The following is a 72,089-nucleotide window of genomic DNA, read 5'->3' as shown; positions in this document are numbered from 1 at the left end:
CGCATTTAATCGTCATGCCATTCTCCTGATGTTGCTGCCGGGTAATTACCAGCAGTTGCGCTCGGTGCGCCCCCCCCCCCCTTATTTTTCAAAGCGAAAAAGATATAACTACAAACGGCAGTTTTTGGACTGTGAAATGTCAAAATTTTCAAGCTCGCTCGCATTTAATCGTTAGGTCATTCTCCTGATGTTGCTGCCAGTAATTGTCAGCAGTTGCGCCCGGTGCGCCCCCACCCCCCTTAATTTCCTAAGCGAAAAAATATAGCTACAAACTGCCGTTTTGGGACTGTACAATGTCAAAATTTTCAAGCTCGCTTGCTTCGCTCGCTCGCATTATATTAATCGCTATGCTATTCTCCTGATGTTGCTGCCGGGTAATTGCCAGCAGTTGCGCCCGGTGTCCCCCCCCCCCCCCTTAATTTTCAAAGCGAAAAAATGTAGCTACAAACGGCAGTTTTGGGACTGTAAAATGTCAAAATTTTCAAGCTCGCTCGCTTCGCTCGCTCGCATTTAATCGTTATGTCATTCTCCTATTGTTGCTGCCAGTATTAAATTGCCAGCAAATGCGCCCGGTGCGCCCCCCTTAATTTCCAAAGCGAAAAAAAAAAAAAAAAATAGCTACAAACGGCCGCTTTTGAACTGTACAATGTCAAAATTTTCATGATCGCGTTCATGATCTTCAGTGTAAGAATTAAGACAAGAAGTTTCTCTTCCATTCTATAGGCAAAATTGTTCAATAATAATCTACATAAAATGTACTGCTACCTTAAACATGTTGGACTGTTTCAAGTCGATAGAACACGCAAAAAAAAAAATGAATCAAATTGCACCATTTACAACATCAATATGCAAAAGGTTCTCACTGTGGGAGGGGGAAGCCCCCCTCCCACACCCTCCCCCCTCGCTCGCATCGCTCCTTCGCATCTAATCGCTCCCCCTAAGATCAAATCCTGGCTACGCCGGTGATAGGCCCCACTATCTAGGCCTTCACAGTGATGTCGCACAGGCGGAGCAAGAGCTGAAATACCACGATGTAGTCATTCAATTATCTATGAATATTTCTTTTTCTTACTTGTTTTTTATAGGAAAAAAATCCCAAATTTCACCAAAAGTGTGCACCAGATCGCTGGAAAAAAAATGAATCAAATTGCACCATTTACAACATCAATATGCAAAAGTTCTCACTGTGGGAGGGGGAAACCCCCCTCCCACACCCTCCCCCTCGCTCGCATCGCTCCTTCGCATCTAATCGCTCCCCCTAAGATCAAATCCTGGCTACGCCGGTGATAGGCCCCACTATTTAGGCCTTCACAGTGATGTCGCACAGGCGGAGCAAGAGCTGAAATACCACGATGTAGTCATTCAATTATCTATGAATATTTCTTTTTCTTACTTGTTTTTTATAGGAAAAAAATCCCAAATTTCACCAAAAGTGTGCACCAGATCGCTGGAAAAAAAAATGAATCAAATTGCACCATTTACAACATCAATATGCAAAAGTTCTCACTGTGGGAGGGGGAAACCCCCCTCCCACACCCTCCCCTCGCTCGCATCGCTCCTTCGCATCTAATCGCTCCCCCTAAGATCAAATCCTGGCTACGCCGGTGATAGGCCCCACTATTTAGGCCGTCACAGTGATGTCGCACAGGCGGAGCAAGAGCTGAAATACCACGATGTAGTCATTCAATTATCTATGAATATTTCTTTTTCTTACTTGTTTTTTTATAGGAAAAAAATCCCAAATTTCACCAAAAGTGTGCACCAGATCGCTGAATTTGAGGTCTGAAAATGCCCAATTTTCCTCGTGTGGGAGGGGGATACCCCCCTCCCACACCCTCCTCCCCGCTAGGCCGCTCCGCTCCCTCGCACAGATATTCAAACTCAAAGTCCCTCCCCTACCCCCCATCATTAACACGGAACGATGCCCCTGTGATGATTGATTCACTGACTTAAATCAAGAAAATTGAAGAATACAAACAGGAAAATATCTACTACGTTATTCAAGAAATGGATATCCTTATTAGCATTTTATTGAATTTATTTGGGTATTATTCAGGGCTGCGCTACGTTTTTGAAAGTCGGCTGACAAGGAAAAACAAACAAACAAAAACAAGAACAAAAAGTCGTCATATTTTTGCTGCCACTTCCCTCCCACTTTGCATGGAAAAGAGTGGGACATTTGATCCCTGTTAAGTGTGTGGGTGTGTGTGTGTGGGGGGGGGGGGGGGGGCAAGCTTCCCCCCCCCCCCCCCCCCCCCGGGGCTGCGCCGGTCCGGTTATGGGCTTGTAATCGTGGTGATGGTGACTATCGCCAATCATCCCCCCCACTCCTCAGTACGGATTTACGCCGTTGCTACATATAAAGGTATATTTTTGAAGTTATGGTCTAAAGAAGCAAACATTTTCTTATTATTCTCTTTATTTTTCTTGACCTTTAATCGCAAATATCTCCATTTGGCAAATATGGACTTATCGGTTTTGCAAACAAACTCTTCATATATTCCTTGTTATGTTACAAGTGAAGTATCACCGGAAAGGTTTATTTTGCTCTATCTGACGATGGACATACCCTTACTTTGAAATGTTTCAAAATCGCGCTTAGACCATTTTGCAATGAAACTCTTCATATCTTCCTTAAAGAGTGACTCAATTATCGTTATGCAATAAGAAATGAATCGAAAATTATTGTCTTCTATCTGTTGGCCAGGGTGACACGACATTTCCTCTTGCGATAATTGCTCCGGTCTTATTTTCTCCAAGGACTTATGGTTAGGGTTAGGGTTGATGGTTTTTTTGTCGAGCCCACCGGAGGTGCGGGGAGACTAAGGGATCGCCTGCGACGTCTGTCCGTCCGTCGTCCGTCCGTCGTCGTCCGTTCGTCCGTCGTCTGTCCGTAACGCTACAAAACTTCAATAACTCTTTACTCTGGGCTTCAATTGCAATCAAACTTCGAGGAAAGAGGGGTCATACAAAGTTTCACATTTTACCATATAAGAAGGTCACCTCAAGGTCAAAGCTCACAGGCAGGGGTCAATGAACTTTAGGGCCCAATGTTGAGCATTCATGGCACGTTTCTATTATTGGTCATAACTTTTGATCCATAGGTCCGGTTGTGACCAAACTTGGATGGTAGATGTCCCTTGGGGAGTGGATGGTCACCACAAGGTCAAAGGTCAAAGGCAGGGGTCAACGAACTTTAAGGGCCCAATGTTAAGCTTTTATGGCACGTTTCTTTTTTACCATAAATTTTTACCCTTTTATATCTCTTTTTATCTGTTATATCTCTTTTTTTATCTGTTATATCCCATTCGCGTACAATTTCTTGTACGCGAATGGGCGAGACACATTATGGCACTTGCCTTGTTCAGGTTTAGTTTGATGTGAGGGTTAGGATTAGGGTAGGTTGTGTTTGTGGGTAGAATTTACGTCTGGTTTCGAGTGCAATTGATGGGAACAAATGTCGCACGAGCAAGTGTCATGGGGTCTTGGGGCAAATCCAGTATGGGGACATACTTTAAATATTTTGAGTGGCGGCATCTGAAAGTGAGTTCAAAGGGAATACAACTTTCGAGACTCCAACTCTTGAACCTCCTTGTTCCAAAGTATCTCTTTGGAGTGTAGGTATTATAACATTGGTCATTTGCAATGTGTGGCAACCCTCAGTCAGTTTCTCTTACAATCACTTTTATAGCGTGAGCAGGTGAGCGGTCTTTTAAGGCCCATGACTGGTTCTGCACACAATGTTGTCATGTATACACTGTTCTCACAGCGCCTTGCGTAATCATATAGGGTCTACCAGTATACTGCATACTGTGTTCGTCGAAAATGATATAAATTTCTTCGAAGAAAAAAAAAAGAGCAGTGTGTTCTATGGGAACAGGGTTATTGGCCGTGAGTCTGTATTCTAAGGCGCACCATGATATGCCCGCATGTTAAAATGGATTTCGAAAGCCTTCCCCGCCAAAGCGATAGTACATTATTTGTATAGTTCTGATGCGTTCGTTCACTCTCCTGAGTACATTAACTCTTTGAATGTCACGCTTATTTTCTGTCCATGGGTTTATGCGTGGAATTTGTGCACATTTGATTCACCGGTACAGAAAGGGTTAAAGGTCATGTTTACCTTTGGGAGCAGTGATTTAAAAAAAAAAGTTCAAGATAGCCCTTTTGATGTATAATAATAATGCGTAGGTCAGTTGTATCATAAAACCTCCTACGTGTCTTACCATATAAGATTTTTGCAATAAAGCCTAAAATACAAGGAGATATCACTATTTTTCTCGTTAAACCATAACTGTAGACGGTTTAGTCTGGAAACATTTTTACGTGTATAACTATTGTTCACACTTTGTATATTTTTCGATTATACTGGTTCAAATTTTTAAATATTGGTTGTTTCTATCCCTACGTGACATTTTAGAACTATTTTGACGCACTTATGCTGAGTTTTTGTTTTATCTGCAAATGGTAAATTATGCCTTAAGTAACTTTCTAATCCCAGTATTCATTTCTGCATTCAGACTGACATCAGACCTGTATGTACGTAAAATATGAACACCCAAAGAGAGAGGGAGAGATGTGAGAGTGGAAGAGAAGAAGAGAGAGATGAGAGAAAGGAAAGAGGGAGAGAGAAATAAAGACTATGGGGGGGGGAATAGAGGGTACCCCATTGTTGAACTTCTTTTTCTCCTTAATTTGAATCGTGCTTGTTTTGTTCTGTTTTTCTGCCACTGTTACATTTGATGTTTTGTCTTGAATATGACGCTTGAGAAATGAAGTTGGTTCTTGTTGATTCCTCCTATAATCGTTCGATGGTAATGTAGCGTGATTATTGTTCGGGTGTCCCAGAAATTACGGGTGTGCTGTTTATGACCACTATTTCCAGTGAAGCAGTGATTTAAAAAATTTTCAAGATATCACATTTTTGATGCATATGTGTAGGTCTGTTGTATCACACAATATCCTACCATATAAAATTTTTCCAATAAAACCTAAAATATAAGAAGATATCAGTATTTTTCTCACTAAACTATAACTGTATACGGTTTAGTCAAGAAACATTTTTATAACAACTACATGTATTGTTCACATTTTGTGTATTTAACAATACTTAACATCTATGAAATAGATTCAAATTTTTACAGTGGTTGTTTCTATCCCTAACTCACATTTTAGAACTATTTTAAATCTTTAATGCTGGGTTTTTGTTTCTTCTGCAAATGGTGAATTATGCCTTTAAGATTGTATATAAGAAATGTCTACAGATAACTGTATAGATTAATGTTTATCACTGATATTGTCGAATTAATTCATTATCTGATCAGGTAAGGTGCCGGCATGGCTGAAGGGAAACTTGTTCCGCAACGGGCCAGGCATGTTTGAAGTCGGACCGGACAAAATGGATCACCTCTTCGACGGATTGGCTTTCCTTCATCGGTTTATTATCCACGAGGGGGGACGGATCCAGTATCAAGGACGCTTTCTCCGGGTACACCAAACTCCTGACGCGTATAGTGCATCTGATTTTTAAATGAGAGTGCAAGCCAACCCTGTACAAGAGCTGCATATATATTCAATCTTCATTCGGAAGAACGATTTTCCTATTTAAAATGAAGTATAGGAATTAATCGCAGTTTTATAATTGACTATTGAGTAATATACTGAGCCGTACTCGAAGATTCATACCCTTTTCTCAGCTTTGAGAAGAAAATTCAGTATGACTATAAAGAACGAACTAATATTGAGCATACTTTGTGACTTTCTTATATGAAATAGTCTTCTTAAAGACTATTTCAGTCTTTTCGCTTTGGTGTAAAGCGCCTTGAGTGTTGAGCATTCAATAAGAATGGATGCTGTAGAAATTAAATGTATGTATGTATGTATGTATGTATGTATGTATGTATGAGGGCATGTATGAGGGCCGGCGGAGCGGTCCTCAAAAAAAAAAAAAAAAAAAAGGTCCTCAGTGGAAAAACATAACCTTAATTTATTTATTTGATATTATTATGATTATTATGATTATGATTATGATTATTATTATTATTATTATTATTATTATTGTTATTATTATTATTATTATTATTATTATTATTATTATTATTATTATTATCATTATTATTATTATTATCATTATCATTATTATTAAACACTGCCCGTTGATCGTTCAGAATGCACGCACATAGCAGCGATGATTGAAATCGTTCTATTACCGTCTATTGTCCACAGTTAGGAAGGGAGATATAAAGCAGTTTTATTTAAAATGACTTTCGTTTCTGTTATACATCATTATTATTAGAGCGATATGTACGCAGCTGCGCTCAAACATCAGCGACTGACCTTCGGCGGCTTCGGGACAATGGCCCGCCATCCCGACCCGTGCAAGACCCTCTTTCAGCGGCTCCTGTCCCTCTTCAAGCTGGAATTTCCCGACAATTGCAACGTGAACTGGATGAAACTCGGCGACGATTACTTCGTGATGACCGAAACGCCCAAGCTGAAGAAGATCGACGTCGACTCCCTCGACGTCCTCGACACCGTGAGTCCCGTCCTTTCGACTAACGATTTTATCATTTTTTTTTCAATTTTCCCGCATTCTCTTATTTCGAAAACATGAACCATAATATCGCTTTGATATTGTGTACACTTGATATAAAGTATACAAATTGTTGTTGTAAAAATTATAATTTTAGAGCAATAATTATCTGAAATTAGATGTAACATATCTGATGAATCATCAGACGCACCGAGTTAACAGCTCTTTTTCGGTATTTGACAGAGAAGTCACAACATTCTATTTCAGTTCACAGTATTTTCATTGATTACATTTTTCTACTATTTTGTGTCATGTGTATTAAAACATTTTATATAAACAATCATGTTTTATTCGAAATGAAATATACAAAATGAAAAGCTTCCCTGGATAAAGATAAATAGATAAGTAAAGTCCATGTGAATAAAAAAAAAAAAGATAGTCTGATACAAGCATGGATTCGAAAACATCCCTACGTGAATGTTAAAACATAACTGTACGCCTATCGGCTTCAACCTACTCAGGTGCGCATCGACAACCTTCTCGGCGTCCATACCGCCACCGCTCACCCGCACACGACTCGTGACGGCACCACATACAACATGGGTACCGCAATGAGTATGAGGTGCCGCTACTCAATCATCCAGATACCGCCTTGCCCAAAAGGTTTGACAGACTGATCGTAGGTGCAACGCCGTATTTCCCAACAAGTTAACGCATTTCATTCGTACTTTAACCCCTTTCATGTCAAAGACACTCGTATCCCTGCAGATTCGTCTACAATTACCTTTGGTCAGATGGAATGTGCATTATTTCTATCTACGTATAGCTGAGAAAAAAAAATGAATCTCAAATGAATCTTATCTGTAAGTGAAACTATTTTAGTATTTACGCATGTCATGTGGGTGCCTCGGGGGTTTTCGATATTTCTGCTTAAGTAGAGAGAGAGAGTTAAGCCTTGGAGCTATACCTTTTTCTTGCTTTGTTTTTGTTTTTTGTTTCATCTTTTGAATATTATTAATTTTCGCTTTATCATTATGTTGCTCAGCTATCAATTACGTAAACAGTACTTTATTATTTTGTTATATTTGGTTGAGAGGAAACAACATTTGTGGAATTGAATCTCCTTTATAACCTTGTCTTGTCGTTACTTCTTCTAGTGCCCCTTCTCTCCCCCACCAATCATTCAGGTTCAGACCCGTGGGACTCGGCGTCCATCTTGACCAGTATCCCTTCCTCCACGTATTGCCCGTCGTATTTCCACAGCTTTGGCCTTACTGACAACTACATCATCTTCCTCGAGCAACCACTACGTATCAATACGCTGAAAGGTTCGTTTGTAAATTTTCTGATTTTTCTTAGTGTGGGTCGATGGCCCGTTTCTCTTCAACATGTAGATTATGTTGATTGCCAAGCTGGAATCATTTGACTGGAATTGCAAGTAGGCATACAAAATAGTATTTCCATCATCAGATCATTCATGTCCTGTTGTTCATTTTATGCCGAGACTCCAAAATCAAGATAGGTCCATCTAGTTCCAGGCTTGAATTTGCAGAAAACGAAATCCAAAAGTTTTTCGTCTATATACCGTAAACAGGTAAACGCAAGATAACTTGTGTGCATCACATTGTTTTTCTGTCATGTTCCGTTGTCTCTTCTCTCTTCCCTCTTTCTCTCTGCATGCATTTACCTACGAAAAGCATTATTCCCTGCTGGAAAGAACACGGCGTTCGTCAGTGTGAAGGACAATGTGCAACACAGTGTGAACGACAATGTGAAACACAGTGTGAACACATTGTGAACACTGTGTGAAATCTCTTCACATTTGCTGAATTCCAGCGTTCTAACATTGTGAACACATTGTGCATCATCAAATCACATTGTGAAACAGGACATTTAATACTATGTTCACACTCTGTGAATAACCACACCACAGCGTGAAATTATCTTCACACTGCTAAATTCGAGCGTTTTCACAAAGCAGACAATAGGGAGCTTTAGATTTTAGACGCGCGGACGTTCAAAGAGAGAAAAAAAAAACATGATCTGAGCGTGCGCAACAGAAGCGGATCTAGGGGGGGGGGTGGGGGGGGGGGGGGTTCCAACCCCCCCCCCCCCAAAAAAAAAAAAAAAATAAATAAATAAATAAATAAATAAATAAATAAAAAAATAAAAAAAAAAATCCGGGGACCATTTTTTTTTTATCTTATCTTTTTTTTTTTAACTTGTAATTTTATTTTTTCTATTTATGGCAATGACCTCTATACCAAAAATAGTGGTGTTTTAGATGCAAGAAAACGCCATTTTCACACACAGATTTTCAAAAATTCTCCCTACTGTGGGAGGAGGGACACCCCCCTCCCGCACCCTCCCCCCCCCCCCCTTGCTCGCTCCGCTCGCTCGGGCTCGGTCGCTACGCTCCCTCGCATACCGCCCCAACCCCCTCCTTTATAAAAAGCTAGATCTGCCCCTGCGCAGTAGCGCGGATCAAGTTACTGCGCACGCTCAGATCATGTTTTTTTTTTTTCTCTTTGAACGTCCGCGCGTCTAAAATCTAAAGCTCCCTAATAATGTGACCACATTGTGAGTACGCTGTGGGACACTGTGATCTTTCCAGCAGGGAATTTGAAAATGTATTTGACACCTCCAGTCACATTTTGGTGGGCAGAATGATGAAAGAAGAGGAATCGAAAAAAAAAAAAAAACACCCAACAACATTGGAACACAGTTCAGTCTATCATTTTCATGTATGTGACGTAAGAAGTAGCACACACACTTTGATATTATTCAGATGAATTTGTATGTTTTTCAAGAGCGGAGGCATATGCAATTAAGCCTGGTTAAAAAGTAAAATAATACAGTTAGGTTGGGGTGTTTGGGGGATTTATATTGTGACACAGATTGTAATTTTGAGGTATAATGTTGAATTTGATATAATATATTTGTGTGTGTGTGTGTGTGTGTGTGTGTTTGTGTAAAGCACTATGAATTATACTGTTATGTTATTATCTCCCCTTTTTTTCATAGAGTGACGACATAAAATAACCCAGGGTACCTGTATACATGATACCACGAGGTCTTGGTTTTTAATATTCAACTCAATTCAATTCAATTCAGTTCAGTCCAATTCAATTATACCTTATATCCATCATATAAAAAATAATGCATACAAAGTATACGTTTGTAAATTCATATGGTGTAACAATTTGAAAGAAATACAAGTCATAAAAATATGAGATTAAAAGTTTTATGCTGATGACTACATAACGAGAAAACAATGCTCACTTTGCGATGGTAACCAAAAAAAAAAAATAAATAAATAAATAAATAATGAAGTGATTGAAGAGAGCAGTGATCTACTGCAAAGCAGAACTTGTTAAACGTGGATCACTCGAAACACAATATACTATTAATACAATACATATGCAAAATTAATCTAGATTATGTGCCATTGGAAAATTTGATAATACCGAGCTTTAGATCTGCGACGCAGACGCTAAGTTGCCTCCCGAGTTGGACAATGTCCAGCTGTCTCGCGCATGTGCAGAAGACACGATTGTTTTGCCTCATCTTATAGCGTCGGTTTTAGCGTTCGCGTAGCAGATCTAAAGCTCGCTAGTGATATGGATGGGTTGAACAACGGCATAAAACTGAGTGACGTGATACGACAGGCAATTATATATTTTTCGCTTCTCTCTTTCAGCATTAACATCCAAACTGACGGGACAGCCCCTGACGGAATGCATGCAATTCTGCAAGGAGGAAAAGGCGCGCTTTTACCTCATCCGACGCGCGGATGGACACGTATTTCCGACGCATTACACCGCCGACGCGTTCTTCTGCTTCCACCACATCAACGCCTTCGAAGATGGCCGAGGTCACGTGGCCGTAGACATGTGCTGCTACGCGGACGACGGTATTCTGCGACGCGTCACTATGGCGAACATGCTATCCAACGGATTGCACACGCACGACTCCAGGCCGTTGCGATACGTACTGCCACTGGTCCAGGAGGAACAGGCCGGAAGTCTGGCTGAGAAGGTTTGCTTCGCTCACACATTCCTTGATGATTGAATTGTTGTCAGTAGAAAAAAATATCGTTTAGGATTATTGTCCACTAACCTCATTCTCCACCATTGCCCATATTCCGTACATCGAGAATATCGCAGTAGTAGGCTATGCTCAGGGTACTAAGTAAATCACACACAGTTCACACACACACACACACACACACACACACGCCCAACATGAACGCCTACTACTGATGTATTATAGGACCTACACCGATTTTAGATAGTTTTGATTTTTTTTTTCTTCCATGACATTTCTTCGTAATTGCCATTATTTTCTCTTTCTCGAATTTTTATCTTTAGTATTTCGGCTTTTGCGTACTTGACCGAAAACTGAAGATGACGACACCTTTAATTTTTGTTGGCATCTCATTTACCAAAATTGATATTGTTATTTAGCCCGCTAGTACGACATTCACATTATGGTCCACGATGCTAATTGATGTAGTAATCCTTCTACGACATGCACTATGCATCGGATTATAACATTGATATGACTGACAAATTGTGGGAGCTGGCCACTATAATATTTATTGCTTGTATTTTTGTTTTATTACTAGTAAGTGGCACTGCATTATCATTATGTTTATCATTATCATCATCATCATCGTCATTACCACCATCATTACAAGGGTCCGATGCTATAAAAAGTGCGTCTCATAATGCTGAGATTGTTTGTGTACAAAGAGTTTCACGTGGCAGTCGAGAGGAATAAACTGGTTTTCATCATACAATGTATTTGTATACTGTCAATATCAGGCAAGACAAAATGGCGGATCTCTCGTCACCATGGCGGGTTCCCGCGCTACAGCAACTCTAAACGATGATGGCAGCATTTATTGTCATCCCGAACCCCTTGCCGACGTAGGTAAGTACACAGAATATAATTCAATAATAATGACAACCAAACCTGTCATAATTGAAGTGGATGTCAGTGCTAGCAATATAATGAAATCGATCCAAATGGATCCCAATCCGATATTAATCCGATACCAATCAATTAATTCCATGTTACATACTGAGTAAATGATTTACCAAATGTAATTGAAGGGAAACATGACAATTATGCTCAGTCAAGAGAAAGGTGCATCAGAAATACTTTACTATCCAAGTCATTTGAAGAAAAATGTAGAAAATATATTATAAAATATAATGCACTCCCGTTATAAAGAAGACAGTTATAACGACATTTCGGATACAACGAAGTAAAATTCAGTGCCCATAATGATCATCTAGATATCTTTGTTCCCCCTCCATTCGCTATAACGAAATTTCGATGTAACGAATTTGAAATCTGGTGGTCCCGAGGACTCCGTTATACTCATAACGGGAGTCACCTGATTATGTCACTTGTGTCGATATTCTTGTGATCAAACAAGTGCTGATTGTGCAGGTGTTATGCATTAATGCCAGTCAACATGTTTTTGCATTGCATAGTCCCTTTAATGTCCATTTTAATGAGGAAGAATAATGTTTCGTATCCTTAACACAGGCCTGGAGGCACCTGCCATTAATTACAAGGAATACAACGGACGACGGTACCAATATGCGTACGGTGTAGGTGGAAGCACACAGGACGTAAGTTTTGCTCGTTCTTGCATTATTGTTCTCTCCACTGTCCTATACCGTCATGGTTGTTCAAAATGGGTATACTGATAGGTAATCCTGCATCATAAACCAACAAAATTAAAGTCGCCAGTCATGGCTTTTTCAGGCAGATTCTGAAAGAGCAGACTCTAAGCTTCGAAGTGACGTAGGGCCTACAACTCAACACAAATGGACATTCCTAACCCATCTTAAATAATGGAAAAAAAGTACGCACTGTGGAAGAGGGTTTAACGTACATGGGTGCTGAATTTAAAGGGTCTATTCAAATGTTAAATCTCACCAAACTACGCTCTGCGTGTGGATGCGCAATGAATAGGACAGACTCCTTAGAAATCAGCAACCACATACAGTTCAGGGATTATCAGATTAATCTGTAGATTCTAACAGTATAGAGCTCTTCCATCAAATTCTATTCACGATTAATTGTATATTAACTTTCAAAGCAGTGGTTAGCGTCATCCTTTCAAAGGCTAACTGTTAGAGTTGAAAGTATGCGAGTGTGTAAATGTGTGTATCTATAGGAAATGAAGAAGGGCCTCTCAGATATAGACCTACCTAATCACAATGTTTTATCCCCCCCCCAAAAAAAAACCAACAACAACAAACAAACAAACAAACAAAAACAAACAACAACAAAGCGTTCTAGAAAACTGAAAAAATATATAATTCATATTTTAATCCCAAAATTATGTGTATAATATATAAACTATACTTATATACATTATATATACATACAAACATACGTAATGTTTATGTGTTGAACATGATATCTATGAATCTAAAACATCTCCCTCTGTTTTCTACATGAACATCACTTTGTTATTACCAAATCTGTTGTAACGTACGTGTTTATTGTATTACATAATGTAAACTCGTCTCCATACATTTTCTTTGTGTCGTAGTTATAAGTTTAATCCCACATCTGTTTCTTTCGACCGTGTATTTCTGATCCGGTCGTATACTAACATCTTACATTAAAATTGCTTTTCTTCACTGTTGATAGTTACACAAAATCGATCTTGAGACCGGCACGGTTTCCACGTGGTCGAGTCCCGGATGTTTTCCCTCCGAGCCGGTCTTTGTTCCCTCGCCCACCTCGTCCGCAGAAGACGACGGTAGGTCCATGTTATTTCTCTAAATCGTCCTTAAAACTTTGCCATAATACAGTGCACCCCCTTTATAACGAACACGGTTAGTAATCAAATTCTCATTTACACCGAATTAAAGATTCAGGTCTCAAAATGATTATCTACATATTACATGCCCTATGATATCTTTATACTCTTTGTTATAACGAAATTTCGATAAAATGAAATATAATTGCCTGTCCCGAGGACTTCATATAATAAGGGGAGCCGTCTGAACGTGCACGTACAGGTTCTTAATGACATCCTTCTTTTTCATGTGATGCAACTCTTCATTGGCAATTGGTTTAGATCGTCAAAGTCTTGTGAAAACCGGGGATATACGTATTATATACCGGTGGTCGGGATTGACCGGACACAAAATAGAAAGAACAAATGGAAATTTCCCATCCACACATTTCTCTATAGCATCGCTGAGCCCAACACTGGCTGAAGGGACTACTTACTGACCTGCACTGTCTTAGGGCGGACCTATAGCACCGAGAAATCAAAACGGTTTACATGTAGGGCTACAAGCTGTGCTTACATTTTGTTGTCACGCTTCCTCCACTGTAGATAAATTTTCAATGTCATATTTTGGTTTTGAAGGAAATTATGTTACCTTGAATTGAATTGAAAAGAATTGAATTGAATTAAATTGAATTGAATTGAATTGAATTGAATTGAATTGAAATTAATTGAATTGAACTGAATTGAATTCAATCGCATGGAATGTATTAATTTTTGGCATAACACTGCTGTTCTCTAAATTTATTTCGACACTCTAACGGGTATTTTCCCGACTTTAATTCCGGGCGGACAGTCTTCTGTTGCCAACGGTTGCGATGCCCAAGAAATTCCGGTTCTAAGCGAGGTTGCCACCCCTGGCAAACTGTACAATGTGAAACCACTTCCCTATATCATATTCCCCTAGAATAGGACGGTGTAATTGATAACGGTCATTCTAAGCTCTTCCTCTTCCCATATAGGGGTCATCCTCTCTTGCGTTCTGGATCTGGAGCATGAAGGCAAGCGACCATATCTCCTGATACTGGACGCGCGCTCCTTCACGGAGATCGCGCGCGCCGAAGTCACCGAAAAGACGAAAACGTTCGGCTTTCACGGCATGTTCTCCGCGGGAGACTAAAAGGAGCGTCCCTTCGTTTCGAGATATTCGTCGTCATTGTCATCATCGTGCCATGTTGTAATTTTTGCGATTCGTGACTTGTCTGACTTATAAGGCACAAAAATATAGAAAAGTCTATGCTTACACTCAGACATGATTATTAGTTTGACAGACTGCAGACGCACTGCTTTCTAAAGATCTATAAAACTGGTACTCAATGGACTAGTTTGGAGTTGGTTTATTAGTGCTCCTACAGATCTACATAGCCAGAGTGCAGTGAATCTCACAGCAGTCGCTTCATTCCTTTTGAAGGCACCACTGACCTTATTATTGTTAAAAATGGATCTCAGAGACCCAACTGTGTGCAATACAATAAAAAGGCCGCCGCGTCGCCATGTTTATACCACGCTCTCTCTTTATAATTATTACTAAAAAAAAGTAATGCGGACATGCACGCATAATCAAATTCCAGGGAGGAGAAGTTGTAACCAAGAAAACTGATTCCGTGAGCTACGTATATTAATGTATGACGATGTGCGTGGTGAGATGGCGGCCCGGTTGCTTCAAAGCGATTGGTCAGTGAGATATCCGCATATTTCATCCGAAGATCAGTGGCAGGCTCTAAAAGATAAGATCAATCGTGTTTGTGTGGTTTTCGGATGTCTTACCATTGACTCGACATTCTGACGCAAATTTAATCAAGGACAGAAACAAAGGAAAGAACAAAATGATTGTAAGTTTGCTTCAGAATTATTAAATTACACATATTTTGATAGACTCTATCGAAAAAGGTCTAAAGGTGCTTAATAAGGATCGAATGTCTATAATTACTGTTTTGTTGGTTTCGTAGATTATTAAGTGTACATGTACATTGTATTATGACCACGATTGTTGTTCGATAAAAATGTACAAAATTGTATTGACATTCTTTCTTCACCGCATGGAGGCATTTTCCCTCTCGAATTCGTACTTCAAGCGCGTTGAGACTATAAAACAGGTGTGATGTGTCCCATGAAAACGATTTATTATTACTATGATAATGGTGATAATAATCATTATTTTTATCATTAAAACACAGTTGTTGTTTTGACTGTGGGTTTATGACCTTGTTTCATAACAAAAGCATGCCAAGTAAAGATGGATGTTCTCAATCATATTTATTTCATTTTTATTATACAGTATGTCCCGAAAAAAAATTACAACGCGGCCTTCCGCAATGATATCTTTAAAAATGGTGAATGAATCTTACTAAAAATTCAGGGTATGAGACTATAACTCATTGCCAACATCTTACCGAAAACCCCATTCGATTTGCTTCAGTGGTCAAAGAGAAATACGGAATTTTGTAGAGGATATCGGGAATCTCTTCTGTCCAAGTTCTGTCTATTGTTCACACACAAGATCATCGAAATGCTAAACTCGGAAGAATCCGATTCATGACATGCTTTACAACAATCCACATTTCTCTGTGACCGCTTAATCAAATTGAATGGGGTTTTCTGCAAAATAGAGCTAAGATGTTATACCTTAAGAGTCTGAAGTAGCACGTACACAGGTTGATCATAATAGGTGTTATCAATTCGAAAATCTGATTGTAATTTTTGCGGCGACTTACTGCAGTATGTCCCCAAAAAAATTACAATAAGATTTTCGCATTGATAATGCCCAATATGATTAAATTTTTCAAATGCTACTTCAGGGTCTTGAAGTATAACATTTTAGCTCTATTTTGCAGAAATCCCCATTCGATTTGGTTAAGCGGTCACAGAGAAATGTGGATTGTTGTAAAGCATGTCATGAATCAGATTCCTCCGAGTTTAGCATTTCGATGATCTTGTGTGTGAACAATAGACAGAACTTGGACAGAAGAGATTCCCGACATCCTCTACAAAATTCCGTATTTCTCTTTGACCACTGAAGCAAATCGAATGGGGTTTTCTGTAAGATGTGGGCAATGAGTTATAGTTTCATACCCTGAATTTGTATTTAGATTGATTCACTATTTTTAAAGATATCATTGCGGAGGGCCCCGTTGTAATTTTTTTGGGGACATACTGTACTGTATAGTGTAATGTATTAATTGCCGTGGTAGGGCATGGGCGTTTGTAAAACTTTAAGAGTGCATTATACATGTAGATGCACACTTATATTTTGAATATACGGTATTATGGTAGTAGACACGAAGTGCTTCTAATCTTTGTCCGACTGTAGAATTATTCACGCGCGGGTACTAGTATACGGAATTATTCCTTCACAAATAACGCACAGAGCATTGGGGTGACGCAGCGCATGCGCACTGGTTATGAAGCACAAAGTTGTTCATGTAGGCCTACCTCACTGTACGCAGGTCTTCAAACCTCTGCAAACCTAAAATGAAAATACTCAGGCGCTGTTTTATTTTTTTTTATTTATTTTTTTATTTTTTTATTTTTTTTTTAAAGATCATGCGTGCATGTATTAATGTTGAACTAAAAAAAAAGAAGAAAAGATGGAAATTGCACCTTAACATCCCGCAGGCCACAATGCATTTCAGAATTTGAAACATATTCATCGTGCTTACTTACGCAAATTGATAATCCATGTACTAAAATCATACCCATCTCGAAACTAAAATTTCAAACTCAGACTAAATATATATACAGTTAAACTCGCATAAGTCGATCTTCTCGGGACTGAGCAAAACACATCGACTTAGGCGAGTTTCGACTTGTACGTAAGTCGAAAAAATCGACTTAAATTTACACCACACGTACATATGTATAATGTACATTGTATGTTGTCTACTCTGGAGCCGAGAGCTGGAGCGGTGTGCCCGATATTTGCCCTTCAGCAAGACACTTTATCCACATTGATGCAGGCCAGGGCTCCACACTATAACTTTTATTTTGGTGGCCCCAAAATGACTGATTTTTATTTTTTGGTGGCCCGAACAAAAAAACAAAAAACAAAAAAAACAAAAAACAAAACCAAGCAAAACTAAATCGGTCCTACGTTCGGTCCGAAAGTTACCGTTATTTATTTCTGATTGTAAAAGCAATCATCCACCATTTACAAGTATTTTAACACCTTCCAGAGCCGAATGTTGCCGTTAATCATTTTCAAATGTAAAAACAAGCAACCGACATTCATTCTAGGATCTTACGGAGCTGAATATCATCCTTATTCATTTCCGAACGTGAAAGCAAACATCCGCTTTTTATTTCATCATCTAAATGAGCCGATTGATACCCTTAATCATTTCCAAATGTAAAAGAAACAATCTGTTACTTATTTTAGCATCGTACGGAGCAGAATATTACCGTTATTCGATCTCCAAATTCAAAAGCAAACACCCGACATTTATTTTATGATCGTAAGGAGCCGAATGTTACTGCTGTCCACTTCCGAAAGTGAAATGAATCATCTGACATTTATTTTGGCATCTTCAGAAGTCGAATGTTACATGCTATTTACTTTCGAACGTAAAAGCGAACTTTCGGCAATTATTTCATCATCGTACTGAGTTGAATACTATAGTTATTCATTTCCGAACGCCAAAGCAAACATTCAACATTTATTTTAGCATCTTCCGGAGCTGAATGTTATTGCTATTTACTTTCGAACATAAAAGCAAACATAAGACATTCATTTTATCATCGGACGGAGTTGAATACTATTGTTATTCATTTCCGAACGTTAAAGCAAATATCAAACATTAACTTTACCATCAAACGCAGCTAAATGTTACTGTTATTCATTTCGAAATTCAAAAGCAAACATCCGACAGTTATTTAGCATCGTATGGAGAAGAATATTACTGCTATTCACTTCCGAACGTAAAAACAATCATCTGACATTTATTTTAGCATCTTCTGGAGCCGAATGTTATTGCTATTTACTTTCGAAAGTAAAAGCAAACACCCGACATTTATCTCATCGTCGTACGAAGTTGATTATTATTGTTATTCATTTCCGAACGTCAAAGGGATAATTCGACATTTACTTTAGCATCTTCCGGAGCTGAATGTTAATGTTATTTACTTTCGAACGTAAAAGTAAACATCCGACATTTATTTCATCATCGTACGAAGTTGATTATTATTGTTATTTATTTCCGAACGTCAAAGGGATAATTCGACATTTACTTTAGCATCTTCCGGAGCTGAATGTAATTGTTATTTACTTTCGAACGTAAAAGTAAACATCCGGCATTTATTTTATCATCGTATGGAGTTGAATATCATTATTTTTCATATCCGAACGTCAAAGCAAACATTCGACATTTATTTCAGCATCTTCCGGATACTTTTTTTAATCCTTATTCATTTCCGAACGCAAAATCAAATCTCTGACATCCCAAAAGTATAGGCAAACATCCGACATTTATTTTAGTATTATACGGAAATCGAATATTACCGTTATTCATTTCCAAAATTAAAAGAGCAAACATCTGACATTTATTCAGCATCTTATGGAACCGATTGTTACCGCTTCATTTCCAAAACTGAAGGCAAAACATTCGGCTTTTTTGGTGCCCCGGCGTGCGTTTTTGGTGACCCCGGTCGCAAATTAACCATTCGCGAAATCGTGATTCGATTCGCGAAAAGACTCCGCTAAATATAAGGCATAGATCGCTACACTCGGCAGGGGCTACGTCGTCCTTTCACCAGGTCTCGTTACAAAACCAAAATCTCGCGTGAGTTCTTGCGTTACCTATCGTTAATGTTAACGAAACATCGTTAATTTGCGCTAGGGATCGTTACTCATCGTTGCTACAAACGTTAATTTTCCCGATCGTTAGTTTGCGTTACTAACGATTCAGGTGAAACCGCTTGCGTTAATGAAACGTTAATGTTTATTTACGCAGTTTCTTTTGGTATATACTGTATGTAAACAAAAACTGGCGTCTCGTGATTTTGACAGTGATTTATTACACAATAAAATCTTATTCGACTTAGGCACAGTGATTTCAATGGTTTTTCCGTGAAAGTGTTCTTGGAATTTCATCGACTTAAGCGAGTATTCGACTTAAAAAATTCGACTTATGAGTGAATTAATACACGTAAGTCAATGGGGAAAAATCGGGACTTTTTAAAATTATCGACTTGCGCGATTATTCGACATATGCGATGTCGACTTAGGCGAGTTTAACTGTATATATATATATATATATATATATATATATATGAAATATATTTAAACCCATGCCACCAATGTTACTGTGCCATATTCCTTCAATGCGCTTAAAAAATTGATGATTCTAGGAGCTTCTTTTGTTGAACGACCCGCAACTAATCAGTGGGAATCAGTGGGAATGCTAGGGGATGACTGTTCCAATGCTAGTACGATTCATTTAAGAGTACATTATCTATTGTTGTGTGAAAATTATTTGCTTCAAAATGGTCTCATATTCAAGTAATGTGCAGTTTAACGTTAACGACCGCCCCGTCACTGTGCAGACATGCTAACCAGGAAACATTGAACTGCACATTACTTGAATATGAGACCATTCTGAAGCAAATAATTTCCACATACCAATAAATATATAATGTACTCTTAAATGAATCCCACAAGGATTGGAACAGTCATCCCCCAGTATTCCCACTGATTCCCACTGATCAGTTACTAGCCATTAAGCCTCCCACGGACTTCAAGATGACGCCGCGGATGGCCTTGGGACTGTGAAGTACAGGCGACTCCCGTTATAACAAAGTGCTCCGGACCGGAAGTCTTCTTGATCGTTATAAAAATTGCGGTATGGCGGAACAATAAAGGATGAATATACAATAAGACAATTATTGGTACATTGTACCTGAAATTTTACATCGTTGTATCAAGATTTATTGTTATAATCGTGTTCGTTATATACCGGGAGTGCATTTTAGCAACATCCCCGAAAGCGTGTAAAAAACGTGGCCATGTGATCGACTGGCTTCCGATGAGGGTGTCGAGTGTTGTCAAGCACTGTGAAATGATATCAGTGTCTAAAACCTGTCGTGTTAATGTGCTGATCCATGCACGGTATATCGATATGTACAATGTATATAATTGCACTCGATGGTAATTTATTTAGAAAAAAATGTTTCAGCTGAATTACAAGAAACAGGAATGAGTAACAAAAGATTTGATGATGTAGAATGTGTATCACTCAGGTTTGAAAAAAAAAGAAGAAGTTTTTTTACGGCATTTGTCTCTTTTCTTATACCGATGGGGGGGGGGGGGGACCCTTCATAAAAGTACATACAGTTTGTTGAATTTATCATGAAGTGATGAAGAATACAGCTACGTCTGTATACCTGTACTTGTGTGTGTCGATTTAAAATGTTCTCTATTTTGCTTCAAATTGGAGTTTATTGTATCACACATGTACAACCTTGTAAGGATAATAGTGTTTGATACAAATAGCTTCAATGTCTACAGTGTGTCAATGTGAACAAAAATAAAAAAAAACAAGGAATCTCAGTGCAGTAAAGTAAGTTTGATTTAATTTGTTTTCTGGTACAGTAATGAGGATGCTTATTTCAAATAGGTAGTTTGTTTATTTTTTCTTTCCCTTTCTCAATCTGTCTGTCCCTCTGTCTCTCTTTCCCCTCTCTCTCCTTCTCTCTCTCTCTCTTCTGCCCCCTGCCCCTTCCCCTTAGTATAGGATCCCGAGACAGAAATATGTAAGCAGTAAGTACGCAAAACACAAGTAATCAGATAAACATACAGAATCATCATGAGAAATAATTCAACTGTATGTGTACTGTAAAAGGACCTAATTAAATCCCTTCATGTTTGAAAGCCTCATAAAATGCACCACTTCTAATAAAAGTAGAGATGAATGATATTCCAGGAATTACAAAATGATGAAATGGGGTGGCTGCAAAACAATTTTCCGCTTTCACCTGAATAAGTACAGATTAAACCAAGATTCACTACATACACCTGTATGTGGTATAATGTTCAACAAGCTGAGAGACATAAGCAGAGGAGAAATATGAATCTCTCTTTCGTATCCATACTCCTGCCACAGAGAAGTCATTCACTCTATCGCAGGTGTTAATGAAATTATTTTGACTAAAATTAGAATGATATTCCAGGAATTGCAAAATGATGAAATGGGGTGGCTGCAAAACAATTTTCCGCTTTCACCTGAATAAGTACAGTTTAAACCAAGATTCACTACATATGTGGTATAAATAAATGTTCAACAAGCTGAGAGACATTAGCAGAGGAGAAATATGAATCTCTCTTTTGTATCCATACTCCTGCCACAGAGAAGTCGTTTACTCTATCGCAGGTGTTAACGAAATTACTTTGACATACGGCAACATTTCTGTTTAGGTTCGCATCATTTCTCATTCACAACAAAGAGAGTGAGTAGCAGTATGCTGTCCCTTTTCAATATTTTTGGTAGCAGTTGTTTAATGTGCAGAAAATAGGGCATGCGAACAAAAATTTGTGAAGAATTGTTCTTCTTTTGCTGTACAATGCAATGAAACGTGCTGAAACATGCACTAGCCAATTCACATTCATGTACTAAATATGGCAAACGAAATTATGCACAAAATGTGCACAAGATGGTAAAATGTTCACTTTTTTAGCAATATTTATATTCTTTCCTTCCTTTTTTTTTTTTTTTTTTTTTTAGTCCTGGGGTATTAATACAGTGTAACAACAGATTTGAAGAAAAAAAAAACTGAAAGGGTTTGTTCCATAACATACATGTATTACAAAAGAGTCTATACAGGATTTCAACATTTCCTCTGAAATAAAGGCCCAAATTGTTAAAAACAAACATGAAGCTCTTCTATGGTTGCCATGTAAAAAATCTGAAGAGGAGCTTGAAATAGTTAACATCAAAGCCAGTGGAACACTAAGCATTCAATTGTCATGCTTTACAACCTACCCATACTCATAAACTTGCACAAATTGAGTGCACTCCTTGTCTAACAGCTCCGTGGTTCAAGCATGGCACTACTACACATAGGAATTCATCGCTTGTTAATTAATTCACGCACCTGTTTCTAGCAAAATTACCAAAATACCTTTTTAAACATGCTTTCCTGCGTTAATCTCATCATAACCACTGACAGCCAGCCTGGTTAATGACAAAATGGTCATTCCAGAAATCTCAAAACTACATGCCCAGAAGATAATAACTCTCTCAAATCAAGAAAAAATGCACATGTACAGTAGTTGGAGTGACTATTGGGGAATCATGCTGTATTTTACAAGAGAAAGCAGATATTTTTGCAGGTTGAATGTGATGTGTAATCTCATTTTGCCCATTTTTTTGCACATTGTTCCAGAGTAAACATGAGCAGTAACAGCAGACGACATGTACATATGTACTTGTATGTCTTACCAATCAAGCAACATTAATTACACATCCACAAGTGTCCACTTCAGAAATTACCAATTGTGTGACACAAAACTTGTCATGTTTTGAGGTTTGCAGCTCACTATCATTGGTATTTATTGAAAGGCTACTGAGTCTGAAGTCTCGGCCTTACAAGACCAAGATGAGGGAAGAAAATCTTATTGATATATCCATTTAAACAGTAACTGTGCAGTTACTGTGCAGTTAAAAAAAGATCAGAAAAATACTTTGCAACTGCTTGAACTTCAAGGGGCTAGACTCGACAAGCATTCATGCTATTTTCTGGTTCCTTATTTATATATCATGTGACTGCATATTTGTAAACATGTACATGTACAATGATTATGATATACATGTATTGCATGGGATAATAAAATTCAAATTCAATTCAATTCATCAAAGACCTCCGTTCATAGTCCATAAAGTGTAGTAAGTCCATGGTCCAAGCTGCCAGTACCTTGACTCTTTGGCCACTACAGTGTACTTTGGGCCATGTTTCTGGCCCCTATGAAGGATACATCAATGTACACTGAATACAGTATTCAATTCTCCCTATTGCACTTAGCCGACATCAAGCGATATATCCTCAGGATGCTGATAACTGATCGATCGCTTTTGGGACGTATACTTCCGGTTTTGCGTTTCTGGAAAATCGTACCAAAGATCCTACGTAGTGTAGGATCTTTGATCGTGCATTCCTTTCTGGAAATGTCTCAAACAAATATGCGAGTTTGACTTCAGTTTGAAGTGGTCTTTCCTGCAAAGCAGATTTTTCCACGCTCTTCACTGAACTTTGTCTGTTAGGAACTTTTCATCCGCATCACATTCTTCATCTAACGATATTTTCCATAATTTTGTCATTTGGCATCATTGGTCCAGCATTTGGCCACTTCGCAGAAGAATCACATTTATCAAATGTAAAGTTATAGATTAGAAAATAACTCTATTACTCACGGGATTATAAGACAGAATTGGATACGATCTATGAATATTAGCTAATATTTCTACATTCAATGTGCATAAAAGCGACATTTACACATCACACGTTCATAACCGGAAGTTAATACACCTAGAAAATTAAAGGTAAAAAAAAATAGAGCACCACACATGTTCAGATTCGGGGAGCTATATGCAATAGGGAGAATTAGTTACCAACACGGATGATTTCTACCATGCATGGGAGGAGAAAAAAAAAAACAACTTAATAGGACACTTATGAGTACATTGCAGCACACCCCATATAAAACGGAACATCTCAGAGAAGCGTATCCTTTTGAAACATGACACTGCCAAGAGGAATATCCCGCATAACATAGAACGCCCCCTAGTAGAATATCCCTTGTAGGAACATACATTTCAAAGTAGGCCTACCATATCCCATGTAAAATAGGACATTTCAGAGTACAGTATCATATTCCATACAGAAAGGGACATCTCAGAATAGAGTATCCTACTTTTAGAATAGATATGACACCTCGGAGATCAATTTTCCCACTACTCTTTAGTGTAGTCTTTCCATGTAAAATAGGACACCTAAGAGCAGTGTATTACTACAACTTGTGGTATCAAACAAGTGTATCCTCAGGGTGGGTAGTGTATCCCATGTTAAGCAAACGGGTAGGACAGCTCAGAGTAGTGTATCTTCAGAGTTGGATATCCTCAGAGTAGTGCATCCAATGTTTATAAACATACACTGTATGGCACCTCAGAGTAGTGTGTCATCAGATGCCAGGTAAATGTTTCGTCAGAGAAGCGTGTTCCATGTAAAGTATATCGTAGGATGCCACAGAGTAACGTATAATCCAATTGGGATATCCTCAAGAGTAGTGTATCCTCAGTGTAGTGTATCCTCAGTGTAGTGTATCTTCAGTGTAGTGTATCCTCAGTGTAGTGCATCCTCAGGGAAGTGAATCCTCAGAGTAGAGTGTCCATAGAGTAGTGTCTCCTATGTAATGTAAGATGGCTCAGAGTAGTGTATCCTTAGAGCAGTGTATAAGATCTGCATGTGGGATGTACATGGTGTGGCAAAATAAATGGTATGGTTTGGGACAATAATTATGCATTCCACCAGCAACACATTATGCATGCAAATACATGTATAACAAAAAACAAACTCTTTTCCCATTGATAACAAAGTATAATGCTCAAATGAAATGATCAGCAAAAATCAGAATGTATCACTAATTTTCCTGGTCTTTCTGCTTTCACTGAACCCATAGGAAGCTTCCCCTTTAACTTGTTTTGTACCATAGTGTGCATTATTCCGAGTCTGTAACGCAGGCATGCATTGAGAAAACATTCTCTTTTTTTCTTTTTTTTTAAATCCATGTAACCTTAAATAACAAAACTTTTATGCCACACGTATAATGAACACAGTTTTAGAGAAAATTTCAAGCTTTACAATGTAAATTTTATGACAAATCTATGACTATGTTTTTGCAAAGAGCCAGTAGCTTCATTATTGTTCAGGTATGGGAGGCATGACTTTTGCACACACAACCATGACAGAAAATTAGAATTTACTCAGAAACACCAAGGGAACACGGATCGACATTCAATTACCACACAATGAAAGTTACATGTGAGAGAAGGGAATCGCATTTGAAGCTTTCACTGTTGCATTTGGCGATTTACTGATCTGTTTGGGTGGGTTTGTGAGAAAATATGCAAACTGACATGCCGTCGAATGAGTTAAGTGTGCGGACTTGGAACATAAAGAGGTGATTACAGCTCTGACCCCAGTAGGCAGATCTGGTTTTTCAATTAAGATCACACATGAAGATTTCTCCTCCTATACAACATTATTTTCTGTGGCTCAAAATAACCAACTGCAAAAATACTCCCCTGCGAATTGAGGTTAGGAAAACTGTAATACATTGAAGAGAGTCACTTTTGACTGCTGAAAACACTGCCAGAAAATACTATCAACAGTTAGTGTCACAGAAAAAGTCAGAATGACTGAATTTTGCCCTTGTGCCTACCAGCTGCACCTGTATACTTCATTCCTCACAGCTTTCCTTTCTGTGTTGTGTCAAACTTCTCATAAAAAAATGTAGTGCAATTTTTGTAGGTCTATACTTGGAGGTAGAATTCTATGAAACTGCACTTCTGACTCTCTCACATTATACCTTATATCAATCTCTTTTTGAATGTGTTAGGATGGTCTAATTCCAACAAGTTATATGGTATGTACCATTCTAAAGCTTAAAGCTCTTTTTACTCTTTTCAGGGAGTCATTTTCCAACTGAAGTTTCATTGGCAATTTCAGCTGATTAATAATTACTTCAAATGGTATCCTGTACACTTCTATAGAGGAAAACTGCTACGCAAAAGTTTGTATAGCAGTGGTGTTAAAATGCACAGCAAAATGCGATGCGATAACAGGAAAATTGTTCCCTGCTTTTTATAAACAATGTAGAGAAGTGAAAATTCATTTTGGCTTACTTTTGAGCAGAGCGGTCATGAATGATGGTACATGTATTACCTGACAGGTAGAACTTGGAAGCTGCATGCAAGGTTCACTATTGTATTGCATCGATGGCCTGTTGCTGCTGACCCACATATTCTGCCACAATGTTCGCGAGGGGTTCATCCCGGACCACTGCCACAGCGCCCTCAATGTGTGGCACGTCGCTCGGGAGGTGTGGCTTGCGGAGGGTCATGACCTCGAAAGGGGAGAAGTGGGTTGATTTGTTGATGGCCGACCTTTGACCCCAGCACACCTTCTCCACGTCTAGGTGCCAAAGCCGCTGCTTCTCGCTGACAATCTGAAATTTGGTAATTCGGTAATTTTGCAAGATAAAACATGTAATTTCGATCCTGCAACACAGAACCACACAAAAGTCACCATACATGGATTTTCACATACAATGTGTAAGTTTGCATTCTGAAAGAGCAGACTCTAAGCTTTAAAATGACATATAACTCAATACAAATGAACTTTCCTATTAAAGCTATCTAAAACAGAAGAAGAAAGTACACACTCTACAAAAAGGGCTTACTGAGAAAGGAGGCTTGTTAAGTCTATTTAAGTGCCTAACCATACCAAGCCATTTTCTGTGCAATGAAAGGGACAAAAAGCAGGATGTAAAACTCCATAGCAACAACGATGAAGGGATTATCAGACTAGCATTGAACGAAAATTTTGCTTACTCTGTCAGCACCTTCTTTTCATGACTGAGACAAATTTTAAATGCAGTAGCATCATCCATTCATAAGTTCTTTTGAAACTGAAGAGTGTGTAAAGCTCATATGTGTTTTCAGAAATGAAAAGGGGCCTCATGTCTGGCGACTTTTGGTTGTTTTGTCATGCAGGGTCAAATATGAAATATTAAACAAGAACAAAAAAAGAGCTATAGGTTTGCAAGACTTTAAACCCGATATACTGGAAGAAGCTGTGTGTACAAGATGTAGATACATTGTTTTGCCATTTTACGGTCTCCCCCTTACAACACAGTGATTTTGTAGGTCATACATCTTTGTTTTAATTTTTCATTTCCTCGTTCATGTACACTGATACAGTAAAAACATCTACCATAAAAAGCTATGATTGTCATAATGTATGTGTTTTAGGTCCTTGTTATAACTAGGCTCTCTGATATTTTACAAATCTAAATCCTCACAAAAATATTGAGATAATTAAATTGAAAACCCCAACCTTGTATAGCACCTTGTACATATTATTAGAATCTTAATTGCTTACTTGTCTGCCAAGAAAATACAGTGATGTATTTTGTTTTGGTTCCTGTAATTCAACCATTCTAGTTGAATCTTTATGCCAGGGTTCCTGCACCTTTTACAAAAATAAATTAAATTATGTTTTATTGCTTTAGTTAAATTTTAGAAATTCAGGACCCATTATCGAATGGTACGGATGTAACTTCATGAAGTGGTTAGTGTTAAATCAGGGAGGTGGCCACCTCCCTGGTTAAATAAAGGAAAATCACTACTAGATAAGTAGCATCTATGTAAAGCGACAGTGTGTATACCACGCCAGTACTGTGACTGTCTGTAGCAAATGAGTTTTTCTTAAAGACAAGAATACACTGCAAATAAAAAATAGAAGATCAGTAAAAGGCAATTTTACATAAAAATTTATACATTTCCATGACTTTTCCATAATATATCTGTAATTCTGCATTTTCCAAGACTTTTCGAGGCCTGGAAAAACAGTTTTAAATGCAGGAACTGTTTTCTTATCCAAATTACGGCTTACCTTTGAGAGTTGACACTTCATAGATTCATTAGTATTTTCTTCCTGTCCATCTGTTTCCACATTGTAAGTACCAGTACATGCTAGCAAGTGGCGAATCCCAAATATTTTGAAGAGCCTTTTGTTCAATTCCTACAAGAAAATGAAAGAAAAACAAAAAATCAAAGCCACTTCGATGTTATGCCCATGATGGTTTCTATCTTGATCTCCACGCATTTTATTACCACTGCAAATGAGACTGAAATTACTCCACCATATTCAGTTTTTTTCTTCTCTCAGGACAATTCAATTTGTTTACCAATTTGTTTACCAAGGCTGATTTTGTGTAATTTGTCATACTGTAGGAGACAGGACTGCCATTAAGGCTTTGTCTACGGCTGTATTTGAGAGCTCAAAAGTGAACCAAAGCGAACCAAACCATACCGTAACTTACCACACTAGCCAGATAGGGAACTTTCAAGTGCTCTACGGAGAAAGTGTGCCTCACAAGTTTGTTTTTTTTGACTGAAGAAGGGTCGCTTGTTTTGTAGCAAAAGGGTCATGCACCTGGGGCGCCTATGCTACTTACACTGTACAGGTGTCCATAACTGAGAAAACCAACTCTTTGGATATGACGTAGTGCGTGCTACTCGCATTCCTCTCATGCTAACTTGTGGTACGGTATGATATGCTTTTGTAGCACATTGGGAAGTTGTCCCCTTTTGGCTTGGTACAATATGGTGTGGTACACTTTCGGAGCATTTGAGCGCTCCTCTTGCGTGTGTATGGCACCTTACGGCATGCTATAGGAGAGCGCTCAAATTCGACCGCAGTTTCTGTGAAATCCCAGCTGTGTTCACTATTGACACTTGACCTCAGAGCAAGTCCAGCATACCATTTAAAAAGTGAAACATTTCTCTTCTGTCCAAACTGTACACTGCCATTTACTGACCTGAGGGTGGCAAATCATACACTAACATGTACATCCACAACTTTTTATAGTAGCCTCAAAGACTGGGCAATCATTAGCTGCACCAGTTACCTGATTGTTGAACTCCTTTCGATCACTGATAATCCTTAGTGGTGGTCCCCAGCGGTATATCCACTTTGATATCGCCTGTACCAGACTATCGGGAGACTTGTCCAACACTGGTTCGGCCTCCACCCACTTAGAAAAGAGGCAAGTTGCTGTCACGACGTACCTATGGCCCAGGTAGGTCGAGAGGAATGGACCTACTAAGTCGACACCAACAACTTCCCAGGGCTGCCTTGCCTGTGATATTGAGTGAAATTAAACAAACAAAAATAAAAAGTGAGAAAAATGAAAGAATCAAGGTTACTCAGTCTAAAGTATGTATCTCATTGTACTGGAGACCAATTAGCAATCTGGTGGGGACTTGAGTCTCCCAAGTTGCCACACCATCTCCGAGACATCTCCATGAATATAGCCGAGTCTCCTGGGAGTCATGAGAGAATTGAACATGTTCAATTTTTTCACAGATCCTTTCCAGTCTCTAGCTGGTTGCAGAGATGTCTCCATGACGTCTCCTTCTAGTCGCAGCAAAGTCACAGAGACTAGGTCCCTGAGACGTCCTCATGACTCTGCGGAGACCCACTGGTGACCTACTGGAGATGTCTCGGAGGTGTCATGGCGGCATCTCCCCAACTTTCAGACAAAAACATTATCATCTTACTTGGAGACGTCTCTGAAGTTGCCCTACAGTCTCCTTGGTAAGAGTACAAGCCATTTTTTTTTTTTTGTCTCCCTAGTTGCATGAGTCGCGGCAACTAATCAGTCCCGGCAGTCATTGCGACATTTCCTCCGGTGAGTTGAGCCTTTAAAGGGGATGGCTAGTAACTGATCAGTGGGAATGCTGGGGGATGATTGTTCCAATCCTTGTGGTATTCATTTAAATGTACATTATATATCTATTGTTGAGTGAAAATTATTTGCTTCAGAATGGTCCCATATTCAAGTAATGTGCAATTCAATGTTTCCAGGTTAGCATGCCTGTACAGTGACGGGGCGATCGTTAACTTTGTCAGCTATGAGCACTGAAAATAACACCAGTATCGGAAAATGAAATTAATTGCATTAACAAATGTAATAAAACAAAACATTCTCGTTCTTTTTGCACTTCATTGAAAAAAAAAAATCATGTGCATGTAAACTGATTCATAGGCAGAAAATAACCACATTATGTCTTTGACATTCACATCTACAACTGTAACTTACATAAATGGACATGACCTCAGGCTCTGTTGTCTTAAGAGAGCTTGTTCTCTGACATTCTGGGCACATGGATATCTGCAACACAAACCACATTATCAATTGATAAGACCATATTAAAAGGGATTTACACAAGAACATGTTTCACTTACATAATGTACCATACATGTACTCGACTGCTGTTATGACTTATACTTCACCTACTAATACTATACTGCTGTTGAGTTCTACCTAACAGCAAGAACAGGGACACATCATTATCATTTTTTATTTTTTTATTTTTTTTTTTTTTGGGGGGGGGGGTTGGGCATAGATCTATGGAATTGATCATATCCACAAACTTTGAGGTGCACATACACAAGTTCTACGAGGAAATACATAAGAAAAAATGGGACTTTTAGCTTTCATGGTATTGCGGCATTTGGCGATTTATTGATCGCTTTGGGCGGGTTTATGGGTTTGAGCAGAATATGCAAAGTTGGCATGCCGTCAGCTGAGTCGGACTTGCGAATGTGGCACATAAAAGTTAAATCAAACTTTAAGAGAGCTGAATCATGCAAAGTTGTCATGCACATATTCATACAATTCATACATATCTTTGAATTGAAGATTTATTCAATGTCATGCTTTTAATGAAATGCTCAAACATCATGGATGCCTAAAGCTTTACCCAATCTTTGATATCTTGCGTCATGTTTCGCCAATAGAAGCGCTCAGCGATGTTGGACTGTGTCCTTTTCTCTCCCAAGTGACCTCTCCGAGTACCCCCGCCCTGGCCATGAACATCTGCAAGAACATTTTCAATCTACAGGGGGGGGGGGGGAATAAAAACACACAAACACATAGCAATACTATATTTTATATTCTCTCATATCAATTTCAGTGTCAATTGGGAAAAAAAAATGAATATCTAGCATTGCTACAATTGTAGCTAGAGTGGATGAGACTCCAGATTCTTAAATGAGAGTTTCTTGGTTTGAATACTAACTGATGACATACAAATTCTTGGACAAGATATTTTAACTATTACTAAGGCCAAGGGCGCTTGGCTTTCTTGGATTACATAAAGGCAGAGCCCCCTTTGAGAATAGTGCTACATGTGTACTAAAGAGACTATTCCAGCACTGATCAATCACTACCAACATTAACCTTTCAGAAAGACAGTACTTAGCTAAATAAGCATGCATACTGTACTAAACAATTCGTCTGTTGAGAATGAGAAGGGCGTTAAGTGGTCTTGAACACTGTGGGTTTTGTGGTAACTTTTAACGCCCTTATCAATCTCAACAGACGAATTAATGAACATGCAGACAACAGCAACTACAAGTTGTATATGAAATGAGACCCGCTACAACAAAAAGGTCCTAAAGTCGCGCATGGTCGAAGCCGTGAAAATCGAGTTTGAAGTCAGAGCATTAAAATTGGTCAAAACTTACGATTTTCTGATTTTGATATATTATTGGAGTCTATCATCTGTCGAAATTTTGAAGCAAAATGATCAAAGGAAAGATAAAAAAATAGCGTTTTTCTGAGCCACGTTTTTTGGCGTTTCAACGAAGCAGAAACTGGTTCGAAAATTTGGATTGAGCGCCACAGATAGGTTCCGCCCCTAACAACGACCAGAGTGATCTCATTGGTCAGGTTGGTGCGCTATGATCAGCCACTTCTCACATCCTGGTAACTGATTGGTTGGTGAGGAGATCGCCGACGCTGATGTGCTTGAATGAACTCTTCGGGGGTTGCTAGGGTTTACCTTCTATTGTCCAGAGGTGAAAACTGACTTGCGTGTCCCTTGATCGCGATTGCGTCGAAAGGAAGACTTTTAGGGCACTTTTCTTGAAACAGTGATTTTCCAGACGTCTCGACATGCTCTCTTTTAAACGTCGATATCTCCGCAGCCGATTATCTTTTATAAAATGTGTTATATATCAATTTAAAGCAGAAAGATTAGGGGATTATATCATGCAATTTTCAAATAATCGACCTCGCCCGACTTTAGGATCATCTTGTGTAGCGGGTCACAAATGATGTCAGCTTTGAAGTATTGAAGTATTGAAGTATTGAACTTCCCTTTTTTAGTCATCTTCTCCTTTTCCATTAATCTTCTAATGAGGTTGCCCACTTGAGAATTTCACATTTAATGTTGACTCACAATCACGTAATGTAGCACATTAAATTTTCTACCTACACCTCCCGTTTTATTTCATCTTCTTATTTCCTGCTAAAGGCTTTAGTATTAGGTTGTCAACTTAAAAATGTAAGTTTAATTTCGACTCACAAACACAAAGCACATGCAATTTTCTAACCTCTTGTCTTGTGAAGAGCACTTTAACCCCATTTTGAGGCAGTCCAGGCATTTTCCGTGAGGCCTTGGTAACATAGTACAAAGTGTCTGTTGAGGCTGTGTGAGTCAAAAAATGTCAAAAACAAAGAAAAACACTTAGGGCCCTATCATTGAATATATTATCAATGTTAATCTTGCCCTGACATAACAATGTAAATGACAGCAATTTTCTAGCAGATAATTTCATTATTTAATCAGCATCTTTTCTTCTTCCTTTTACAGATTCTAATTCTTCGATCTTCATCTTCTCCTTTCTGTCTGGTAAAGCCCACCTCTCGCTTAAAATGTATGTTAATTATAGATCCAATTTTGAATGGGGGTTGGACAACCCGACCACGGGATAAGTCGTCCCGGTCGAGCTGTCCAGGGGTAGGGACGAGTTGTCCAGGGACGACTTATCCCGCGGTCAAGTTGTCCAGGAACCTTTTGAATATATCAAAGCAAAGACCAAAGTTCTTTCTGTATCCTTGTAACATTAAGTTCTGATTCCTTGTCTTACAGTCCACACATACCGAACTATGGCCAACAATGCAGACTTGTAATTATGAACAATTAGCAATTAGGCATCTGCAATGATGGATTAAATTTAGGTAAATTATTCAAGACAAGAATCATGAGAATACAAAGAACTTGTAACGTTAATACAACTTAGCAGGTATAAAGTTTAGATCTAAAAGTTTACTTTAAATTACTGAGTGAGGTAGGCCTACACTGCCAGTGACACTGCACTGGGTTTCTAACATTACTGTCTAACGACACGTTAGTAAGTTAGTCTAACGGTTAGACCTAGACCCGGCTTAACTATACACAGCCCAGTTGCCGCTGTACATACGTAGCGCGACAGGGCTGTACCAGCGAAGCTCCAAACACGAAGAGGGTCCAACAATCGCATGCGATCGGATTGAATTTTGATACTTTAGATCATTTTTTTGTCACTTCAAACTCATCTGACGAACAAAATGATAATGAGACTTCATATCTATGCTATGAATATTGAAATTTAGATTTAATAACTTACCTAAAATGATGGTTATATGCAGCATGTGTGAACGGTTCACGAACGGTACATCGTCTTTCAGTTTCACGCCAGGTCACATGATCTGAATGCCCTTTCAGAAGGTCGCGCTGTCGACCGTGCTGCTACACCAACACTCAAGCAGCGCATCGCATGCACGCAAAAGATTTCCGCAGAGATCAAGGCGCCATTTTGAATTCTGCAACGATGAACCCCGACGGTGATAGGGAATCCGCCAGAAAGTATCATTTTTTGGTTCCACGGACTTATCACGAGGGCTCTCAATGGACTTACGAACCTTCTGTAATACAAGCATGCACTTAGGGTGAGTAACGTTTGGTAACGTGTACATTGTTTATAAAGAACGTATAAATTTTCATAAGTTTTGTAGTTGTGTTGTGGTTCCCCACTTTGAAGGTGCCCGCTCGCTGGTCAGACACTGTATTCGCGTAGCGTATTAACAGCGTCTGGTCGGGCTAGACCCGGCTCGTCTCTGCTGAGTGCTGCACCCCATCTACCTCTAAAAGCTGCATGAAGTTAGCTGGACAGTAAGTGCTGGTGGTCACCAGCGGTAATTTAACACTCTCAACAGGTAAATTAATAGACTTCTAGAACAAGTGGTAGTGCAGTGCACTACAGTTGACAGTGCAATATTAGTGGACAGCTTTCCTGTCATATAACAAACAAATTTATACATACATGGGACTATTGTAACAGTGCGTTCAAGATTTACTCGACTCACCATCATACGTAAATTTCCGCGCATATTGCCGGAGTGTGCTCATCTTGTTTTTCTTCCTTTGTTCAGGGAGGCAAGCAAGTGAGGGTGGCTCTTTTCTGTCATTTTTCAGGAAATATAGAACGCACTCCAATGCTATTTGTTGTCTCCTTCGACTTCGTCCAGTCTTGGAGATCTCGTTCGTCGTCTGGCTCAGATCGATCTGATCAAATTCGCTCGCCATGATGATTTGGAAGGGAGAACGTCAACTGGCTGCAGCGCTGGTGACGATGCGATGTGAATTGCGACTTGGCGCGAGCTGGCTGATAGCGACATCGGGATCTAATCGCACCAGATCGCCGCGATGTAGCCCGATATGTTTCGATGTCCATGCGATCTCTTCACAATTTCATTGCGACTTCCCCTGGGAAATGATTGTCCCCATACTAGTAAATGTGGATAATGCTACTAAATACGCATGCGTCTTAGTTGAGAAATACCTCCAGGAATTGACATGTACTCTTTGGATTCTGTTTGTTTGTTTTGGTTGTTTTTTTTTTTAATGTTTACTTGTTTGAGGGATTTCTGTTATGTAATTCAAACAATTTGTTTTGCTTTCTTGTCTTTTTCTTTCAAATACTGAATTTTCAAATATTTTGTTAGTATTCATTGATCTCTTGATGTATGTTTCGAAATGCAATTTGTGTGGAAACTAAAAAATGAAACAAAATGAAATGACATGATATGAAATACTTCCCCTGATATATTCTGAAAAAAAAAAATCACCCTGAAGTACAATAATTTTATGTCAATGTCTCAATCGCACTAACAGGCCCCTAGACACTGTTGTCAACATTGCTGTTACAGCAAAATTTAATTTGCCGGCAACATAATAGAAGTGTTTATTTGTTCTCCTATGACTGAATTTGAGAGGGTTTTTTTTTTTTCTATCTCCCCAATGTTAGTTTTCTTGTCCTCAGTTCGGTCCTAAGTTGTATCCGTGCTCCATAGCTATTGTTCTTCACACAAGGTTTCCACCGGAAGTCAATTACATTTAGGCCTATTGGTTCAATTATTAGTACATGTATTTCTTTGAGACTTTTAATCATATAGGCCTATAATTGAACATGTTCTATACAATGTTTGGAATATTTTATTGTGCATCCAAGCTGGATATCATGCATTATTTTATTATTTGCAGGTGTCTTTTTTTTCATTGAAGAATATGAAAATAAACTGAATTGAAATGAGTTTTATTTATGATCCATGTTCTTATTCCTTACAAATGTCTCTTTTTTTCAATCCATTCATGTGGCATTGCACATCAGCAACTCTTCTCTATAATATTCCCTGTAAAATTTCGATCCCTTTTACCCAACGAACTGTTGGTAATCGTGGTGATGTCCAGTAGAACCCGTGGACAAAGACGACATAAAATTAAAAAACAAACAAACACACGCCTGAAGTGCGATGGACGGTCCGTCACGCGATCGAGGCCGATCTGAATGTGCTCACTGCGTGAATACAATTAGCTACAATTTTTTTGCAAAGTTAATGAAAATAAGCTCTGTAGTTATTCCTCAATTTTACTGGGCGAGCCTGGTCACTTATCTGGCATATTGATTTATAAAGAGTTCCTTGCAGAAGATACCAACTGTAAACTATAAAAGATTGATCGATTCATTTGTCGGAATTGCACGGAAAAGTGATAAAAGCTGTCTTCTTAAGGAGGGCACCTTGTCAAGCACAATGTAATTTCACGACATGCAGCTCCGGCGTTGAAACTTGCGCATACTTTCTGGGCGGGATCTACTTTTGTTTCATAATCTTTATCATAAGGTGAAGTTTCATTTCATTAATGAATAGATAGGCCAAATATATCCTATGCACATTCGCATTATGTTAGCGTTCAAAATATTGAAATCCTCAGATTGCTCGGAAAGAATGGTTGTATCAAACACCAAGATCAACGGCACAAAAGAAACCCTGAGGAATTCATGTAAGCATCTTTAGGAAATGAATTGACAGCTTTTTGAATACTGACACTTATACAGCCAGTTGGAACTCCATTCTTGTAGGTCCATGTGTGCACCGCAGACGTGTGCATGGTAAGCAAAAAATATAATAATGATAATAATAGTAATAGTAGTAGTAGTAATGATAATAATAATAATAATAATAATAATGACAATAATAATAATAATAATAATAATAATAATAATAATAATAATAATAATAATAATAATAATAATAATAATAATAATAATAAATGAAATAAGATTAAAAGAAAGGAAATTAAAAAGGAAGAAGTTAAGTAACAAAAATTATAAGGTTATAAAAGATGTATCTTTGAAAGAATCTTCCAATATCTTTCCAAGCACCTGGCTTCTTGCACTTTGTTCATTTACAGTACATTGGCATTACATGTATGTATAGGACATATAATATTATGTTTGTCGTTCCTTGCTCGTTTGTTCATTATGTTCCAAGTTCCAAGATGCTATGCTGTAACATAACTTTCCTTTTCAGTCTTATTCTATTATGATAGCTCCATGAGTACAGAATGAACGCTTCGTGAGTCCACAATAATATTATAATCAATTTGCTATAGTATCATTATTAAGGAAGAATAGCAGTGCATAAACCATTGATGGGGCTGCCCTGTGTAAAGAATACTGAATAAATAGTAAATAAGTAAATAAATGAATAAAATACTAGTAGGCCTACGGTAACTAGTAGCAGAGATGCAGTGCCTATCGAAGAGATTATCTCCTCACCTGCCACCAACTTGTGTAGAAAATGTGAAGTGCGCCATCTATAGCTGTTTACTGCATGTCCAGATCCGCGACTGCTCCTTTGAAGTACCGCGAGAACCGGTGTGTGACAGTATGGATGTTATTGTCAAATTCGTTTCCCATAAAATCGGCAAAATAAGGTGGCAGCCATCCCCATGTAAAGGCATACAATTTTCCGATACATTTGTGACGGGAAGCTGGGATGATGAGGTGAATTGATTGTATGTGTTTTGTTGGAGTCATGGTTCTAGTAACAAAATGTTGTTCGTAGTATTATTGTATTGAATAGCAGTGTGTACAAATGGCCAACATTTTGTGTAGACAGAGTACGCTCAACCGCCTCCAAGGTGGTGCGCGTTTCGATATTTCTATTGCTTGGCGCCTTCATTTTCATACCTGGCTAACATTGTTAGACCTAGACTCTTAGATGAAATTTTAAACCTTTGTATTGAGATCCAGATTCTGTCGACGTTTGGATGCCTGGGCCCTGGCCTGGATCATGCTGGACTAAAAAATCCAGGTCACTTTTATTTTTTTACTTATAATTTATCCATCGATGCTAGTAACGTACGTAGTATTGCCGTATGGTAATTTTAGTAACTGTTGGTTAGTGTTAGGTCTGGGCCGGCGCGGCGCCTGTTCATTGATCGATTGGTGGTCATTTGAATCAATCTTTCAATTTCTATGGCAAGGTGTGTGTGTAGAGAGAGAGGATTCAAGACATCTGTTAGTATCCTTCACTGCGCTTCAGGCAGGGTCATATACAGATGGTCACGTCACACGTGCAGAGCTACCAAGTCTCACGCATTCTGCGTGAGACTCAAGCATTTAGGGGCCATCTCACGATCTCACGCATGGCACCCATTTTTCTCACGCATCGGGCGAAGTCTGCAACTTGGGCCTATAATGATGAGCATAGCTCAAAAGATAGTTGCAATTGAAGGTATATTTCCCTTTTGTCTTTCAAAATAAGTAAAAAATAGTCACTTAAGTATATATGCACCTGATCGCACCATTTAACTTAAGAGCTAAAAATTGAAAAAGCTCCCTACCATGGGAGGCCAGGGGGGGGGGGAACCCCCCCCCCACACCCTCGCTCGCGCGCACATTCGCATGCCGAGATGCCGAGTCATGAAAATCTCACTCATAAATTTTTTTTGAACTTGACATCCCTGCGCGTCACTCGGTGATTGATTGCTGACTTGTCTTTATACCATTGCTAACGGTTTAACGTTAATGCTACTTGTTTAATCAGGTTAGTCGTATTAAATTACAAGACCATGAAGACGTCTTACTCTTAGTCTTAGTAATTGTGGAGTTAAATTTATTCTGTTTCGATTGTATTTGTAGTAAATTTGTACTTTTCGTTGTACTTGTAGAACTTATGCCTACACTAACTATTAAAGGGTGTGTACAGTTCTGGTCGAGGTGAAGATTTAGCTTTTAATGTTTTGTGAGATATTCAGAAACCACTCTATGAGATGTCAAAGAGCATGCAGTTCTAAGGGGTATCAAAAGTTTATTCGATGAAAATCGGTTTTGAAATGGCTGAGATATCCAAAAATAAGGTGAAACAAAGAGATACTAATAAAGTTGGGGCATGTCGCCTTTTATTATTAGCACTTTTTTGGATATCTCAGCCATTTGAAAACCAATTTTCATCAAATAAACGTTGAATCCTTCTTAAAATTACATGCTCTTTCATATTTCATAAGAGGCTTTTCATTATCTCACTTAGGAATGTTCAAAACATGAATCCTTACCTCAACCAGTACTGTACAGTCCCTTTAACCCGTTCCTTCCGCAATTCTCTGAGTGCCTTTAATGCCCCCAAACGAGATTCTTTTCGCCCGTCGACAGAGAGGCACACAGGTTGGTAATACAGCTGTTTGAAGGCAGTCAAGCGGTTCATTGTGTCCCCCTTTCTACGGTTAACTACATCATGTGCCCGTGAACAATGGAAATATCGATCGGGTGCGAGGTATGAATGTAGCGTGCGCTGATGAGCTCTCAGAATCTTTGTTCTACGCAAAACCAGGTACCTGAATGAGGTGACTGGGGTCAGCGAACCCACATTTCTAACTGATCTCAGCCTTGATCATTATGTACATGTTCGTACGAGTTTACAGCAGAACAAGCAAAAAACTACATAAATCAGGAAAAGGTATAATACTGTAAAACCCCCTTTTTTAAACAGCAGGAGAACAAATCCTGATAGAATAAACTCTGATCTTTTTATCAAACCCACTTTTCTGAGCATTTTAACACAAAGAAACATGGATTTAGGTCACTGAAGCAGGCACCCTTGTCTTCATTTTGGGAACCTGGTAAACCAGGTTCCCGTATATCAGTTGCTCCCACGGGAACCTGGTAAACCAGGTTCCCGTAAGGAACGGGTAAACTGCTAATAGTTAATGTAAACTCTTTTTATTTGTAGTTTTGTAGACTAAATTTTAGCTGCTGATAATAAAATGTGTTGCCCATGAATTACAGCTGCGATCAGCCCCAACGCATCGCGTTGGGGCTCCTACACTCACAGTATGAATTTGTGACCCACTACAACAAAAGGATCCGAAAATTGGGTTAGGACAATTTTCTGAAAATTGCATGACATTATTCCCTTAGTCTACTCTTCTACTTTAAACTTCATATACTGTATAGCCCAACTCATAAAAGTACTGGGTATCGATGATTTTATTAGCGCATGCTAAGTGGTTGAGGAAATCAGAGTTTGGAGAAAAACGCCTTCAAAGTTTAATATCCTTCCGACGCTCTCATGGTCAAGGGGAGGCGAGACAGTTTTCACCGCTTGACAATAGAAGGTACAACGCGCCTAGCAACCTCCGCGATGTTCATTCACGCTTAGTGCCAGCGGTCTATGCATGACCAATCAGTAATCAGGATGCCACGCACTGACCAATAAGATCACTCCCTCATTGCTAGGGGCGGAGTCTAGCTGCGGCGCTAAGTCCAAATCTTCGAACACGTTTCTGTTACGTTGAAAGTTGGAAAATCATGGCCCAGAAAAACACTGATTTCTTGCCTTTCCTTTGATCATTTAGCTTCGAAATTTCGGCAGATGATAGACAAAACATTAGAGTACAGAATTATGCCAAAAATAGAAATCCGATTGTTTTGACCAATTTTGATGCTGTGTCTTCAAACTTGACTTTCTCGGCTCGGCCGTCAGTGACTTTAGGATCCTTTTGTTGTAGTGGGTCACATTTAACTGTGTGCAAGGAGCGCCCCGGGGTTACCCATAAACATGACTCAATTCAGTGTGTGATCATGGTGATAATCGTACTAGTGGAATGCATGGACATGGATTTGTGTCATATTGTCAAACTACTAACTTGGATAGTAAACTTGTTGAGATGGCCCTGTGGTGTAGGTTACACGTAACCATGGAATGCTCCTTGTACAGGTTGTACATTGTCACTGTTATACTGTGCACGTGGGAACGCTTTGCGTTTGGGCTGGTTGGTCGCACTTACAGATTGTAAACACCAACCTCCACCGAGCTCCAAATGGGCACAAAATTGTTCAGAGGCTGCAGACCAACTACTAGGCCTTTAAATATACGTAGACTTTGACTAGTGTCAGGTGTCTATCCCATGATTCCTATTCTGATTCAAATGCAATGTCAATGTCAATCAATACAGTTGTAATGGTTCCATTTTTTGGCAAGCTGAAAGAAGACCGGTTGAGAATTGCCTATAGATGTGTTTGTCAGCTGGTGTGTGTATGGGCTCTCTATCTAAATGTTGGGAGTACACTGTAGGAACTGCATACATTGTAGTTCTTAGTTAATGACCTCAGTCACTATGCAAAAGATACAGAGCCTGAAAAGGGACATGGGAAAAATAATTTAATCTCATAAAAACGAGATAGATCTTTATGTCATTTTAATGAGATATGTAATTTCAATAAGATAATTACCTCATTAAAATTAGATATCTCATTTTAATGAGGTACATGTATATGTCAATTGTCATTTTAGTGAGATACATTGTATCTCGTTTTAGTGAGATAAAAATATTTTCACATGGTCTTTCCCTGGCTATTAAAGGCAGGGCACACAAAAAATATTTTTATATCAATAAATTGAGATATTTTCTCATTAAAATGGGGTATTACGTGTACATCGTATGTCACTTTAATGAGGTATCTCCTTTTAGTGAGAAATTATCTTGTTCGTCTGGTGCAGCGCTCCGGGATTACCCAGTTCATAGTTTTTACAGGGGGCTTGCCTGATGTGCACCCCCCCCCCCCCCCCCCCCCCGATCCATCCGCCACTATTAGTGTCAGGCCCCATGGTTCTATGAGATTAGGCTACAATGTAACATGAAGTGACCAGGCGACTGCCATCAGCCACGTGAGCAGGAGCCACACTGGCACTTCCGGCGAGTCGACTCATTTATCTTACACAAGTGACGGTCGGCGCTATTATGTATATGGGCTTCTCTTTTCCAATAATACAATTATGTGAATCAATAGTTTCATACATGTGTACATGTATGCATGTTTAGATATTGATATTGTAAAATTGTTCATTGGTTTTCCGTGAAATTGTGTCAAAAACACAAAAATGTGATATCGGAAATAGAATTTGATTTAAGTGAATTGAATTGAATGTAAACAGCAACAGCCTGTTGACTTATGTATGTGGAGAATAATGCGATATAAAGCAGAGGAGTACCAGTGAGTCACCATAGCATTCCTAATTTAGATTTACAATCATGTATGTGAAAGTGTAATGATGATGCACAGAATTACATGTATGTTCTTTGCAGGTTAACAAGCTATCTTTTTGGAAAGTGCCTGAAAACCAGAACAGAGGACCTGCGTGGCAACAAGAGTACGTCCAGCAGACTGCAGGCAGGAACACTGGCACTCTGGATGGGGTCGGGGAAACTGATACTGAGCCCATGTGCTTGTGCCAGCTGAAACATGTTGGTGATGTCACAGACATTCAGGTATGCAGCATATTTTCATTTCATTTCATTTCACACACAAAATTTTACACACTCATAAACACATCTTAACCCTATTCTAACTGGGGGGGGGGGTCAAATTGACCCCCCCTCGACGTTTCGTGCCACGATTCTGCAACGCGCAAAGATTTTGCTGCGTCGTTTCATGACTTTTTTCATTTGAGTCTCCCGCATGTTTTGAGACCAAATTTGCGACGTCCGGGTACACCGTTCTGAAGTTATGCAATGTTTTGCATATGCATGTCAACCTGAAAAACGCTCGAATTCATGATTTCGTGTGCAAATCCAATGCAAACTGTGTTTTTTGTTAATTGATATAAATTAGATTATTTCAATTTTTAACCATTGAAATAAATCAATTCTAATGTAGATAAGCTTGAAATAGTGCCTTCCACAAATTTTGGCAAAAAAACAATAGAAAAAAAAAAAAAAATCGAAAAAAACAATGAAATACATAAGAAATTAACAAAACAATAAAAAACTAAAGAAAATGATTTTGATTGCGCTATTTTTTACTAGAAAATTGTTTGATGTGTCTTGAGGAACTCTGACACAAAAATTTAATAATCCTTCAGTCTTTGTCTTTTTGATGGAGTTATAGGTGAAAATATGATTTCATGCATTAATTTGCATAATTAATTTATTAAAAAAATATAAAATCAAAATTTTTCTATTGTATGACCATGTAATCTTGTAGTTGACATCCAGCTCTATCTTCAGGCAAAATTTTGTGGCGATCGCGCGATCGGCGGCCGAGATCTGAAGGGGGGTCAAATTGACACCCCCCCCCCCCCCCCCCCCCCAGTAAAAACTTGGTCTCAAATAGCCCAGTTAGAATAGGGTTAATTGGATGACTACAGAGTACTTCAAATATTCACATCACCTCTCAAATTGATGGTTATAAGGTAACAAACTTTAGACAGTCTAATGCCAAAGAATTGATTAATGTATTTAATCTCGCACTTAGTAGGCAACTGGAAATGGATGAGACATAACAAATGGAAATTTCCATTTGTTATGTTTTTCACCCTGGTAAATTAAATATTGAAAGCATTGAATGTTGTTGAACTGTGGACAAAATTCAGTAAGACAAATAATATCAATATCCAAAAGAAAATGTAAAGAATATTTAATCATCTTATTTTCACTTTTCTGAGCATAATGAAAGAGCACTTGACTTTAACCTCTTTCAGAAAGAAGGGAAGATATTTTTACCCTTAAAGGGATAGTACAGTATTGGTGGAGATGAGAATTGGGCTTTTAACTTTTTGGGAGATGCCAAGAAAACACTTATGATATAGTGCAGAGCATACCATTTTAAGAGGAATTCAAAGCTTATTTGATGAAAATTGGGTTTGGAATGACTGAAACATCCAAAAAACAAAGTAAAACAAAGCGATCGTAATAAAGTGTGGGTCCCACACTTTATAAGAATTGCTCTTTTTTGGATATGTCAGCTATTTCAAAACCAATTTTCATCAAATAAACGTTGAATTCCTCATAGAATTACATGCTCTTTCATGTTTCATAAGAGGTTTCTCATTGTCTCACCCCAAAATGTTAGAAACCTGAAATTAGGTCTCAACCAAAACTATTGATGTCAGTAACAAGTCAATAGAATGTGTACTTTTCTTGGAAATGTACATTTTGTGGAATTCTTTGTATATTTTCTTTAAATTGTTGTCCATGCATGTACAATACATCTTAAACAGTAGTAGTCTTATCATCCCATTTGATCATGATGATGGCACTGAAATTCAAAAAATCTTAACTTTTGAATTGATTGTCCAATTTTTCTCAACCTTTCACTGACGTGATCTACTGATATTGCTGCTCTCACTCAATCCACATTAACATCTGAGTGTCGGTTTCCTTTGAGCTCCCGAATTTTAACAATAGTTAGAGAAAAGATTACTCTCTCAGGGTACTCTCCCAGTTAAGACAAACTTTTAAACTTTGATTTAGGTAAACTGAATATTTTGATCCATTCTAGGGAATCCTGATCTGTGCCTTTTTGTGGGTTTTTTGCTCGGCAGTCACATGTTTGAAAATTTCTGTTCCATAACTGTTCTGTATTCATTATTTGATTGCTACCAGTATTATTTCTTCTTTTTTCAGTTTGCTAGCCAGGATGTGTTTGTGGCATCATCTTCTACTGGAACAGTCCAAGCTTACAGATGCAGCAAATCTAAACAAGTAAGTTAAAAAAAAAGGAAAAAAAAAGATAGTGCAGTGTCATGTGAATGCTCTGGATTGAACTTAAAAAGTATGCAGGCAAAGTTACCAGATGTCAACCTGTATCCATGATTATAATGACATATGCTGTATCATTTGACATCAGAATGATCCTTCTTTGAGGTTTGGATGTCTGCTCCATTATCATCACATGTAGAACATGGTGTTAATGATTTGCAATTAAGTTAGATGAAGTTATTATCTCTGCTTGTATGTGATTCCAGTGTGCCTGGGCCTCTCAATGCTCTCAGGCTGTGTTGTTTCCCAGTTTTGACCAAAAATGTTGACATTCCTTCTTAAGAATGTTCTTTTATCAAGTTGATACTTCTACAGTCTAAATGATCCAGTGTGGAAATACTCATTTTCACCTGTTGAGGACGGACTGATTTTGCTACAACACGCATTTCTCTTTGACACCAGCCTGAGTATTCTCCGGACTCACCTTCTACGAGTTGCGATGTAACATCTTCGGGTGTGAAGGGGGTTTGTTTGATAAAAAAAACAACAACAACCAAAAACAGCCCTTACATGTGTTTCTTTGCCATCATGCTATCTCTCCCACCCCCCCTTTTTTTTTTTTTGCAGGGGGTATTGTAAAAGCTGTTAAATACAGATATTTTTGTGAATGAAGAGGTCGCACATTTTTGCGAGATGTTGTTTTCACATTTTGACACCAAGACTATCATATAGTGCTCTTACGCCTGTCTGTTCACTCTGCCAGTGCATCAGGTTGCGATATTTGTATTTGTTGTCAAATTCGTGACCCAAAAGTAATTCATGGAAATTACCCTGTTGCAAGAACAATGGCTTTTACAGTATGTGTTTTATTTTGTTTTGTTTGTGTTTTTTGAAGGAGCTGGTTGAATTCCAAAGATGGGAAGGCATCCATCATCACCAGACAGAGGGTTGCTCTTGTACCTGTGTGTCTGTCAACGGCACAGATGTGGCAACGTGTGGGGAAGACGGCAGGATAATTGTCTTGCGATTGGACCAACGTCAACCAATCAGAACTCTTGGTAGGTCTATGCTATAGATGGCAGCTGGAATGGGTCAAAATATTTCTTATTCATGTATTTACTTCTTTTGTTGAGTGTAGGAAATTGTGAAATATTTGTGGTAGGGGATAGTTTAAAAATTAACTTTCTCAGATTTTGTTGATTGCATTTTCTCTCAGTTGGAAGGGACTGCTAGGCTAAGGTAGAGTTATGCTTGTTTTGCTTTAAAAATGCATACCAATGAGATATGTATAGTGTGGCTAAGATTTCTGTCACAAGAAATCCCAGAAATGACTAATGACATTTACATAATTCATTAGGTATATCCATACACAACTTCGGTCTGTCTGCCCTTTTTAACAATAAGCATACTTTCAATGCTTTTAATAATCAGGTCCACTATGAATGATAAAGCATCGGCTGCATAGTACGTAGGTATAGACTGACATTGTGGTTGTCACTGACCCCGTTTACAGTGCGAGGCTCGGCCGCGGCCGAGCCGCGGCCGAGCCGCGGCCGAGCCCAGCTCCGCTTCAGTGTAAACGCGCAAAAGGCCAAATGCGAGGCCAAAATTGGCCTCGCATTTGGCCTCGCTCTGGAGGTGGTCTCGGCCGCGGCCGAGCCCGGCCTCTTCTTGGTGTAAACGCAAACTGGGCCAAATGCGCGGCCAATTGCGCGGCCAATTTTAGTCTGGCTTCCAAACCCTCTGCCTGTATCTTTCGCTATTCAGGATATTAACCCCCTCAACGTCGAAAACTAGTATAGTTTAAGGTGGTTTTGTCCTGCAAAGGATTTTTTTCCTTCGGCAAAGGCCTTTGCCCGAACGGCGACTTCGTCGCCACGGAATTCATTTGGCAAAGGGTCTGAAAACCAGACAATACCAAATTGCGTTTGTTTACAAGCAGAGCGCCACTACGACAAAATGTTGAAAGGTTTGAATCAAAAGCGCGGCCGAGCCCAGCAGTGTAAACGGACAAAATTGCGAGGCTCGGCCGCGGCCAAGCCGCGGCCGAGCCCGGCCCCGCACTGTAAACGGGGTCACTGAGTACATTAGGGGTCAGCACCATACTGCTGTACCAAGGAGGTTAAAGAGGTTGAGTTCCAACTGGCTGTAATTATTCAAACAGTTGTCACTTTTCTATTGATGTACAAAAGAATTCCACAGGTGCATCTGTGCTTTTGGTGGCGGGGTTTGATGCTGCCGTCTTGCTGAGCAATCTGAAGATTCATTTTGAACGTTAACTTAATGTTGGCTATATTTTGCTTGTTTATCTATCAAATGAAATGAAATCTCACTTAATGATAAAGCTCATTAAACAAAGGTCAATCCCTTCAAGAAATATGTGCAAAAGTGTAAATCAGACCTCTATCATGTGAAAGCGTTTAAAACTGTACCCTCCCGGAAAGCCGGTTTTATCACTTTTCCACTTAGTTCCTCCAAATAAAACTGATAGGGAATAATCTTCGAGTATAATTCTATATTAATAGAATAATATCAGATTAGTGGCCGGGCACAGCCAGTCGAGTAATTTTCATTTTCATTTCATCATTTTTTGCGCAATTTCTATTCGCGCATCCCCGTGTCTTTACCATTATATACCACCTATCTTTTATAAGTAGGGATGGCGAAAAGTAATTACCATCACAAAGACATATTTTCATTAGAAAATGGCTGATGATTATGCAATGAGACATGAGTCAATTGTCTTCCTATCTGCGCTGCAGATCCAGTTTGCCATATGCTTCAAATACTTTCGAGTGGCGGCATCGAACGTGACTTCAAAGGAAATACGACACCTGTAACTCCATTCTCTTGAACCTCCTTGGCTGTACTATACATTGAGTGATTTATTGTGACAAACCATCAATGTTGCTGGCAAAAGATTGGGAAGTGATCCTGCTCTTTTTTTGCAGTTCCTGACGGTAGCATACAAGTAAACATAGCTGTGTGAATTCTACCAGCAATACTGGTGTGCCAGTCACTTTTTACCCTCTCCTTATCCTTTGAATCTGTACATAGATGAGGCTGACAGCTGCAGTATCAATGCTTTGGCGCACCTTAAACAGCATGAGGTCATCACGGTCAACTCTGCTGGTCAGCTCAAGATATGGGACCTGCGGCAGCCTGGCTCTCAACCGACGAGGTTCTTCATCATGTGAGTGTGGCTTCGTGTCTGCCTTTGAACAGAAGTTTGGTTTGCAGTGGACCAGTTTACTCATTATGATCAAATGATATGCAGAATTTGTGGAAAAAAAAACCAATGAAACAAAACAAGACAAACCAACAGCAAGAAGATGTTTCTGCTACCAAATAACTTGTCCAAGCTTGCTGGACATTCAGGTTTGGATATAATTGATACAAATAATGCACAATTAATTGCACATATTGGAGAGTTCTTTAGGAACTAGTGACATGCACAGTGTATCTTGCAACAACAAGAACAAAAAAAGAATCAGAAATTTTGTCGCTAGTATGCTAGCCCCTTGATGTCCATTATAAGACTCAGCAAAGTTTAAAATTGTGTCCATTAAACTCTTTTATTGTAGACCAGTGCACATTGTAAGACTTCATTTGTAATTTCACATAACAACAGATACCCACCAATCACTGGGATAGTGAATGACTTCACCAGAGAAATTGTAGTTGATCACATGGTACGTTAGGGCCTTGAGAGATGTGAGAGATTTGATTGTATGGGAACAGGCTATTGCTGCATCTATTGTTGCCCTCCCCTCCTCCCCCCCCCCCCCCCCCAGTCATCATAGGATGATGAGAATCAACAAGATGTCAGTGAGGCACACAGTCATCTTGCCGAAGATGAAGGAAGCTTTAGGCATTTTTATTTATTTTTTTATTTTTTTATTTTTTTTTTGTTCAGGGTGATCTTAAATGACTGTTGAGGTAAATGTTCAAACAGATAAGAACTATAAATTTCTCATGAAAATGTGCTCACATGACCATGGTCAACGTTGGAAAACAACTGCACTTTTTTTGCAGATCTGGCGAGAAGGTACCCCTTCACTGCGTAGACCGGCACCCGACCCAACCTCACCTGGTGGCGACGGGGGGACAAAATGGCATCCTCAATATCTGGGACATGAGAAAGGAACAGCTACCAGTCACCCTCTTTGATGTGCACCAGAGTCATGGTAAGAGTGGAGATAATCTCTGTAATATTTAAACATGGTTCCTCTTGGGTATGACAATTCTCCATAGAGTTATTTATATACAGTAGGACCTCGATTGTCCGGCCATATCTGGACCGGCGGACGTCCAGATAATCGATGTAGCTGGATAAGAGAGATATGCTCAAATACAGCACTTTCTAGCATATCATGCTAGAGGTATGTCTATGTTAGTACCAATTCACTAATATTGTGATTATCGGCATAGCATTGTCATGTTTCATACTTGAGAAATTAATACAGAAATGAAACGAAATACAAGTAAAATATCCCTTCATGTATTGTTTCATTGGTTGATATTGATCGACAAGGAAATCAATATTGTGACTTGTCAAATACTGCCGCTGCATTGTACTGTTACCACTCCTGTGCACTCAGTGCCAATGACAAGTGTGGCACCAGTCTCTGACATTGTCTCACGAACTGACTTAAAAGCTACAGTCCACTGCGATGATTGGAATATGTCCCTTTGTGTATTTGCACAATAATGGTTGATCATGTGTTTGTTTTGATTGAGATTTGGCACTGATAATACACGAAAACATTAACAAAAAACGTCAACTAGTTGACATCTGGGTAACAGAGAATCCGGATAATCGATGGCCGGATAATCAAGGTCCTATTTGATGAATCCTTGATTCTGATTTGGTTAAATTGGGGTCATCAATTTGATAATCGCCCTCAGCCTAACCAAACTGCCCCAGAGTGCCAAACTGCTCAATAACACCTGCCCTCTTTGGGGTATGTAAATAAACGTGTGTTCATGCACTGTAAATGTATATGTTGTATCATGTTTTATGACTGTACTTCGTACAAATTGTTAACAATATGAATTGTCAGTTGTATAATATGTTTTATGCATTACTTTTTGTTGGATGGAAATGAAAAAAAACCTCTTGTAACACATTATATTTTTTTGTTCACCTCGTTCAGTATGGGAAGTCAAATTCCATCCTACCAACCCAAACAACCTCTTCACCTGTTCCGACGATGGAACAGTCCTTCACTGGGACGCCACGAAGGGTCAGAGTAGTGCAGCATTTCGCAACATCAACACTCCCACAGGTAAGATGATACGTGACTCAAACGCAGAGGAAATCTCGCTACCTCCGTAGAGTTGATAGTTTGAGATATTTCCAAACTGTAGAGCTACAGTATAATGAATTAACCCACTCGATACAACATTCTGAGATTGTCAGAGGTTATCTACGGGGACTATCAGGCTGTGGACAACAGACGGCACAGTTTGGCATTCAGTCGCCACGTAAAATGCAAGCTACATGTGACAGGAATAGGATTACGAGAAACGTTTGGGCAGGTTTGTGCGATTGAGCAGAATATGCAAACTTTGCATGTCAGAGGTAATCTATTGTATCACCATGGCCTTCCTGTCAGACTCGGGCACATTGCTACATCAGAGTTGGCATGCCACATTTACAACTAGGGCGAGTTTAGAGGGATAAACTGAATGCTGATAAAAAGCTGTGCAAGTTTAAAGGGATGGATAGTATTGGTGGAGATGAGGATTGGGCTTTTAACTTTTTGTGAGATATCAAGAAAACACTTGTGAAATAGGATAGAGCACACCATTCTAAGAGGAATTCAAAGTTTATTCGATGAAAATAGGTTTTGGAATGTTTGAGATATCCAAAAACAAAGTAAAACAAAGCGATTGTAATAAAAGGTGGGTCACAACTTTTATTAGGATTGCTCTGTTTTGGGTACCTCGGCCATTTCAAAACCGATTTTCATCAAGTAAACATTTCTTTCCTCTTTGGATTACATGCTCTTTCATATTCCATGAGAGGTTTCTCATCTCACAAAAATGTTAGTGAAGTTAAGTAGCAACCAAAACTATACAATTCCTTTAAGCTGAGTGCATTAAGCTAAGTGCCTTGGCATATAAAGGGTGCAAAGAAAAACACTAATCAAGTGCATCAAAATACAGAGATTGTAGCAATTGTGACCATGCATCACAAAACCCATGAAAATTCATAAAAGGTAGGCCTATAAATGTTTTTGATCAACAATGATGAATTCTGACTCGTATCTTTATTTTGTTAGGAACATCCAATTATGATGAATAGTACATCCCACTGCAAACTCTCTTCAGTCAAAATCTGATCTGAAATAGATCTAACTTGGAGATCCTTTTACTTTCCTTTGCAGTGCAAGGAACATGCAAGTTGAGGTATAATGGATCTGTCTAATTCAGTTCAAATGCCTGGGCATTGTTAACTATTTGTGTCATCAATAGAGTCATATTAGAGCATGAAAAGGCAATTCGTGGATGGAATAGCTCGCTGGATGGTCTTTGTTATCTATATCTACTCCTTTATGCCGGGTCATGCCCAGCAGCCTACTATGAATACAAATTAGCCTAAAACGTGCTCTGCTGATGACATACTGCCCTCGTTGGCCGATAACTAATTGTCTTATGCATCACTGTCGTCTAGTAAATGGGCAACGAGGGCATGCCTTGAATATGTCTACCATGGCAGGGCATCGTAAATAGCCGGATATTTACAAAACAAAAAGAGAAGTTCACCTGTGCAATTCTTTTGTATTTCATGTCCTTTAAGTGCTCGACACTTACACTTGCCAGAAGATAAAAGAAGGTATTCTGTAAGATGAATGATGCTAATAGGGCAACACGAATGAAATGTTTTGAAAGTAAAAACTTATTTCTTTTTCCCACTTTCTCAAATTTTTTCATAAGTGTTGCAAGTACTGCTGATTGTCAATGGCTTCTTTTTTTTTTAGTTCACCTGAGCCAAAGGCTCAAGTGAGCTTTTGCGATCGCCCTTCGTCTGGCGTCCGTCGTGCGTCGTACGTCGTGCGTAAACTTTTTACATTTTCATCTTCCTCTTGAAAACCCCAAGACCGATTTTCATCAAACTTGGCAGGTAGCATCCCTAGGGGGTTAGGAACTCAATTTGTTAAAATGGGCACCATGCCCCACCCAGGGGGCCCCCAGGGGGGCCCAAACCCCCCAAAATTAAGGAATCTGTAAAAATCTTCTTCTCTAGAACCAGAAGTGATAGAGCTAAGTTAATACTATGAGTTAGTACATTGATGACTGTAGTTTCAAGTTTGTTCATGGCAAAATCAGGGGTGCCCCCCTTGGGACCCAGGGGAGGAGGGTGGGGAGGGGTTCTAATGGGGCCTAAATTGTACATTTTCATCTTCTTCTTAAGAACCCCATGACCCATTTTCACCAAACTTGGCAGGTAGCATCCCTAGGGGGTTAGGAACTCAATTTGTTAAAATGGGCACCATGCCCCACCCAGGGGGCCCCCAGAGGGCCCCAACCCCCCCCCCCCCCCCAAATTAAGGAATCTGTAAAAATCTTCTTCTCTAGAACCAGAAGTGATAGAGCTAAGTTAATGCTATGAGTTAGTACATTAATGACTGTAGTTTCAAGTTTGTTCATGGCAGAATCAGGGGTGCCCCCTTGGCACCCACGGGAGGGGGGTGAGGAGGGGTCATAATGGGGCCTAAATTGTACATTTTTATCTTCTTCTGGAGAACCCCATGACCCATTTTCACCAAACTTGGCAGGTAGCATCCCTAGGGGGTTAGGAACTCAATTTGTTAAAATGGGCACCATGCCCCACCCAGGGGGCCCCCAGAGGGCCCCAACCCCCCCCCCCCCCCCAAATTAAGGAATCTGTAAAAATCTTCTTCTCTAGAACCAGAAGTGATAGAGCTAAGTTAATGCTATGAGTTAGTACATTAATGACTGTAGTTTCAAGTTTGTTCATGGCAGAATCAGGGGTGCCCCCTTGGCACCCACGGGAGGGTGGTGAGGAGGGGTCCTAATGGGGCCTAAATTGTACATTTTTATCTTCTTCTGGAGAACCCCATGACCCATTTTCACCAAACTTGGCAGGTAGCATCCCTAAGGGGTTAGGATCTCAATTTGTTAAAATGGGCACCATGCGCCACCCAGGGGGCCCCCAGGGGGGCCCACACCCCCAAAATGAAGGAATCTTTAAAAATCTTCTCTAGAATCAGAAGTTATAGAGGTAAGATAATACTATGAGTGAGTACATTAATGACTGTAGTTTCAAGTTTGTTCATAGGAGATCCAGGGGTGCCCCTCTTGGGAGCAGGGGTGGGGGGGGGGGGGTGGTTGGGAAGGTCCAAATGGGGGCCTGAAATGTATATTTTCATCTTCTTCCTGAAAACCTCACGATGGATTTTCGTCAAACTTGGCAAGTAGCATCCCTAGGGGGTCAGGATCTCAATTTATCAAAATGAGCACCATGCCCCACCCAGAGAGCCCCAGGGGTCCCCACTCCCCCCAAATTAAGGAATCTTAAAAAATGTGGGCCCTTATTGTACATTTTCATCTTCTACTTGAGAATGCCTGGTCAAATTTTGGTAGAGCTGTGAATAATTTAGATTAGTGACTGCGTGAAAGGTGAACTTGCGATACTCAGATGAGCGCTAGACCCGCGGGTCTCTTGGTTTTTATTAGCTCACCTGAGCCAAAGGCTCAAGTGAGCTATTGCGATCGCCCTTCGTCCGGCGTCCGGCGTGCGTCGTGCGTCGTCCGGCGTCCGTCGTCCGTCGTCCGTCGTGCGTAAACTTTTTACATTTTCATCTTCTTCTTGAAAACCCCAAGACTGATTTCCATCAAACTTGGCAGGTAGCATCCCTAGGGGGTTAGGAACTCAATTTGTTAAAATGGGCACCATGCCCCACCCAGGGGGCCCCCAGGGGGGCCCAAACCCCCCAAAATTAAGGAATCTGTAAAAATCTTCTTCTCTAGAACCAGAAGTGATAGAGCTAAGTTAATACTATGAGTTAGTGCATTGATGACTGTAGTTTCAAGTTTGTTCATGGCAGAATCAGGGCTGCCCCCCTTGGGACCCAGGGGAGGGGGGTGGGGAGGGGTCCTAATGGGGCCTAAGTTGTACATTTTCATCTTCTTCTTGAGAACCCCATGACCCATTTTCACCAAACTTGGCAGGTAGCATCCCTAGGGGGTTAGGATCTTAATTTGTTAAAATGGGCACCATGCCCCACCCAGGAGGCCCCCAGCGGGCCCCAAACCCCCCAAAATGAAGAAATCTTTAAAAATCTTCTCTAGAATCAGAAGTTATAGAACTAAGATAATACTATGAGTGAGTACATTAATGACTGTAGTTTCAAGTTTGTTCATAGCAGATCCAGGGGTGCCCCTCTTGGGGGCGGGGGGGGGGGGGGGGGTCCAAATGGGGGCCTGAATTGTACATTTTCATCTTCTTCCTGAAAACCTCATGATGGATTTTTGTCAAACTTGGCAGGTACCATCCCTAGGGGGTCAGGATCTCAATTTATCAAAATGGGCACCATGCCCCACCCAGGGGGCCCCAAGGGCCCCCAATCTCCCCAAATTAAGGAATCTTAAAAAATTTGGGCCCTTTTTTTTATTGTACATTTTCATCTTCTACTTGAGAATGCCTGGTCAAATTTTAGTAGAGCTGTGAATAATTTAGATTAGTGACTGCGTGAAAGGTGAACTTGCGATACTCAGGTGAGCGCTAGACCCGCGGGTCTCTTGTTGCATATCTGCTCTGTTTTTTTTTTTTTTTGAAAGATAGCATTCTTTAACATGGATGTAATTTGAAAATCTGCATATTGAACATAGCATAATTATTTCTTTACCCAGTGCTCATTGCTTATGGTGTCATTATGATTAAAGGACAAGTCCACCTTGATGTGGATTGAGTGAATGCAGCATTATTTGTAGGACACATCAGTTAAAGTTTGGGAAAAATCGGACAATCCGTTCAAAAGTTATGATTTTTTAAAGTATCTGCACAGTCACTGCTGGATGTCAAGACTACTAGAGTGTGTGATGTCACATGCATACAATGATATAAGGAAAATATAAAGAGAATTTCACAAAATTGTACTTTTTGAAAAAAGTGCATATTTTCTCGACTCGTCACTGACGAATGTTAAGGGTAATCCTTGCCTTTGGAAAGAGGGAAGTCAAGTATTCTTTTATCATGCAAGAAAAGTGAAAATATGTTGAATTTTCCTTATACTTTCTTTATATCGTTTTACACATGTGACATCACAAGCTGTAGTAGTCTTCTCATCCAGCAGTGACTAAGCAGAAACTTCAAAAATTCATAACTTTTAAACGGATTGTCCGATTTTCCTCAAACTCTTGCTGTTGTGTTCTATTAATATTGCTGCATTCACTCAATCCACATGTCTATGAAGGTGAACTTGTCCTTAAAGATGATGATGATGATCATATCAGTGCTGATGATAATGATGATATGATATGCGAAACATTATCATTATTTTAGGGCCTGGTGCTTCAAGCAATCTTCTGCGGCGCATGCCAACCAAAAGTGCGCCCTCTGTGGATGGAGAGACATCGAGCCCATGGTTGAACAGTGACTCGGCCAGCGGTCAGCTCGAGATCAACCACGTCCTGCCTTCCAATGTCAATCCGGTCAATTCTCTGGACGTCGAAGGCCCCCAGCTGGTGTGTGGCACGGATGGAGAAGCGCTGTACTACATACCAAACATGAACATCTATTTGTGAAGGATTTGGTCTCAGGTACAGAACTGTGGTAGATTTGCTAACCTTGCATTGACCATGACCATCCGTTACCGAGAGTTTGATGTCGCAACTTGTCTGTGTACCAAGCAGTCAATAATTGTTTGACTGTCACTACGGCAGAGACTTCTGAAAAGGTCATTGCACTATCGCACTTTTCCAGCATGAAGGGTTACGGTTAGTGTTCCATGTTTGCTCTATGTTCAACAGGTCTTGAAGGAAGAGGATAAAGTCAAGACTTGCAGGATGGGATGTGAACTGAGAAAGTTATGGAATCTTACAGTCTTACCAAATTTTGATATCCTTACAACCACAGTCATATAATACACATTGGCTGACAGTTGAAACACTTCATTGTAACTTGCTTCTAGAAAATTGAGATGTTTGGGATTGCAAAACACTTTAAGACTTTAAAATCTAGACTGAAAGTAGTTTAAGTATCAAAGTTTTTGTTTCTCCTGTGCCGTGCTGTACCATGCCAAAAGGTGGACCACTTCCGAATGTGCTCCTAAAGCATACCATACCATACTGTGCCAGAGAGTTCTCGAGTGCAAAATGGTCCAAAAGTACCAGAAGTTGGAGAAGATTGTGTGTAGTTAACACTACATCATTTTACGAAGAGTCGATTCTCTTTAAGAGGGACACCGGTATGTTATGCTAGTATGTGAGATGAATGACCCCGTTGCTACAGAAACGAAAATGTGTGACCCCTCAGATTTGATTTCCCAAATTGACACAGGAAGTATGCTATCTCCAAAGAGAGCGCTTGAATGCTCTCAATCTGGCATGGCATGGCATGCGGTATGGTTTGCTTCCTTTATGAGCACTCGAGCATGACCCCAGGACGCTTCCCGAAACCTCAAACTCTTAATGTCCTGGCGAAAGAATGCAAAAATCTTCCTTAACTGGGATTCATATCTGTCCGTTAAGAGATTCATTCCAAACACAGGTATCTCCCTACTTATGGATTTTAGAATGTTGGCAGCCCCGGCTTGCCACCCTTTGTTTTGCAATCACTGTACTCACCATCACACAGCAGCTGATGGAGAAACTCTAGAGCAAAGAATCAAACATGATACACAAATTTTTGTTGTACATGTAGTTGATATCCCAAAGGGAAAAACTGTCAGCTGTTGCACTTAGGAAGCTGCAAACAGATCAATTGACATTACTGTGCCTCCATACAATCATCACACAACTAAACGTTCTGCAAGTCAGCACTGGATAGGTCAACAGATTGTGTAGTTTTGATGCAATGAAAACAGTCCTGAATTTGTCTTTTACTTTGCTTTCTTATTTTGCTGGCTTCTATTTATGAGTTGACAGATCTTCTCCAGTAGTATGCCTGTTGACGTACACATAATGTTTTGTACTAATTTGTAATTCATCTGTCGTGGAGGTAAATAAACATGAAATTTAAAAAAAAAGCATGTGTGTTGGCTGAGCATGTCACTATAATTTGATTTCCATGGCTGCTGTCCAGTGAAGTGCAAAACTGGTGCAATATGTGCATGTGTGTTTAAAGAACAAACAGATTGATTTTTAAGGTCATACATTTAGAGAAAACCATGATTTAAAAGTGAATTTGCACTCCAAGTTGCATTACAGTAGTTAATAGACTGAAAGGAATTTTTAGAATTGGCCCTGATATTTGTCGATCAAATACAGGGGCAGATTAAAGGGATGGTATAATTTTTGTTGAGATGGATTTTGCAGGTTCTAATTTTTTTTTCTTGAGATGATTAGAAACCATTTACAGGAAATATTAAAAAGCATCCAGTGCTAAGAGGAAATACAGTTTTTTTTTTTGGATAAATATCAATTTTAAAATGGCTGAGATATCCAAACACAAGTTTCTTAATAAAAGGTGGGACCCACCTTTTATTTGGACTACTTTGTTTTTACTTTGTTTTTGGTTTTGGATATCTCAGTCACGATTTCCATCAAATACAGTTTTATCTCCTCTTAGAATTGTATACTCTGTAATATTTCATGTAAATGGTTTCTAATTATCTCACAAAAAGTTAAAGGAGACCTCTGGATGATTTTCAGTTTTTTACATTTGAACAACCAAAAATTAGTTATACTGAGGACGAGAGTTTCAGAATTTATGATAACTGGGATGAAGAATAAGAATATTTTTGAAATTTATAACAAATTGCAATGAACAAGGGTGATGACATGGCAGGGTCACCATAAGAATGCATGAGTTGGGTCTCAAGAAAGCACAATAAAAGAAGATGGCATGCATAGATTATACACAGGTGAACTCGCAAGCAAGCGGTATTGTACAATGTAACTGAATTACACTGCTACATTTCTGAAATGTGTGAGCCTACCATGTCATCATCCTTGTTCACCAGTGTAATTTGTTGACGGTTTTCGAAGTATTGTTTCTCTGCTCAAGAACCGCAATAAATTCCACAAATCTATACGTGGAGCTGTTGATTTATGTACTACATGATGTGAAATTATGAAAATCGTCTCGAATGCCGAGGCCCCCCCTCGACGTTTCGCGCGGTGTATCGCTAACGCGAAAAGCTATCGCCGCGACGTTTCATGACTTTTTTTCTGTCGAGTCTCCCGCATCTTTTGACACCAAATTTGCGATGCCCGGGTGCGCGGTTCCGAAGTTTCGCATAAATATGTATGTGCATGTCAGACCAAAAATTGCTCAAAAACGTGAATTCGTGCACAATTTCAATGGAAACTGTGCTTACAGTCAAATTTCATAAAAGCATGATTATTTTGGGGTTTTATTGATTAAAATCAATTAATGACATATTTTCTTGTTCGGAACAATGTCGTGGACAAGTTTCATCGAAAAAACAATGAAAAACATAAAGTCGAAAAAACAAGGAAATAGATAAGAAATTCAAAAAACAATAAAATACTTCAGAAATTTTTTCGAATGGCTCAATTTTTTTCTCTTATATTTGCATAGGACACTAAAAAGAATATTTACACAAAAAAAAATGTGCCCATTTTGAGCTTTATTTAGTGATTTATACCAAATTGTCTGATTTCATTGCATCATTATGCATAAATTAGCATAATTTAGCATAACTGATAATTTTTTAAAATCTAACTTCATAGTACTTTAGATTACATCATAGGCAATGTGTGTGCCAATTTTCGTTGCGATCGCGCGGTCGACGGCCGAGATCTGGAGGGGGGGGGGGCCTGGGAGGCCCCCGCCCCGGCTCTATGATCTACCTAAATAGCCCGGCCTAGTTAGGGTTAATATAAAAATAGTCTCAGAGCTACTTTCTGCCCTGGTTGAGAACTACTTAATCATGTTAGACAACACCTACAATCAACTAATGTACTAAAGGGACTCCAGATAACTCTGCAAAAGCCATTACAAAATGCACATTTGACTCTAATGTGGCAGATGGAACATTTATTCACTGGCTTGCTGCCTTGTTGGCCTAGAAAAAGTGTTAAATCACATACAAGTTGTGCAATTGCATACATTGTAATGGACTGACATCTTGTTCATCCTAGTAACAATGCACTTTCATTACACAATTTAACTTGGCTTTAGCACTTTCTAGTGCATCCCAAATCTATACCAGGAAGACCATTCTGTGCAACCATCTTACCTTTCGGGAGGGCGAAGGGTTGTGTTGGTGAGAATAATACAACTGTATAATACAAATAGTTTGTCGTCAGCTGAGAACCGGAAGGATGTTATCACAATATTTTGGAGGTATTGAATTATTGGTGTCACATTTTAGAGCTCGGTCTCCTCAGAGCGATCAATCTGAAGAAACCTACAGATCCAGTAGGTGAAAGTCTCATCAATCGGGTAATTTGCAACTGATTGTGGCAAATTGAACTTATATCCAGTCAACATTTTAGTGTCAATTTAAAATTCTTTTCATTTTCAGTAAAGTGTTAAAAGTTTCAAAACCACAAGGGCACTATTTTATCTAGTATTTAGAGCAATGCTTACATATCTACTCACTTTTGATTAAATAAACTTTATTTCATGAAAATTGATTGTTTAGTGTTTAGTTGTTTTATTTACTCTCAAATCTTAAAACCTTTCTGGCTCTCAGCCAATGGTATTTTTTGATAGGATAAGTTAATTGAGGTGGCCACTTCGCTGTTAAAAGGATGTGAAGTCGTGTGCATTGGCTCATGGGGGGGGGGGGAGTTTGTTGCATCCATCCTCATCAAAACGTGGAGGAGCACATCTCCATCAAGGGGGGGGGGAGGGGAGGGGCAGAGGTCTGGTACAAACACTTGTGATCAATGTCCATTTGACATAAAACATTAACAAAAAACCAATGAGGTGGTAAGAGAGCATTTTAAATTGGGATAGGACCATAATATCCTATTATGTAACTGGCTAAGTGCATTAAATAAGTGAGTGTGTGTGTGAGTGAGTTCTGCTGTAAGCGACCAATTAACTAATGTAATCAAATTCATGGATTTCCCCATCACGAGCTGTGCAGTTCACGCCGTACTGAGAAATAGATGCCTGTAATAAATTGTAGCACGAATTCATCATTGCCAACTTGAGCAGGCTCATGGCAAGCTCGCCATCAGATGTCTAAAAACATCCTTTTATCTCTTTTCTCATTTTACTTTTTGTCTTTTTTTAAGTGTTAAAAGGTAGGGAATCCATTTGCATGCCTTAAAGGTAGGGAATCCCATTTGCATGCCTTAAATGAAGAGTTGTGTAAACACAGTGGTATGTTGAAGAGAGTATCATTTTAGAAACTCCCATTAAGTATTGAAAGTGGAAGGTAACATTTAGTACATTTTTATTGACCGTTAGATTTTGAATTGAATTTTTTTTCAGGGCTCACCGTAAATTCCAGTACATTACTAGGCTACCTTTGCAGACCCATGCACTGCATATGTGTCCATCATGTATATTTTGTGAATAAAGTTCATCAAATCTTACAAACATTTCTATATACATTCTTGCCACACACTCTATATCGTCGCTGGGGCGACAAGACCTCGTATCTACAAAATGTCAAATGTTCAGGAGAGCCAAAAAACATGGCAGCCAAAGCACTGTGGCGAATGGGATAGCTTTTCCTTTGACATGCTGTGGTGGCTTTATTTTTGGAGTAAAACAGTTGGGATTTGGACAGGACATCACTTAACCCATTATTTGACCATTAATCAAAAAAAGTCATTTTCACCAAAATTGCAGATACAAGGTCTTGTCACCCCAGCGACGATATGTTATTACATCAGCTCTTATACTTTTAGATTTGTGTTTATAGATAAAAAATACAGAAGACTGCAACAAAAAGGCGTAAGTGTGGCTGACACACAGAACTACTGAGTAGATGAGTTTTGTGCATTATTCAAATTGTAGATAACTGTTGACTTCCAAATTTCTAAGCAGTGGCCTAAACAAGTCCCCTGAGGTTCATATTAATGTTTTGCTGCATTTTGGGAGTTCTGTATGGTATCCCCTACCTTTAAATGAAGAGTTGTATAAACACAGTGGTATGTTGAAGAAAGTATCATTTTAGAAACTCCCATACAGTATTGAAAGTGGAAGGTAACATTTAGTACATTTTTATTGACCATTAGACTTTGAATTGAATTCTTTTCAGGGCTCACTGTAAATTCCAGTACATTACTAGGCTACCTTTGCAGACCCATGCACTGCATGTGTGTCCATCATGTATATTTTGTGAATAAAGTTCATCAAATCTTACAAACATTTCTATATACATTCTTGCCACACACTCTATATATTATTACATCAGCTCTTATACTTTTAGATTTGTGTTTATAGATAAAAAAATACAGAAGACTGCAACAAAAAGGCTTAACCCTATACTAACTGGGGGGTCAAATTGACCCCTCCCCTCGACGTTTCGCGCCACGATTTCGCAACGCGCAAGGATTTTGTCACGTTGTTTCAGGACTTTTTTCATTGAAGTCTCCCGCATATTTTGAGATCAAATTTGCGACGTCCGGGTACACCGTTCTGAAGTTACGTAATGTTTTGTATATGCATATCAACCCCAAAACAGCTCAAATTCATGATATCGTGTGCAAATCCAATGCAAATTGTGTTTTTTGGTTAAATTGATATGAATAAGATTATTTCAACTTTTAACCATTGAAATTAATCAATTCTAGTGTAGATAAGCCTGAAAAAGTGCCTGCAACAAATTTTGGCAAAAAAACAATAGAAAACAAAAGGTCGAAAAAACAATAAAATACATAAGAAATTAACAAAACAATAGAAAACAAATGAAATTGATTTTGATTGTGCTATTTTTTTACACAAGAATTGTTTGATGTGTCTGGAGGAATTCTGACACAAAAATTTAGCAATCCTCCAGTCTTTTTAATGGAGTTATAGGTGAAAATATGATTTCATGCACAAATTTGCATAATTGATTTATTAAAAATAGAAAGGCAATATTTTTCTATAGTATGACCATGTAATCTTGTAGTTGACATCCAGCTCTATCTTCAGGCAAAATTTCGCGGCGATCGCGCGATCGGCGGCCGAGATCTGAAGGGGGGGTCAAATTGACCCCCCCCCCCCCTCAGTAAAAACTTGTTCTCAAATAGCCCAGTTAGAATAGGGTTAAGTGTGGCTGACACACAGAACTACTGAGTAGATGAGTTTTGTGCATTATTCAAATTGTAGATAACTGTTGACTTCCAAATTTCTAAGCAGTGGCCTAAACAAGTCCCCTGAGGTTCATATTTAATGTTTTGCTGCATTTTGGGAGTTCTGTAAAAGGTATCCCCTACCTTTAAATGAAGAGTTGTATAAACACAGTGGTATGTTGAAGAGAGTATCATTTTAGAAACTCCCATAAAGTATCGAAAGTGGAGGTAACTACATTTTTATTGACCATTAGATTTTGAATTGAATTCTTTTCGGGGCTCACCGTAAATTCCAGTACATACCTTTGCAGACCCATGCACTGCATGTGTGTCCATCATGTATATTTTGTGAATAAAGTTCATCAAAACTTACAAACATTTCTATATACATTCTTGCCACACACTCTATATTATGTTATTACATCAGCTCTTATACTTTTAGATTTGTGTTTATAGATAAAAAAATACAGAAGACTGCAACAAAAAGGCTTAAGTGTGGCTGACACACAGAACTACTGAGTAGTTGAGTTTTGTGCATTATTCAAATTGTAGATAACTGTTGACTTCCAAATTTCTAAGCAGTGACCTAAACAAGTCCCCTGAGGTTCATATTTAATGTTTTGCTGCATTTTGGGAGTTCTGTAAAAGGTATCCCCTACCTTTAAGGTATACGCAGAATATAAATAAGGTAGTGTAGTTGAGCAGTCTATCCGATCAGACAGATTTTCACATCATAGCAGATGTGGGTTGTTGACAATATAACATGCTGCATTTTGCAATCGAATCTGTATCTGGTCTGTCCACGTGACAGCAACATGCTTGACAGTTAAGTTGAAGGGGAGGGTAGGAAAGACTCAAAATGTGAAATATTATATCAGCCTTGGTGGACGAGAGAACAAGGGAGATTAAAAATAATTTATTATCATTTGGCATGGCATTGCTTTGGAAGTCATCGGACAAAGTAATTTTCACGCTGTGCAGCGAGAGTTGATAATTGGTTGCAAAGATGCAGTTTAGTATTTATCGAGTGAGCAACAATAAAGACCCATACGCGCAAAAAGAGGTGACAGGCACCACAATTTAGCCCTTCACAATGTAGGCCTAGTTGAAAATAGATTTTTCTTACTTTTTGAATGAAAACGTTCCAAATATTTTCCCCAAATGTGTGCGCCAGATTGTTTCAATGTCAGTTGTACATATGTAATATGCAAAACCCCTACACGTCCCCCAGTTCTGTCACTCCGCTAGGGGGGGGGGGGGGGGGGGGGGGTGTATGTGTGTGCGTGTGTGTGTGTGTGTGTGTGTGTGTGTGTGTGTGTGCACGTGTGTGTGTGTGTTTGAACAGGTAGGGAGGGGTTTTTTTGGCAGCTACGTGTAAGTCTATTTGTTAAATGTGTTTTGGGTCACGCACCGATTGATTTTTTTTTTTTTTTGGTTAAACATTGCTGATTGTACATTGTGTTTGAACATTCAAGATCAACGTTTTTGTCATGTGAAATTATAGAAATCAAATAAAGATTACTGAAAAAGAACAACAACAACAACAACAACAACAACAAAATAATTTAATTATGAACATATTACATTGTGATCGCCTCTAGTTCTCGGTCTCAAATCATACCCTACAGTTCTGAGGACCAGCCTGTTTACGCCTCTGGTGAAGGTGCATGCGGCCATGGCCTGTTATAGAAGCTTGAATGGAGCTGTCTATTATTGATGATCTAGTTCAGAAGAATATACACATAGATCAGAGCTGACAGAACCAAAGTATAGGCCACCCTTGAATACAATGTCAGCCACCATTTGGGATGAGAGGGAAGCGTGCGCGTGACGTGCATGTACATCATCGGTATGTTTATTGGATAGGGCCTACTATAATTGATGGAGAACGTGAAAGGTTAAGTGCCAGTATTTTGGTATGGGATGCGAACTCAGTACTCGGGGTACTGGCTCGTAATGAAGAAATGACTACATGTGCATGATTCAGTGACCACAAGACAGATCTTAGAAGCCGCCGTACACTTTTAGAGTCTTCTTAGACTAAGTGACGGAAGTTGCAGCTAAGTGACGAAGTTGCATCGCATAATCAGTTGTATGTTCGACAGAGAAGTGATGTTATGTAACTCTTTCTTCTTCTTCTTCTTCTTCTTCTTCTTCTTCTTCTTCTTCTTCTTCTTCTTCTTCTTCTTCTTCATCTCCTTCATCATCATCATCATCATCATCATCATCTTTATCATCGTCGTCATCATCATCATCATCATCATCCACTGTTTGTTTATACTTCATCAAAATCGGTAATGCATCTCAAATGTTTCACTAACTTTCAAGAAAAAGTACGATGGTAACAACCACGATACTGCAATAGGCCTACGCAAATTTAGATGAGTCTGAGTTAATTTTGTTTCGACATGATCACTCGCGTCAGCCAAAGGTTGCTCTTATAGTGAGTCCGTGAAGGGATAAAACAAAACAACATAATACAACGTTTTGAATATAATTAGCATGACACGAGAAAAACACAGGATGTAGAGAACCAATTTTATATTCATTGATAAGTAACAAACTCTCTGGTACTCATTATTGGATTCATTTTTATCTGATAAAAATCAAGCAAACATACTATAGTCCATGCTGAAATAATTCCATAAACTTCAAACAAATTACTTACGGGTAAAAAAAGAATCATAGAAAACTTATAATACATTGTTAAACAAAATAAGATGAAAACTAGAACCATTCAAACAAAAAACTAACAGCACGAAAGCAAACAACGTAAGATTATCTGAAAATATTAGCTTTGTATTAACTATTGTACCTCAAAGAATGCATCCAAAGAAGCACTTTGTTTTAACATCACTTGGTAGACTGTATCACAAACATTTTAATGCAAATAAGATAAGTCAATGATTTAAAATCGCCCCATAATTCCCATTGGCTTTTGTTTTAACTAAAAGATTGTGGTTGGCCGGGTTTTACAGTGAAATTGCGTGGATGCCTTATAATAGTCCAGCAAGTTTCATTTCCTCACTTGAAAAAAAGTAAAGGATCATATCAGACTTATTGCAACTGTATAAAATTTTTCAATGTATAGAAATTTTACCCTAACACATTGAACTAAAACAGTTATGGAGTGGCGTTTCACGCGGAAATGTAGTGTGACAGCTGTGTGGAGTGAATCTTCTGTTTCACGTTTTTGAAACCCTATACACTCGCCATATTGTATATAAGCTATAGTGTATTATAACATCTGATCCTTTCTTTGTTCAAGCTCCAGCTATAACCTTGGTGAAAAATGAGTGTATACGAATTTGTGTGTGTTTGTTTGTAGGTTGTGTGATGACATGACGATGTGATGGTGTTTGTCTGTTTGTGTAGGGGTGTAAACGAGTGGTACAGTTCGAACATTTTTTCTAGACGGCGGTGTTGATCACAATCACGTTTTATTCAAATGAGACGATGACTTGTATAGAGTGCCATATAACTTCCCATTAGCTTGACGAATATTAGAGGAAATATATACTGGATTTTTGAGTGTATTTGGGGTTCTAGTCTGCCGTCTTCAACGACGTCTCCTTCATGACTATTGCATTTCTGTTATAGATTATAAAAAACAAATGAAATTTAACGATTCTCTGTCAACAGGTCAGGAAGGAGACTTGTTCGTGAACTGATGTCATGATTACGTCATGTAATTAATTGCGTAACTGTGAACCGTGACCTGCGACTGCAAGGGGTCGTTAAAACTTGTGAAAGTTCAAGATACCATTTTTATTTTTCTGATTCGTAGAAAACATATCACTCTTTTTTTCGCCGGGTTTTTTGTTTGTTTGTTTGTTTTGTTTGTACATGTGTGTTCTGTTGTTACTCTTCTTTAAAGATTGAATAGAATGACTGGGGGAAAAAAGAAATTCAGAGGGACTTTCCACCTGAATTACCACGTGAATGGTAGCGTGAGAGTTGTGCCCTTGAGCACATCGTTCGTGTTTAACCTCATTTCGCCGTATCAATTGTCACGACAGTTACTTATCTCTACAAAATGTCTTGCACGTGAATAATGAAAACTAACCCTCTTTTACTGGGTGTCTTGTATTCGATTTCGGGTTACATTTCATCCCGGACTTGACCGCAGTGTTGGAATCGTTTATGAAAATATCACTCCTCAATTTCGTTTTCGCTGGGTTTTGTTTTTCATTCGAGTTTTCTTATTTTAGTTTTCTGTTTACGCTTTCTTTATTTGCTTGTTTGTTTGTTTGTTTGTTTGTTTTTTAATGGCAAAGGATTCAGTGGGGGATCACTATCGAGATTTCTAAGAAAAAAGAAATTTGCATACATTCTTCTGTTTATTTTTCGTAAAGCTATAAAGCTATGACGTATCTTGTCTGGACCCAGAGTTTGCCCGCTTCGATTCGCCTGCTACATCTAACCCATTCAGATTCTTGTCCTCTCATCTCCTAATCCAAACAGGGACTGACAAGTATAAATGCAGTGACGGTATTGCATAATCAAGTGAGCGGCAACTTTAATGTGCAGTGATTATTTTCAAAGAAAAGAAATGCCCTATGGATAGATCTTGGTGGCCTCTGATGCGCTTAAATCTTAATGGGGGTAAAATAAAGAGGGAAAAACGGGGAAAATATATTATTCTTAGCCTCCGATTCTGAGTTTCAATCGGAAACATAAATTACAGACTCCTTCGTGACGTCAGTTATTCTCTTTATCTGTTGGCGCGCCGTGATTATATACAAATCCCCTTCTCGTTGCTTAGATTTCAGATCCAATCCTAACTAATTCCCCGGACAAATTGAATACTTTCTCCGTATATACTACCACTGCATAAGAAGTTCATAATCATTAATGACTTATGACAACTATAGGATCAATACTAGAGCAGCGAAGTGGAAGAGGGTCACCCGCTGATACATACAGGCGATTATAGATCTGCCATTTGCTTGTACCGATTGCTATTCTACTAATGTCTGAATGACGACTGAGAAGTATGATTATGAAGAGGAATTAAGGAGGGGAGGAGTGGGGAAGATGGAGATCGAGAAGAGGAACAAAAAGAAGAAGAAGGAGGAGGAGGAGGTGGTGGTGGAGAAGGAGAAGAATGAGGGTAAGGAGGTGGAGAAGAAGGAGGAGGAGAAGAAAGAGGAGAAGAAGAAGAAAAGAGGAGAGAAAAGAAGAGAAGAAAAATCCCTAGAGGAAGTGTAGAAGAAGAATTAGAAGAGGAAAGGAGAAGGAAGAAGAAAAAAGGGTGAAAAAAGAAGAAGAAAAGAAGTAGTCATGGAAGAAGAAGAAGAAGAAGAAGAAGAAGAAGAAGAAGAAGAAGAAGAAGAAGAAGAAAAAGACTAAGAGACAACAATATAATCCTGTTGGAACAGTCACATGTTAGATAGGAGTCTGGAAAGTATTTACTGATCATGTGAAAAACTAGTTGAAGATGTATTCCTTGTGCCTCTTACCGTGATTTCTCTTACGCTGTATAATGCATGTGGCGGTCCCGAGCCTTTCCAAACTCCAGTATTTATTTTTTAACCTTTATACTCGGAGAATGGGCCTACATGTTGACATCTACTTTAATTTTCCTCTTTTTTTTCTCCTTGTAAAAAAAGGTGACTAGGCTTCTTCCCGTCGTGGAAAATTCTTGAGACCATATTTTCAATAAAGACTGATATCTATAAACGAAGCCACATCATGCAGTTTTAGTGTAGAGTGACGTAAATCCTGTTGTCCTGAGCAACATGCGCACGTCTGTATTAAGAGGTGTGATTACCATTATGTCTCCGCATTATTACTCCTTCTATTTACTAATATGGTCTGGTGTTTAGTTGTCGTTTAAGTGACGTTCGTCCCCGCCATGGTAGTTTTTTTTTTTCTAAACAATAGTGTCCTCAGTGATGTATCAAATCAACAATAGGAGAGATGTGTAGTGTAATGACATAAAAGTATTCCCGAGGACTATGCGTATATAGGCGTACTACAAAATTCAATGTTTAGAGTAGACCTAAACAACTTCCCACAAACTATAATTGTGGTCCACTACTGTTTCACCCCATCTTCAATTAGTCAATTAACTGTTTTTATCTTTGGTAAAACCTCCTTTTAGGAAAGTGCCATCTATTGTATTGTATTGTATTTATTTTCCGTCATTAAAAGATATACAAACAAAGATATATTACATAAAATAGACCTTCAACGGAGGGATGACCCTACTCAGCACTGTTATCGTAACAGCGCTTTTTTACAGAGGGGTCCCTTACATGAGAAATATAAACAAACAATATACTGACATAGGAAGAAAGTACAAACATTCAGAGAAATATATCAGCTGTGAATTATATACAATTATAAACTTCAATGATAAATATGTAAACACAAAAACAGGCATCCACGTGGTTACATAAGAAGAAAATACAAACATTCAGAGATGTATTTCAGCTGTGAATTATATACAATATAAACTTCGATGATAAAATACAAACACACACCAAAAAAAAAACAAAACAGACATCTTAAGTATATTCAACAGAGAAAGAAACTGAATGAGAAATATACATCTACACGCTACATAAACAAGAGTCACATAAAATCAGAAATACAATTTTCTAATCCCTCTAAAAATATATCTGAACTTGAGGTCAACTTCAAGGTATAAGGCAGTGAATTGTATTGCATCGATGCCCGTAATGTGTTGAAACGTGATAACTCAATCCTATCCATTTCCACGTAAATGAGAGGTACAGTTGGTAATAGGAGACGGTTCTCGACTTCTGCTGGTAAAGTTATGGCATTGATTGATGACAACAACACAAACACTATGCTGGACAAAAATGTACAATCGCTAAAGCTGTTAGTATTATACTATTAAACTGTAATACAGTACTCTCCGCATAATCGGATGGGCTCGGGCAAAGCGTTTCTTACCCGATTAAGCGGAGTACCCGATTAACAGAAGAACACGTCTCATTCACTTTTGAATTTTGACACACCCAATCAATGTGCAAGTACATGCATTGTACACTGCACCAAACACCTACACTTTGTGCTTACCATTTAGTCAGTCACGGGCAATGATTTACACTCTTTTTAAGGACAAATAATTTATGTCTTCAGAAAACTTTGTTGTTTGACTATACATAGACTCCGCGCTAACGCGCATGCGTTTTCCGAAACGATCACAAGGAGCTCAAGTGTGTTCAACTCATGTCTGTCTAGATGCAATTGTGAGTGCCAGCTACATGTGTGATGTTCTTTTACGTGTGGCAAGTCGGTACGTGTAGATGTGTTTTCATATTTAATGACTCCCCAAATGATTGGTCTTCTTTGCAAATTAAGCAGAGAATGCGATTAGCCATGGGAATTTTGACATTCATGATTTCTCAAGGTGATATATCTGCAATAGAATGTGGGTAAAAATTAGATCAGAAGAAAATTACTTACCCGTCTATGCAGAGAGGCAACCCGATTATCAAGTAATTATATTAAATGTGCATTGGAAGTGATTTGACATTACTTCCCAATTAAACGGAGTACCCGTTTAAGGGCATAATTTACCATTTGCACATGAAACAAAAACCCAGTATTAGTGCTTTAAAATAGTTCTAAAATGTGAGTTAGGGATAGAAACAACCACTGTAAAAATGTGAATCCTTATAATCCATGTTACGTATTGTTAAATACTCAAAATGTGAACAATAGGTATAATAAAAGAATGTTTCCAGTTGTAAACTGTGTACAGTTATGGTTTATTGAGAAAAATACTGAGATCTCCTTTTATTTTAGGCTTTATTGCGAAAATTTTATATGGTAGGATTTTTTTGTGAGGGGGGAGGGGGAGGGGGGGGGGGAAGGGTTCGGGAGGAGCGGGACCTTTAAGCGATACCCGGTTACGCGGAGAGTTCTGTACCATATACATGTGGTACCTTCACTTGATATTGTAGCCCTAATATCCATGAGTAATAATTTTAGTAATATCCCTATTTTGTTGATCGTGAAAAGAAACACACACATACACACACACACACACACACACACACACACACACACACACACACACACACACACACACACACACACACACACACACACACACACACACACAAAAGGCTCCCCATGCAATTCCCTCCCCCCCCCCCCCGTTTCTCGTGCCATCTCCCGGTTCATCAGCTGACATATTTTTTTTTTCCCTCGCAACATCCACGCCCATGTACACGGTCGTAAGTTATCGTAGCACTTTCTAACTTAAAGGTGAGGGTAATGTTATCTGAACCATAAAGAGACTTCACGATTTGTACGGGTCAATCTATGCATGCATGAATAGCTTGAACGGATTTATATTGTTTTAATAAAACAAAATACACAAGGTAACGGAAAAAGAAAGTTGGCTCTTTTGGTCCTCGATGATTGACACATTGGACAATGATAATTCAAACCATAATAGGTTTGATTTTGACTGAGTTTTATTGTGACAAAATCACTGACGCAACGAAAAACAAATAAACAAATTTAACAAACACACATACAAACATTCACTATAAAAAGATATTTCGACTATTGCCTAAAGTTGGAGTTCAAGTCGTGCTTGAGTCCTCATACGCTATAAGTACTTGTGGGCAGTCAAGGTCTGAAGATTTGTTTTTCTCGTGCACGTTTTACAACTTTTCTTCTGTCTTGTTACAATGTTTGGTATTGTGCGCCACCATTGACGGCAATCAGCCATGTCAATCATGCGCTTCGCGCGGGAGACTAATGGCGCTTTGTTGCTTTCCTGCGGTTGACGGTGGCATATTCATCATCAATCTTCATGGTCAAACTACAGATAAATGCTGTTCGGATGAAGGAATATGGCGGAGTGAAATATTAAACAAACTATCAGAGTGCAGAGGAAAAGGTTAATTGCTTTTTGAAACCGTCATGCCATTCGACATGGACAATTGGGTATATAGACGGGACATTATTCTGTCACTTGGGCTTTATGCACGATGAACTGACACTTCGTCACCATTGCAACGATCATGTCCAATAAAATAGAAAATGCAACTCTCCTGCCGACTGGCGGTCTAAAGGTGAAGAGGGTACTCATCTCTATTTTTTTAATCCAAATTTCATCTGGAGATTTTTCTAGACAACTCTAAGTTAACTTAGACCCACTCGATCCATTGTCAGGTTATATTTGTTAAACAGAGCATGTCAACGAAACGGCCGGGACAGTAAAAAAAAAAAAAAAAAGCTTACCCACAGGTGAGCAAAAAGAGAAAAAAAGTAAAGATTGATGTGTAGGCCCCTATAATCACATTGTATTATCTTCTCCTAAGTCTTTCATTATTTTTTTTTCACGCAAAACTATTATAATATATAACATTATTTGTTTTAGCAAATATTCCTCTTTTGAATGATAAATTCAGTATAACCCCAAGTTGTCAGATAAACAGTCCAACCTCTGTTATTCAGTCTTGTCGGAACAAGGGCCCATCCGGATCCGGCATAGCGATTTGGCCGGAAATGGTAGACGCAATATTCATTCTATTAATATTTATGTACATGTAGCTGCCGACTCAGTGGTAGCTGTATGGTACAGCGCACCCGGCAACAATGGTGTAATCTATAGCCCAGCCTCCTTGAAATCATGATCCTTTTTTTTTTTTTTTTTTTTTTTTTTTTTTTTACGGAAATTAAAATACTTTAATTCAAAATTCATAGCATACTTGTGTTGGAAGTATCATACGTAAATGGATGTGTGAGTTTTTGAGGAGTTTCAATTGAGTTTGAAATTACCTTTTTTTTTTTTCATCATCACTGCGTGAACATGTCCTGATAAAAGGAAAAGTCCGGGTAACAGATGTCCGGAAACTCGACAGCAGTTGGATTGTACCTACCATGGATGCGTGACTGCGTCTAATATCCCTGACCTGGGGAAAAAAAAAAAGAAATCATGTAAAGGTAAAATTCCATGACCTTCATAAATTCTCTACACCCCATTTTTTAACCTGAATTCTCATTGTTACGATTGTCTGATTATACACTGTTAATGAAAGTCGCGCTAAATATGCAATTAGTTGCACTTAGGCGGAGAAGTCACGCAAAGAAAACTCAAATTGAAAAGAGCCCGATTGCCTGTATTATAGCTCGTGATAAAAGAACCCGCATGATATGCTTACAATTTTTTTTTTCACAAACTTATTATACCATGACACATCGGCGCCAGCGATGGAGTTTGGAGGTGACGTATATTCATTGAATTTTGATTATATTTTCGTGTTATAAACGTATAATGCCTAAAGACGAATAATGGTTTCAAAGTGACTCGATTAGACAGAGTGAAATCGAACGAAAACCAAATTAAAGTAACGATAAACTCAGGCAGAAGAGGGACTGTAGAAGCTTGACGTTAAACATTGCACTTCCGTCAAAA

The 72,089-nt window shown here is 38.9% G+C and overlaps 2 protein-coding genes across 2 annotated transcripts in view; both read left to right on the top strand.

Annotated features, from left to right (window-relative positions):
• Positions 1-14,808, top strand: part of LOC140238705 (carotenoid-cleaving dioxygenase, mitochondrial-like) — a 27,471-nt gene extending 12,663 nt beyond the window's left edge. The window contains exons 2-10 of the mRNA XM_072318604.1: positions 5,325-5,488; positions 6,296-6,535; positions 7,054-7,195; positions 7,720-7,860; positions 10,233-10,570; positions 11,359-11,467; positions 12,092-12,177; positions 13,211-13,322; positions 14,321-14,808. Coding sequence (XP_072174705.1) covers positions 5,325-5,488; positions 6,296-6,535; positions 7,054-7,195; positions 7,720-7,860; positions 10,233-10,570; positions 11,359-11,467; positions 12,092-12,177; positions 13,211-13,322; positions 14,321-14,478 — 1,490 coding nt within the window. The 3' untranslated portion in view covers positions 14,479-14,808. The remainder of the gene's footprint in view (positions 1-5,324; positions 5,489-6,295; positions 6,536-7,053; positions 7,196-7,719; positions 7,861-10,232; positions 10,571-11,358; positions 11,468-12,091; positions 12,178-13,210; positions 13,323-14,320) is intronic.
• A 22,362-nt stretch (positions 14,809-37,170) lies between these two features.
• On the top strand, positions 37,171-56,499 carry LOC140238461 (nucleoporin Nup43-like). The gene is made up of 8 exons (XM_072318363.1): positions 37,171-37,304; positions 41,888-42,070; positions 44,207-44,284; positions 45,177-45,339; positions 47,339-47,474; positions 48,317-48,468; positions 49,438-49,569; positions 54,816-56,499. The coding sequence occupies exons 1-8, from the start codon at positions 37,188-37,190 to the stop codon at positions 55,055-55,057; spliced, it is 1,203 nt and encodes a 400-aa protein (XP_072174464.1). The 5' UTR covers positions 37,171-37,187; the 3' UTR covers positions 55,058-56,499.
• The last annotated feature ends 15,590 nt before the right edge of the window (positions 56,500-72,089 follow it).

This window comes from Diadema setosum, chromosome 15 (assembly GCF_964275005.1).
Source record: "Diadema setosum chromosome 15, eeDiaSeto1, whole genome shotgun sequence".
NCBI lineage: Eukaryota > Metazoa > Echinodermata > Echinoidea > Diadematoida > Diadematidae > Diadema > Diadema setosum.
This window is presented reverse-complemented; position numbering and strand designations above follow the sequence as displayed.

Coding starts and splice junctions, on each gene's coding strand:
- LOC140238461 (XM_072318363.1), top strand. CDS start 37,188: ATGGATGTTATTGTCAAATTCGTTTCCCATAAAATCGGCAAAATAAGG. Junction 42,071..44,206: donor GTGATGTCACAGACATTCAG/GTATGCAGCATA, acceptor TTCTTTTTTCAG/TTTGCTAGCCAGGATGTGTT. Junction 47,475..48,316: donor CCGACGAGGTTCTTCATCAT/GTGAGTGTGGCT, acceptor CTTTTTTTGCAG/ATCTGGCGAGAAGGTACCCC.